This window comes from Oncorhynchus keta, unplaced genomic scaffold (assembly GCF_023373465.1).
Source record: "Oncorhynchus keta strain PuntledgeMale-10-30-2019 unplaced genomic scaffold, Oket_V2 Un_contig_6562_pilon_pilon, whole genome shotgun sequence".
NCBI classification, from domain to species: Eukaryota; Metazoa; Chordata; class Actinopteri; order Salmoniformes; family Salmonidae; genus Oncorhynchus; species Oncorhynchus keta.
In genome coordinates, this window is record NW_026288928.1 from 2,158 (window position 1) to 74,246 (window position 72,089).

The 72,089-nt window shown below is 44.4% G+C and overlaps 1 protein-coding gene, 3 long non-coding RNA genes and 1 pseudogene across 12 annotated transcripts in view; 2 read left to right on the top strand and 3 right to left on the bottom strand.

Annotated features, from left to right (window-relative positions):
- Positions 1-13,653: 13,653 nt before the first annotated feature.
- LOC127925988 (nuclear distribution protein nudE homolog 1-like) lies at positions 13,654-44,563 on the top strand (annotated as a pseudogene).
- Positions 44,564-49,732: 5,169 nt separating this feature from the next.
- LOC127925989 (uncharacterized) lies at positions 49,733-50,573 on the bottom strand. 5 transcript variants are annotated; one of them, XR_008123025.1, is made up of 3 exons: positions 50,371-50,573; positions 50,017-50,173; positions 49,733-49,879 (listed from the first exon to the last, which is right to left on the bottom strand). It is a non-coding gene; the product is annotated as an uncharacterized LOC127925989 (long non-coding RNA). The 5 variants fall into 5 exon arrangements; XR_008123028.1 differs by having other exon boundaries at positions 49,751-49,895; positions 50,033-50,173; XR_008123027.1 differs by having other exon boundaries at positions 49,763-49,973; positions 50,017-50,126.
- Positions 50,574-54,343: 3,770 nt separating this feature from the next.
- Positions 54,344-72,089, bottom strand: part of LOC127925990 (myosin-11-like) — a 29,074-nt gene continuing 11,328 nt past the window's right edge. The window contains 8 exon segments of the mRNA XM_052511248.1: positions 54,344-54,628; positions 61,095-61,267; positions 61,432-61,540; positions 65,650-65,858; positions 66,957-66,985; positions 66,988-67,079; positions 69,854-69,939; positions 70,260-70,388. Of these exon segments, the coding sequence (XP_052367208.1) occupies positions 54,406-54,628; positions 61,095-61,267; positions 61,432-61,540; positions 65,650-65,858; positions 66,957-66,985; positions 66,988-67,079; positions 69,854-69,939; positions 70,260-70,388 (1,050 nt within the window). The 3' untranslated portion in view covers positions 54,344-54,405.
- Positions 55,658-59,689, top strand: LOC127925991 (uncharacterized). 5 transcript variants are annotated; one of them, XR_008123029.1, is made up of 6 exons: positions 55,658-55,890; positions 56,693-56,792; positions 56,898-57,072; positions 57,771-57,875; positions 58,331-58,475; positions 59,535-59,689. It is a non-coding gene; the product is annotated as an uncharacterized LOC127925991 (long non-coding RNA). The 5 variants fall into 5 exon arrangements; XR_008123030.1 differs by lacking the exon at positions 55,658-55,890 and adding an exon at positions 56,063-56,372 and having other exon boundaries at positions 56,618-56,792; XR_008123031.1 differs by lacking the exon at positions 56,898-57,072 and having other exon boundaries at positions 56,693-56,827.
- Positions 62,083-63,076, bottom strand: LOC127925992 (uncharacterized). The gene is made up of 3 exons (XR_008123034.1): positions 63,007-63,076; positions 62,569-62,694; positions 62,083-62,378 (listed from the first exon to the last, which is right to left on the bottom strand). It is a non-coding gene; the product is annotated as an uncharacterized LOC127925992 (long non-coding RNA).

Genomic DNA, 72,089 nt, shown 5'->3' on the forward strand with positions numbered 1-72,089 from the left:
TCTCCTTCCTTCCATTTACTGACTCTTTCCTTCCTTCCATTTACTGACTCTCTTCCTTCCATTTACTGACTCTCTCTCCTTCCTTCCATTTACTGACTCTCTCTCCTTCCTTCCATTTACTGACTCTCTCCTTCCTTCCATTTACTGACTCTCTCCTTCCTTCCATTTACTGACTCTTTCCTTCCTTCCATTCTGACTCTTCTTCCATTTACTGACTCTTTCCTTCCTTCCATTTACTGACTCTCTCCTTCCTTCCATTTACTGACTCTCTCTCCTTCCTTCCATTTACTGACTCTCTCCTTCCTTCCATTTACTGACTCTCTCTCCTTCCTTCCATTTACTGACTCTTTCCTTCCTTCCATTTACTGACTCTCTCCTTCCTTCCATTTACTGACTCTCTCCTTCCTTCCATTTACTGACTCTTTCCTTCCTTCCATTTACTGACTCTCTCCTTCCTTCCATTTACTGACTCTTTTCTCCTTCCTTCCATTTACTGACTCTCTCACTTCCTTCCATTTACTGACTCTTTCCTTCCTTCCATTTACTGACTCTCTCCTTCCTTCCATTTACTGACTCTCTCCTTCCTTCCATTTACTGACTCCTCTCTCTCCTTCCTTCCATTTACTGACTCTCTCCTTCCTTCCATTTACTGACTCTCTCCTTCCTTCCATTTACTGACTCTCTTCCTTCCATTTACTGACTCTCTCCTTCCTTCCATTTACTGACTCTCTCCTTCCTTCCATTTACTGACTCTCTCTCCTTCCATTTACTGACTCTTTCCTTCCTTCCATTTACTGACTCTCTCCTTCCTTCCATTTACTGACTCTCTCCTTCCTTCCATTTACTGACTCTCTCTCCTTCCTTCCATTTACTGACTCTCTCTCCTTCCTTCCATTTACTGACTCTCTCCTTCCTTCCATTTACTGACTCTCTCTCCTTCCTTCCATTTACTGACTCTCTCCTTCCTTCCATTTACTGACTCTTCTCCTTCCTTCCATTTACTGACTCTCTCCTTCCTTCCATTTACTGACTCTCTCCTTCCTTCCATTTACTGACTCTCTCCTTCCTTCCATTTACTGACTCTCTCCTTCCTTCCATTTACTGACTCTCTTCCTTCCTTCCATTTACTGACTCTCTCCTTCCTTCCATTTACTGACTCTCTCTCCTTCCTTCCATTTACTGACTCTTCCTTCCTTCCTTCCATTTACTGACTCTCTCCTTCCTTCCATTTACTGACTCTCTCCTTCCTTCCATTTACTGACTCTCTCTTTCCTTCCATTTACTGACTCTTTCCTTCCTTCCATTTACTGACTCTCTCCTTCCTTCCATTTACTGACTCTCTCCTTCCTTCCATTTACTGACTCTCTCTCCTTCCTTCCATTTACTGACTCTCTCTCCTTCCTTCCATTTACTGACTCTCTCCTTCCTTCCATTTACTGACTCTCTCCTTCCTTCCATTTACTGACTCTCTCCTTCCTTCCATTTACTGACTCTTCTCCTTCCTTCCATTTACTGACTCTCTCTTCCTTCCATTTACTGACTCTTTCCTTCCTTCCATTTACTGACTCTCTCCTTCCTTCCATTTACTGACTCTCCTTCCTTCCATTTACTGACTCTCTTCCTTCCTTCCATTTACTGACTCTCTCCTTCCTTCCATTTACTGACTCTCTCCTTCCTTCCATTTACTGACTCTCTCCTTCCTTCCATTTACTGACTCTCCTTCCTTCCATTTACTGACTCTCTTTCCTTCCTTCCATTTACTGACTCTCTCTCCTTCCTTCCATTTACTGACTCTCTCTTCCTTCCATTTACTGACTCTCCTTCCTTCCATTTACTGACTCTCTCTCCTTCCTTCCATTTACCTTCCTTCCATTTACTGACTCTCTCTCCTTCCTTCCATTTACTGACTTCTCTCCTTCCTTCCATTTACTGACTCTCTCTCCTTCCTTCCATTTACTGACTCTCTCTCCTTCCTTCCATTTACTGACTCTCTCCTTCCTTCCATTTACTGACTCTCTCCTTCCTTCCATTTACTGACTCTTTCCTTCCTTCCATTTACTGACTCTCTCCTTCCTTCCATTTACTGACTCTCTCTCCTTCCTTCCATTTACTGACTCTGTTGACTCCTTCCTTCCATTTACTGACTCTCTCTCCTTCCTTCCATTTACTGACTCTCTCCTTCCTTCCATTTACTGACTCTCTCTCCTTCCTTCCATTTACTGACTCCTTCTCTCCTTCCATTTACTGACTCTCTCCTTCCTTCCATTTACTGACTCTCTCCTTCCTTCCATTTACTGACTCTTTCCTTCCTTCCATTTACTCTCTCTCCTTCCTTCCATTTACTGACTCTCTCTCCTTCCTTCCATTTACTGACTCTCTCCTTCCTTCCATTTACTGACTCTCTCCTTCCTTCCATTTACTGACTCTCTCCTTCCTTCCATTTACTGACTCTCTCCTTCCTTCCATTTACTGACTCTCTCTCCTTCCTTCCATTTACTGACTCTCTCTCCTTCCTTCCATTTACTGACTTCTCTCCTTCCTTCCATTTACTGACTCTCTTCCTTCCTTCCATTTACTGACTCTTCCTCCTTCCTTCCATTTACTGACTCTCTCCTTCCTTCCATTTACTGACTCTCTCTCCTTCCTTCCATTTACTGACTCTCTTTCCTTCCTTCCATTTACTGACTCTCTCCTTCCTTCCATTTACTGACTCTCTCTCCTTCCTTCCATTTACTGACTCTCTCCTTCCTTCCATTTACTGACTCTCTCTCCTTCCTTCCATTTACTGACTCTCTCTCCGTTTTTCCTTCCATTTACTGACTCTCTCCTTCCTTCCATTTACTGACTCTCTCCTTCCTTCCATTTACTGACTCTCTCTCCTTCCTTCCATTTACTGACTCTCTCTTCCTTCCATTTACTGACTCTCTCCTTCCTTCCATTTACTGACTCTCTCCTTCCATTTACTGACTCTTTCCTTCCTTCCATTTACTGACTCTTTCCTTCCTTCCATTTACTGACTCTCTCCTTCCTTCCATTTACTGACTCTCTCCTTCCTTCCATTTACTGACTCTTTCCTTCCTTCCATTTACTGACTCTCCTTCCTTCCATTTACTGACTCTCTCCTTCCTTCCATTTACTGACTCTTTCCTTCCTTCCATTTACTGACTCTCTCCTTCCTTCCATTTACTGACTCTCTCCTTCCTTCCATTTTTGACTCTCTCTCCTTCCTTCCATTTACTGACTCCTCTCCTTCCTTCCATTTACTGACTCTCTCCTTCCTTCTGACTCTCTCCTTCCTTCCATTTACTGACTCTCTCTCCTTCCTTCCATTTACTGACTCTCTCCTTCCTTCCATTTACTGACTCTCTCCTTCCTTCCATTTACTGACTCTCTCCTTCCTTCCATTTACTGACTCTTTCCTTCCTTCCATTTACTGACTCTCTCCTTCCTTCCATTTACTGACTCTTCTTTCCTTCCTTCCATTTACTGACTCTCTCCTTCCTTCCATTTACTGACTCTCTCCTTCCTTCCATTTACTGACTCTCTCCTTCCTTCCATTTACTGACTCTCTCCTTCCTTCCATTTAGTCAGCTCTGACTCTCCTTCCTTCCATTTACTGACTCTCTTCCTTCCCTTCCTTCCATTTACTGACTCTCCTTCCTTCCATTTACTGACTCTCTCTCCTTCCTTCCATTTACTGACTCTCTCCTTCCTTCCATTTTACTCTCCTTCCTCTCTCTCCTTCCTTCCATTTACTGACTCTTTCTCCTTCCTTCCATTTACTGACTCTCTCCTTCCTTCCATTTACTGACTCTCTCCTTCCTTCCATTTACTGACTCTCTTCCTTCCTTCCATTTACTGACTCTCTCTCCTTCCTTCCATTTACTGACTCTCCTTCTTCCTTCCTTCCATTTACTGACTCTCCTTCCTTCCATTTACTGACTCTCTCTCCTTCCTTCCATTTACTGACTCTCTCTTCCTTCCATTTACTGACTCTTCTCCTTCCTTCCATTTACTGACTCTCTCTCCTTCCATTTACTGACTCTCTCTCCTTCCTTCCATTTACTGACTCTCTCTCCTTCCTTCCATTTACTGACTCTCTCTTCCTTCCATTTACTGACTCTCTTCCTTCCTTCCATTTACTGACTCTCTCTCCTTCCTTCCATTTACTGACTCTTTCCTTCCTTCCATTTACTGACTCTCTCCTTCCTTCCATTTACTGACTCTCTCCTTCCTTCCATTTACTGACTCTCTCCTTCCTTCCATTTACTGACTCTCTCCTTCCTTCCATTTACTGACTCTTTCCTTCCTTCCATTTACTGACTCTTCTCCTTCCTTCCATTTACTGACTCTCTCTCCTTCCTTCCATTTACTGACTCTTCCATTTACTCTCCTTCCTTCCATTTACTGACTCTCTCTCCTTCCTTCCATTTACTGACTCTCTCTCCTTCCTTCCATTTACTGACTCTCTCCTTCCTTCCATTTACTGACTCTCTCCTTCCTTCCATTTACTGACTCTCTCCTTCCTTCCATTTACTGACTCTCTCCTTCCTTCCATTTACTGACTCTCTCCTTCCTTCCATTTACTGACTCTTTCCTTCCTTCCATTTACTGACTCTCTCCTTCCTTCCATTTACTGGGCTCTCTCCTTCCATTTACTGAGTCTCTCTCCTTCCATTTACTGACTCTCTCCTTCCTTCCATTTACTGACTCTCTCTCCTTCCTTCCATTTACTGACTCTTCCTTCCTTCCTTCCATTTACTGACTCTTTCCTTCCTTCCATTTACTGACTCTTTCCTTCCTTCCATTTACTGACTCTCTCCTTCCTTCCATTTACTGACTCTCTCCTTCCTTCCATTTACTGACTCTTTCCTTCCTTCCATTTACTGACTCTCTCCTTCCTTCCATTTACTGACTCTCTCTCCTTCCTTCCATTTACTGACTCTCTCCTTCCTTCCATTTACTGACTCTCTCCTTCCTTCCATTTACTGACTCTCTCCTTCCTTCCATTTACTGACTCTCTCTCCTTCCTTCCATTTACTGACTCTCTCCTTCCTTCCATTTACTGACTCTTTCCTTCCTTCCATTTACTGACTCTCTCCTTCCTTCCATTTACTGACTCTCCTTCCTTCCATTTACTGACTCTCTCCTTCCTTCCATTTACTGACTCTCCTCTTCATTTACTGACTTCCTTCCATTTACTGACTCTCTCCTTCCTTCCATTTACTGACTCTCTCCTTCCTTCCATTTACTGACTCTCTCCTTCCTTCCATTTACTGACTCTTCTCCTTCCTTCCATTTACTGACTCTTTCCTTCCTTCCATTTACTGACTCTTTCCTTCCTTCCATTTACTGACTCTTTCCTTCCTTCCATTTACTGACTCTTTCCTTCCTTCCATTTACTGACTCTTCTCCTTCCTTCCATTTACTGACTCTTCTCCTTCCTTCCATTTACTCCTTCCTTCCATTTACTGACTCTCTCCTTCCTTCCATTTACTGACTCTCTCCTTCCTTCCATTTACTGACTCTCTCTCTTCCTTCCATTTACTGACTCTCTCTCCTTCCTTCCATTTACTGACTCTTTCCTTCCTTCCATTTACTGACTCTTTCCTTCCTTCCATTTACTGACTCTCTCCTTCCTTCCATTTACTGACTCTCTCCTTCCTTCCATTTACTGACTCTCTTTCCTTCCTTCCATTTACTGACTCTCTCCTTCCTTCCATTTACTGACTCTCTCCTTCCTTCCATTTACTGACTCTCTCCTTCCTTCCATTTACTGACTCTCTCCTCTCTCTCCTTCCTTCCATTTACTGACTCTCTCCTTCCTTCCATTTACTGACTCTTTCCTTCCTTCCATTTACTGACTCTCTCCTTCCTTCCATTTACTGACTCTTTCCTTCCTTCCTTCCATTTACTGACTCTTCTCCTTCCTTCCATTTACTGACTCTCTTCCTTCCATTTACTGACTCTCTCTCCTTCCATTTACTGACTCTCCTTCCTCCTTCCTTCCATTTACTGACTCTTTCCTTCCTTCCATTTACTGACTCTCTCCTTCCTTCCATTTACTGACTCTCTCTCCTTCCTTCCATTTACTGACTCTCTTCCTTCCTTCCATTTACTGACTCTCTTCCTTCCTTCCATTTACTGACTCTCTCCTTCCTTCCATTTACTGACTCTTTCCTTCCTTCCATTTACTGACTCTCTCCTTCCTTCCATTTACTGACTCTCTCTCCTTCCTTCCATTTACTGACTCTCTCCTTCCTTCCATTTACTGACTCTCCTTCCTTCCATTTACTGACTCCTCCTCCTTCCATTTACTGACTCTCTCCTTCCTTCCATTTACTGACTCTCTCCTTCCTTCCATTTACTGACTCTTTCCTTCCTTCCATTTACTGACTCTCTCCTTCCTTCCATTTACTGACTCTCTCTCCTTCCTTCCATTTACTGACTCTTTCCTTCCTTCCATTTACTGACTCTCTCCTTCCTTCCATTTACTGACTCTTTCCTTCCTTCCATTTACTGACTCTCTCCTTCCTTCCATTTACTGACTCTTTCCTTCCTTCCATTTACTGACTCTCTCCTTCCTTCCATTTACTGACTCTCTCTCCTTCCATTTACTGACTCTCTCCTTCCTTCCATTTACTGACTCTTTCCTTCCTTCCATTTACTGACTCTTTCCTTCCTTCCATTTACTGACTCTTTCCTTCCTTCCATTTACTGACTCTCTCCTTCCTTCCATTTACTGACTCTCTCTCCTTCCTTCCATTTACTGACTCTCTCCTTCCTTCCATTTACTGACTCTTTCCTTCCTTCCATTTACTGACTCTTTTTTGTTCTTTCCTTCCTTCCATTTACTGACTCTCTCCTTCCTTCCATTTACTGACTCTCTCCTTCCTTCCATTTACTGACTCTTCTCCTTCCTTCCATTTACTGACTCTCTCCTTCCTTCCATTTACTGACTCTCTCCTTCCTTCCATTTACTGACTCTTTCCTTCCTTCCATTTACTGACTCTCTCCTTCCTTCCATTTACTGACTCTCCTCCTTCCTTCCATTTACTGACTCTCTCCTTCCTTCCATTTACTGACTCTCTCCTTCCTTCCATTTACTGACTCTCTCCTTCCTTCCATTTACTGACTCTTCCTTCCTTCCATTTACTGACTCTCTCCTTCCTTCCATTTACTGACTCTCTCCTTCCTTCCATTTACTGACTCTTTCCTTCCTTCCATTTACTGACTCTCTCCTTCCTTCCATTTACTGACTCTCTCCTTCCTTCCATTTACTGACTCTCTCCTTCCTTCCATTTACTGACTCTTTCCTTCCTTCCATTTACTGACTCTCTCCTTCCTTCCATTTACTGACTCTCTCCTTCCTTCCATTTACTGACTCTCTCCTTCCTTCCATTTACTGACTCTCTCCTTCCTTCCATTTACTGACTCTCTCCTTCCTTCCATTTACTGACTCTTTCCTTCCTTCCATTTACTGACTCTCCTTCCTTCCATTTACTGACTCTCTCCTTCCTTCCATTTACTGACTCTCCTTCCTTCCATTTACTGACTCTTTCCTTCCTTCCATTTACTGACTCTCTCCTTCCTTCCATTTACTGACTCTCTCCTTCCTTCCATTTACTGACTCTTTCCTTCCTTCCATTTACTGACTCTTTCCTTCCTTCCATTTACTGACTCTCCATTTCCTTCCTTCCATTTACTGACTCTCTCCTTCCTTCCATTTACTGACTCTCTCCTTCCTTCCATTTACTGACTCTCTCCTTCCTTCCATTTACTGACTCTTTCCTTCCTTCCATTTACTGACTCTCCTCTCCTTCCTTCCATTTACTGACTCTCTCTCCTTCCTTCCATTTACTGACTCTCTCCTTCCTTCCATTTACTGACTCTCTCCTTCCTTCCATTTACTGACTCTTTCCTTCCTTCCATTTACTGACTCTTTCCTTCCTTCCATTTACTGACTCTCTCCTTCCTTCCATTTACTGACTCTCTCCTTCCTTCCATTTACTGACTCTTCCTTCCTTCCATTTACTGACTCTCTCCTTCCTTCCATTTACTGACTCTCTCCTTCCTTCCATTTACTGACTCTCTCCTTCCTTCCATTTACTGACTCGTTTCTCCTTCCTTCCATTTACTGACTCTCTCCTTCCTTCCATTTACTGACTCTCTCCTTCCTTCCATTTACTGACTCTTTCCTTCCTTCCATTTACTGACTCTTTCCTTCCTTCCATTTACTGACTCTCCTTCCTTCCATTTACTGACTCTCCTTCCTTCCATTTACTGACTCTCTCCTTCCTTCCATTTACTGACTCTCCTTCCTTCCATTTACTGACTCTCTCCTTCCTTCCATTTACTGACTCTCTCCTTCCTTCCATTTACTGACTCTCTCCTTCCTTCCATTTACTGACTCTCTCCTTCCTTCCATTTACTGACTCTCTCTCCTTCCTTCCATTTACTGACTCTCTCCTTCCTTCCATTTACTGACTCTCTCCTTCCTTCCATTTACTGACTCTTCCATTTCCTTCCTTCCATTTACTGACTCTCTCTCCTTCCTTCCATTTACTGACTCTCTCCTTCCTTCCATTTACTGACTCTCTCCTTCCTTCCATTTACTGACTCTCTCTCCTTCCTTCCATTTACTGACTCTCTCCTTCCTTCCATTTACTGACTCTTTCCTTCCTTCCATTTACTGACTCTCTCCTTCCTTCCATTTACTGACTCTCTCTCCTTCCTTCCATTTACTGACTCTTTCCTTCCTTCCATTTACTGACTCTCTCTCCTTCCATTTACTGACTCTTTCCTTCCTTCCATTTACTGACTCTCTCCTTCCTTCCATTTACTGACTCTTTCCTTCCTTCCATTTACTGACTCTTTCCTTCCTTCCATTTACTGACTCTCCTCTCTTCCTTCCATTTACTGACTCTCTCCTTCCTTCCATTTACTGACTCTCTCCTTCCTTCCATTTACTGACTCTCTCCTTCCTTCCATTTACTGACTCTCTCCTTCCTTCCATTTACTGACTCTTTCCTTCCTTCCATTTACTGACTCTCTCCTTCCTTCCATTTACTGACTCTTTCCTTCCTTCCATTTACTGACTCTCTCTCCTTCCATTTACTGACTCTCTCCTTCCTTCCATTTACTGACTCTTTCCTTCCTTCCATTTACTGACTCTCTCTCCTTCCTTCCATTTACTGACTCTCTCCTTCCTTCCATTTACTGACTCTCTCTCCTTCCTTCCATTTACTGACTCTTTCTTCCTTCCATTTACTGACTCTCTCTCCTTCCTTCCATTTACTGACTCTCTCCTTCCTTCCATTTACTGACTCTCTCCTTCCTTCCATTTACTGACTCTCTCCTTCCTTCCATTTACTGACTCTTTCCTTCCTTCCATTTACTGACTCTCTCCTTCCTTCCATTTACTGACTCTCTCCTTCCTTCCATTTACTGACTCTCTCTCCTTCCTTCCATTTACTGACTCTCTCTCCTTCCTTCCATTTACTGACTCTCTCCTTCCTTCCATTTACTGACTCTCTCCTTCCTTCCATTTACTGACTCTCTCCTTCCTTCCATTTACTGACTCTCTCCTTCCTTCCATTTACTGACTCTCTCCTTCCTTCCATTTACTGACTCTCTCCTTCCTTCCATTTACTGACTCTCTCCTTCCTTCCATTTACTGACTCTCTCTCCTTCCTTCCATTTACTGACTCTCTCCTTCCTTCCATTTACTGACTCTCTCCTTCCATTTACTGACTCTCTCCTTCCTTCCATTTACTGACTCTCTCCTTCCTTCCATTTACTGACTCTCTCTCCTTCCTTCCATTTACTGACTCTCTCCTTCCTTCCATTTACTGACTCTCTCCTTCCTTCCATTTACTGACTCTCTCCTTCCTTCCATTTACTGACTCTCTCCTTCCTTCCATTTACTGACTCTCTCCTTCCTTCCATTTACTGACTCTCTCCTTCCTTCCATTTACTGACTCTCTCCTTCCTTCCATTTACTGACTCTCCTTCCTTCCATTTACTGACTCTCTCCTTCCTTCCATTTACTGACTCTCTCTCCTTCCTTCCATTTACTGACTCTCTCTCCTTCCTTCCATTTACTGACTCTCTCCTTCCTTCCATTTACTGACTCTCTCCTTCCATTTTCCATTTGACTTCCTTCCATTTACTGACTCCTTCCTTCCATTTACTGACTCTCTCTCCTTCCTTCCATTTACTGACTCTCTCCTTCCTTCCATTTACTGACTCTCTCTCCTTCCTTCCATTTACTGACTCTCTCCTTCCTTCCATTTACTGACTCTCTCTCCTTCCTTCCATTTACTGACTCTCTCTCCTTCCTTCCATTTACTGACTCTCTCCTTCCTTCCATTTACTGACTCTCTCTCCTTCTTCCATTTACTGACTCTCTTCCTTCCTTCCATTTACTGACTCTCTCTCCTTCCTTCCATTTACTGACTCTCTCTCTCCTTCCTTCCATTTACTGACTCTCTCTCCTTCCTTCCATTTACTGACTCTCTCTCCTTCCTTCCATTTACTGACTCTCCGTTTCTCCTTCCTTCCATTTACTGACTCTTCTCCTTCCTTCCATTTACTGACTCTCTCCTTCCTTCCATTTACTGACTCTCTCCTTCCTTCCATTTACTGACTCTCTCCTTCCTTCCATTTACTCCTTCTCTCTCCTTCCTTCCATTTACTGACTCTCTCTCCTTCCTTCCATTTACTGACTCTCTCTCCTTCCTTCCATTTACTGACTCTCTCTTCCTTCCATTTACTGACTCTCTCCTTCCTTCCATTTACTGACTCTCTCTCCTTCCTTCCATTTACTGACTCTCTCTCCTTCCTTCCATTTACTGACTCTTCTCCTTCCTTCCATTTACTGACTCTTTCCTTCCTTCCATTTACTGACTCTCTCTCCTTCCTTCCATTTACTGACTCTCTCCTTCCTTCCATTTACTGACTCTCCTCCTTCCTTCCATTTACTGACTCTCTCCTTCCTTCCATTTACTGACTCTCTCCTTCCTTCCATTTACTGACTCTCTCCTTCCTTCCATTTACTGACTCTCTCCTTCCTTCCATTTACTGACTCTCTCCTTCCTTCCATTTACTGACTCTCTCCTTCCTTCCATTTACTGACTCTCTCTCCTTCCTTCCATTTACTCTCTCTCTCCTTCCTTCCATTTACTGACTCTCTCCTTCCTTCCATTTACTGACTCTTTCCTTCCTTCCATTTACTGACTCTCTCCTTCCATTTACTGACTCCTCCTTCCTTCCATTTACTGACTCTTTCCTTCCTTCCATTTACTGACTCTCTCCTTCCTTCCATTTACTGACTCTCCTTCCTTCCATTTACTGACTCTTTCCTTCCTTCCATTTACTGACTCTTCTCCTTCCTTCCATTTACTGACTCTCTCCTTCCTTCCATTTACTGACTCTCTTTCCTTCCTTCCATTTACTGACTCTTCTCCTTCCTTCCATTTACTGACTCTCTCCTTCCTTCCATTTACTGACTCTCTCCTTCCTTCCATTTACTGACTCTTTCCTTCCTTCCATTTACTGACTCTCTCCTTCCTTCCATTTACTGACTCTTTCCTTCCTTCCATTTACTGACTCTCTCCTTCCTTCCATTTACTGACTCTTCCTTCCTTCCATTTACTGACTCTTCCTTCCTTCCATTTACTGACTCTCTCCTTCCTTCCATTTACTGACTCTTTCCTTCCTTCCATTTACTGACTCTCTCTTCCTTCCATTTACTAACTCTCTCCTTCCTTCCATTTACTGACTCTCTCTCCTTCCTTCCATTTACTGACTCTCTCCTTCCTTCCATTTACTGACTCTCTCCTTCCTTCCATTTACTGACTCTCTCTCCTTCCTTCCATTTACTGACTCTCTCCTTCCTTCCATTTACTGACTCTCTCCTTCCTTCCATTTACTGACTCTCTCTCCTTCCTTCCATTTACTGACTCTCTCCTTCCTTCCATTTACTGACTCTCTCCTTCCTTCCATTTACTGACTCTCTCCTTCCTTCCATTTACTGACTCTCTCCTTCCTTCCATTTACTGACTCTCTCCTTCCTTCCATTTACTGACTCTCTCTCCTTCCTTCCATTTACTGACTCTCTCTCCTTCCTTCCATTTACTGACTCTCTCTCCTTCCTTCCATTTACTGACTCTCTCCTTCCTTCCATTTACTGACTCTCTCCTTCCTTCCATTTACTGACTCTCTCCTTCCTTCCATTTACTGACTCTCTCCTTCCTTCCATTTACTGACTCTCTCTCCTTCCTTCCATTTACTGACTCTCTCTCCTTCCTTCCATTTACTGACTCTCTCTCCTTCCTTCCATTTACTGACTCTCTCCTTCCTTCCATTTACTGACTCTCTCCTTCCTTCCATTTACTGACTCTCTCCTTCCTTCCATTTACTGACTCTCTCCTTCCTTCCATTTACTGACTCTCTCCTTCCTTCCATTTACTGACTCTCTCCTTCCTTCCATTTACTGACTCTCTCTCCTTCCTTCCATTTACTGACTCTCTCTCCTTCCTTCCATTTACTGACTCTCTCCTTCCTTCCATTTACTGACTCTTTCCTTCCTTCCATTTACTGACTCTCTCCTTCCATTTACTGACTCTTTCCTTCCTTCCATTTACTGACTCTTTCCTTCCTTCCATTTACTGACTCTCTCCTTCCTTCCATTTACTGACTCTCTCCTTCCTTCCATTTACTGACTCTCTCTCCTTCCTTCCATTTACTGACTCTCTCTCCTTCCTTCCATTTACTGACTCTCTCCTTCCTTCCTCTCCTCCTTCCATTTACTGACTCTTTCTCCTTCCATTTACTGACTCTCTCTCCTTCCTTCCATTTACTGACTCTCTCTCTCCTTCCATTTACTGACTCTCTCTCCTTCCATTTACTGACTCTCTCTCTCCTTCTTCCATTTACTGACTCTCTCCTTCCTTCCATTTACTGACTCTCTCCTTCCTTCCATTTACTGACTCTCTCCTTCCTTCCATTTACTGACTCTCTCCTCTTCCTTCCATTTACTGACTCTCTCTCCTTCCTTCCATTTACTGACTCTCTCCTTCCTTCCATTTACTGACTCTCTCTCCTTCCTTCCATTTACTGACTCTCTCTCCTTCCTTCCATTTACTGACTCTCTCTCCTTCCTTCCATTTACTGACTCTCTCTCTCCTTCCTTCCATTTACTGACTCTCTCTCCTTCCTTCCATTTACTGACTCTCTCTCCTTCCTTCCATTTACTGACTCTCTCTCCTTCCTTCCATTTACTGACTCTCTCTCCTTCCTTCCATTTACTGACTCTCTCCTTCCTTCCATTTACTGACTCTCTCCTTCCTTCCATTTACTGACTCTCTCTCCTTCCTTCCATTTACTGACTCTCTCCTTCCTTCCATTTACTGACTCTCTCTCCTTCCTTCCATTTACTGACTCTCTCTCCTTCCTTCCATTTACTGACTCTCTCTCCTTCCTTCCATTTACTGACTCTCTCTCCTTCCTTCCATTTACTGACTCTCTCTCCTTCCTTCCATTTACTGACTCTCTCTCCTTCCTTCCATTTACTGACTCTCTCTCCTTCCTTCCATTTACTGACTCTCTCCTTCCTTCCATTTTACTGACTCTTCCATTTCCTGACCTTCCTTCCATTTACTGACTCTCTCGCCTTCCTTCCATTTACTGACTCTCTCGCCTTCCTTCCATTTACTGACTCAGTGAGAGAACTGTAAGAGAGGAGAGAGAAGAGTGACCAGTGGTGTGGGCAGAGATGGGAGAACCAGAGTCCCTTAAGTTTGTCTCTCTGGAGGAGGAGGTGGACTACTGGAAGGAACAGACGGCCAAGCACCAACAGAGGTACACACACACACACACAGACACACAGACACAGACACACAGAGAGAGAGAAAGGAGCAGTCTGCCAGGCTCCAGCAGAGTTACCCACAGGTATCTGCTTAAACCATTAGTGTCCTCTGTTACTCCACGACCATCGTCTTGACCCCTAACCTCTCCCAGGGCTGAGGAGGTGCAGGAGGAGCTGCAGGAGTTCCAGCAGATGAGTCGTGACTACGAGGTGGAACTGGAGACTGAACTCAAGCAGTGTGAACACACAACCGAGAACTCGTCACACAGAACAACAGGCTACACACGGAACTGGAGAACTACAAGGTATGAACTGTTGACTTGACTCTAGTTTAGAGCAGCGTTTTCCAACCTCTACTCTGGGACCCCAGCCCTTCCAACTATTACACAACTAGCACTCCTGATTCAACTTATCAAGCCTTTCATTATAATAACATTATTATTATTATTTATTACATTTGTAAAGCTCTTCTCATTATACAGAATAATTTGCGGGTGCATAAAATCAACTAAACAAGTTGGGCTGACAGCCCGATCCCCTGAGGGACGGAGCTTGGTCCCGGGGCCGTGCAAATAGTCCTGGTAGCCATTTGATTACCTGTTCAGGAGTCTTATGGCTTGGGGGTAAAACTGTTGAAGCCTTTTTGTACTAGACTTGGCACTCCGGTACCGCTTGCCATGCGGTAGTAGAGAGAACAGTCTATGACTGGGGTGGCTGGGGTCTTTGACAATTTTTAGGGCCTTCCTCTGACACCGCCTGGTGTAGAGGTCCTGGATGGCAGGCAGCGTAGCCCCAGTGATGTACTGGGCCATACGCACTACCCTCTGTAGTGCCTTGCGGTCAGAGGCCGAGCAATTGCTGTACCAGGCAGTGATGCAACCAGTCAGGATGCTCTCGATGTTGCAGCTGTAGAACCTTTTGAGGATCTCAGGATCCATGCCAAATCTTTTTAGTGTCCTGAGAGGGAATGGGCTTTGTCGTGCCCTCTTCACGACTGTCTTGGTGTGTTTGCACCATTCTAGTTTGTTGTTGTGGACACCAAGGAACTTGAAGCTCTCAACCTGCTCCACTACAGCCCCGTCGATGAGAATGGAGACGTGCTCGGTCCTCCTTTTCCTATATTCCACAATAATCTCCTTAGTCTTGGTTACGTTGAGGGATAGGCTGTTATTCTGGCACCGCCCGGTCAGGTCTCTGACCTCCTCTCTATAGGCTGTCTCATCGTTGTCGGTGATCAGGCCTACCACTGTTGTGTCATCTGCAAACCTAATGATGGTGTTGGAGTCATGCCTGGCCATGCAGTCGTGGGTGAACAGGGAGGACAGGAGGGGACTGAGCACACACCCCTGGGGAGCTCCAGTGTTGAGGATCAGCGTGGCAGATGTGTTGCTACCTACCCTCACTACCTGGGGGCGGCCCGTCAGGAAGTTCAGGATCCAGTTGCAGAGGGAGGTGTTTAGTCCCAGTATCCTTAGCTTTGTGATGAGTCAGCAAGAGGGTTTTGAATTCAATCTGGAATGAGACTGGGAGCCAGTACAAAGATGCCAGGATGGAGGTGATGTGGAGGTGTTGAGATGGGGAGCCAGGATGGAGGTGGTGTTGAGATGGGGAGCCAGGATGGAGGTGGTGTTGAGATGGGGAGCCAGGATGGTGGTGGTGTTGAGATGGGGAGCCAGGATGGTGGTGGTGTTGAGATGGGGAGCCAGGATGGAGGTGGTGTTGAGATGGGGAGCCAGGATGGAGGTGGTGTTGAGATGGGGAGCCTGGATGGAGGTGGTGTTGAGATGGGGAGCCAGGATGGTGGTGGTGTTGAGATGGGGAGCCAGGATGGTGGTGGTGTTGAGATGGGGAGCCAGGAGACTCCTGCCAGGGATCCCGGTGAACACTGTATTGTAGTAGTCCTGGAGACTCCTGCCAGGGATCCCAGTGAACACTGTGTTGTAGTAGTCCTGGAGACTCCTGCCAGGGATCCAGGTGAACACTGTGTTGTAGTAGTCCTGGAGACTCCTGCCAGGGATCCCAGTGAACACTGTGTTGTAGTAGTCCTGGAGACTCCTGCCAGGGATCCCGGTGAACACTGTGTTGTAGTAGTCCTGGAGACTCCTGCCAGGGATCCAGGTGAACACTGTGTTGTAGTAGTCCTGGAGACTCCTGCCAGGGATCCCGGTGAACACTGTGTTGTAATAGTCCTGGAGACTCCTGCCAGGGATCCCGGTGAACACTGTGTTGTAGTAGTCCTGGAGACTCCTGCCAGGGATCCAGGTGAACACTGTGTTGTAGTAGTCCTGGAGACTCCTGCCAGGGATCCCGGTGAACACTGTGTTGTAGTCCTGGAGACTCCTGCCAGGGATCCCAGTGAACACTGTGTTGTAGTCCTGGAGACTCCTGCCAGGGATCCCAGTGAACACTGTGTTGTAGTAGTCCTGGAGACTCCTGCCAGGGATCCCGGTGAACACTGTGTTGTAGTAGTCCTGGAGACTCCTGCCAGGGATCCCGGTGAACACTGTGTTGTAGTAGTCCTGGAGACTGGAGACTCCTGCCAGGGATCTAGGTGAACACTGTGTTGTAGTCCTGGAGACTCCTGTCAGGGATCCCGGTGAACACTGTGTTGTAGTAGTCCTGGAGACTCCTGCCAGGGATCCCGGTGAACACTGTGTTGTAGTAGTCCTGGAGACTCCTGCCAGGGATCCCGGTGAACACTGTGTTGTAGTAGTCCTGGAGACTCCTGCCAGGGATCCCGGTGAACACTGTGTTGTAGTAGTCCTGGAGACTCCTGCCAGGGATCCCGGTGAACACTGTGTTGTAGTAGTCCTGGAGACTCCTGCCAGGGATCCCGGTGAACACTGTGTTGTAGTCCTGGAGACTCCTGCCAGGGATCCCAGTGAACACTGTGTTGTAGTAGTCCTGGAGACTCCTGCCAGGGATCCCAGGTGAACACTGTGTTGTAGTAGTCCTGGAGACTCCTGCCAGGGATCCCGGTGAACACTGTGTTGTAGTAGTCCTGGAGACTCCTGGCAGGGATCCCGGTGAACACTGTGTTGTAGTAGTAGTAGTCCAGCCTTGAGGAGATAAAGGCATGGACCAGCTTCTCTGCATCAGACTGAGTGAGGGGTGGGACTGAGTTTGGTTAATGTTCTTGAGGTGATAGAATGACGTTTTACACTTTTGTTTGATGCGGCTGTCAAAGGTCAGGGAGGAATGGAGCTTTTCACCCAGACTGAAACCTGAGGGGGCCAGAAGGACGTTCGTTCTGTCCTGCAATGGTGAGGTGTGTTATTGGTGCATGCTGGACCTGGTGGGGGCTGCCAACTAGTAGGGCTTTGGTTTTGCTGCTGTTTAGTTGAAGGACATTTTGCTTCATCCCTGCCCTCATCTCTGTTCCTCAAGGCAGGTGTTCAGACGAGCACATGCATCAGAGGGACTTGGGGGGCCGTTTATACCTACAGCTGGGTGTCCACAGCATAGCAGTGGAAGGCGATTCCACACAACCCAAGGGGGTGAGCATGTATTGGATGGGTCCAAGAACAGATCCATGTGGGACACCGCAGGTGGTGGGTCTGGGACCTGGACCCACCTCGCGACATGTACTCCGTCCTGTCTGAGAGGTAGGAGTGGAACCAGCTCAGAGCTGGTCCAGACAGTCCAATGGTGTCCCGGAGGCATTTCAGAAGGGTGGGGTGGTCGACCGTGTCAAGATCTGCGTGCAAGTCCAGGAGGATCTGGAGACTGCCTGCATCAGCCGCCATCAGCAGGTCATTGGTGACCCTGAGTAGGGCTGTTTTTCAGTGCTGTGGGCCGGAAACTTGACTGGAACTTCTCAAATGGGTGCTTCTGATTGAGATGGCCTTGAAGCTGTACATCAACCACTTTTTTCCCCAACACCTTAGAACGAAAGGAGAAGTTGGATATTGGCCTGAAATTGGCCAGTACTTCTGGGCCCAGGGCGGGGTTTCAGAAGGGGGCTGTTGACCGTGGTCTTAAAAGGATGGTGAGGCCCAAGTTTCTGAGACGCTCCAGGACGCAGCCAATGGATTTAATATTTTTCAGTTCTTGGATGTGACGACCCTCCCACCTCTTGTCCGCCGAATTCTTTCTCTTTACTCTTCTTATCCTTAACAGGATGTTGGTGGGCGGAGCTGGGAGGGTCATCAGTGAAATGGAACACACCTGGGCCCCGGTGTTTTCCAGGGGATAAATACACCTCCCATTCATCGAGGAGACTCTCTCCATGCAGACACACTGTTATGTTTTGGTTGTGGCATTTTATGGCTTGTTTTTGGCACCTCTCAACACCCCTCACTATCACCATCTCTGCATGCAACCACTCACTTGCACTACTGATATCTGACGACACACACCATTGTTAATTGTGTATATAGTTTACTTTAGTTAATACATATATTTGTGTTATTCCTTATCTCCACGTTGTTTTCCTCTTTGTTACGGGCTATGAGCCGGTTTGTGACATGGAGTAAACCAGGGAGCTGAGTGAGCCGAACGTGATGTCCTGTGTTTTTATGGAGGCGTGGAGGTCAAGCACGATGCTCAGGGGTTGGTTGTAAGAACTCTACAATTTCATCCACTGACAGGCTGGCTGGGTCGATGTTTTTCTTTTAGTTCTGGAAACGTATGAGATGCTTGGACTTGGTTAGAGGGTGGGGGGGGTGTCAAGTCCAGTGAGACAACCTTGTGGTCAGGCACACTGAGGTCATAGACCTGCATGTTGTTGATGGGGCAGTGATGGTCAAGTGTGTGTGTGTGTGTGTGGGGGGGGACGACGACGACGACGACATCATCAACAAGTTGCTTCAGGTCAAAACAGTGAATCAAACTCAGCAGCAGGGTGACATGAGGGAGAGTCGACGTGGATATTGAGTTTGGCTTTTACGGCAAGACATTCCAAGAGCACAGTTCAGGCAGGAGGGACCGTTTTCAATGTTCCACAACGTTCTGCTACTGAACGTGGCCCGGGTCTGTCTGATGCAACGCCTGCAGTCCCAGTTGTATTTGAATAGGTATTTTCCTATCAGTCGGTTGACAGTTTGGGCCAGTGTTTATGAGCCTGCTTTCTCTGAGGATGGTAGGGAGGCTGCTGGTCTATATTAATAAAGAACTATCCATGGGACAGGTGTGTCTGTGTGAGATATTATATATTTATATATTATACTATATTAATGAGGGGCCCTCGAGGCAGAGAAGAGGTCAGTAATTAGTTTACCTCTAATTTATTGCTATTGTACACATCTTCTGGAGAGAACGTCTAACTAGGGTGGAGAGAACAATAAAACTAAATATATTCTAATTTATTGCTGATCATAGGCTAATTTAAGTGACTGTCAGTAGGTAGAATCTACACATTTTCACCATATTGATGGAAACAAAATCTGTCTGTATTTAAAAAAATATATTAAAAAATATGACTGTATTTAAAAAATATATTAAAAACTTCCTCTTTCCATCACAGCTGTCAGGATATTTTTTTTGTCTTCGGTATGTTTCATAACTGTGGATTGAAAGGTGGTTCGGGGAAGGAAAAGGGGGATACCTAGTCAGTTGTTCAACTGAAGGAAAAGGGGGATACCTAGTCAGGTGTTCAACTGAAGGAAAGGGGGATACCTAGTCAGTTGTTCAACTGAAGGAAAAGGGGGATACCTAGTCAGTTGTTCAACTGAAGGAAACTGAAGGGGGATACCTAGTCAGTTGTTCAACTGAAGGAAAAGGGGGATACCTAGTTGTTCAACTGAAGGAAAAGGGGGATACAGTCAGTTGTTCAACTGAAGGAAAAGGGGGATACCTAGTCAGTTGTTCAACTGAAGGAAAAGGGGATACCTAGTCAGTTGTTCAACTGAAATGTGTCTTCATGCAACCCTCTGAATCAGAGGTACGGGGCGTTAGTGCACGCCTGGCTGTGCTTGAGGTGACGTCACTTCGGAACCGCTGACGATGTCTTGACTCTCACTTCCTGATGGATGTACTTCCTGTGACACGCTGCCAGCGGTCGAGTCAGACAGGAAGTTACAAAAGCTATAGCATCCTGTCTATATCTATTACCAAACTTGGGCTGTGTGTGAAAAGGTACTAGCTGTCAAAATTCTTGTTTCCTCTCAAAGCTCATTAGAGGAGGGAGGGACCTTGGATCCCCTCCTCCAATGAGCTTTGAGAGAAATTGAGGAAGCAAAGATGAGACTGCAGGCCCATTTAGACTGACATGGCTACTGGTTAACGTGAGTATTTGCATACAGAGATCATTGAGATGGTGCAGAAATTCAAGTCGGCTAGTCTTGTCATTTCCTAACAAACTCTCAGGTCAGGTGGAACTGCTGGCTGTTATCTATCTTTCCTGGGAACACTTGACTGTATATTTCATATACCCTGTGTAACTGAAGATATTCTGTGTTGTCTTGATGAATATGGCCTAACTAACAGTCTGCTGGATTCATACACTACCACACCCTGTTCTACACCACCATTGTTGTTCTACACCACCACACCCTGTTGTTGTTCTACACCACCATCCCCTGTTGTTGTTGTTCTACACCACCATCCCCCTGTTGTTGTTCTACACCACCATCCCTCTGTTGTTGTTGTTCTACACCACCATCCCCTGTTGTTGTTGTTCTACACCACCATCCCTCTGTTGTTGTTCTACACCACCATCCCTCTGTTGTTGTTCTACACCATCATCCCCCTGTTGTTGTTGTTCTACACCACCATCCCCCTGTTGTTGTTGTTCTACACCACCATCCCTCTGTTGTTCTACACCACCATCCCCCTGTTGTTGTTGTTCTACACCACCATCCCCCTGTTGTTGTTCTACACCACCATCCCTCTGTTGTTGTTCTACACCACCATCCCCCTGTTGTTGTTGTTCTACACCACCATCCCCTGTTGTTGTTGTTCTACACCACCATTCTGTTGTTGTTCTACACCACCATCCCTCTGTTGTTGTTGTTCTACACCACCATCCCCCTGTTGTTGTTGTTCTACACCACCATCCCCCTGTTGTTGTTGTTCTACACCACCATCCCCCTGTTGTTGTTGTTGTTCTACACCACCATCCCTCTGTTGTTGTCCCCTGTTGTTGTTGTTCTACACCACCATCCCCCTGTTGTTGTTGTTCTACACCACCATCCCCCTGTTGTTGTTGTTCTACACCACCATCCCCCTCTGTTGTTGTTCTACACCACCATCCCCCTGTTGTTGTTGTTCTACACCACCATCCCCTGTTGTTGTTCTACACCACCATCCCCCTGTTGTTGTTGTTCTACACCACCATCCCTCTGTTGTTGTTGTTCTACACCACCATCCCCCTGTTGTTGTTCTACACCACCATCCCTCTGTTGTTGTTGTTCTACACCACCATCCCCCTGTTGTTGTTGTTCTACACCACCATCCCCTGTTGTTGTTCTACACCACCATCCCTCACCACCATCCCCTGTTGTTGTTGTTCTACACCACCATCCCCTGTTGTTGTTGTTCTACACCACCATCCCTCTACACCACCATCCCCTGTTGTTGTTCTACACCACCATCCCCTGTTGTTGTTGTTCTACACCACCATCCCCCTGTTGTTGTTCTCTACACCACCATCCCTCTGTTGTTGTTGTTCTACACCACCATCCCTCTGTTGTTGTTCTACACCACCATCCCTCTGTTGTTGTTCTACACCACCATCCCCCTGTTGTTGTTGTTCTACACCACCATCCCCTGTTGTTGTTGTTCTACACCACCATCCCTCTGTTGTTGTTCTACACCACCATCCCCCTGTTGTTGTTGTTCTACACCACCATCCCCCTGTTGTTGTTGTTCTACACCACCATCCCTCTGTTGTTGTTGTTCTACACCACCATCCCTCTGTTGTTGTTGTTCTACACCACCATCCTGTTGTTGTTCTACACCACCATCCCCCTGTTGTTGTTGTTCTACACCACCATCCCCTGTTGTTGTTCTACACCACCATCCCTCTGTTGTTGTTACACCACATCCCCCTGTTGTTGTTGTTCTACACCACCATCCCCTGTTGTTGTTCTACACCACCATCCCTCTGTTGTTGTTGTTCTACACCACCATCCCCTGTTGTTGTTCTACACCACCATCCCTCTGTTGTTGTTCTACACCACCATCCCTCTGTTGTTGTTGTTCTACACCACCATCCCCTGTTGTTGTTCTACACCACCATCCCCCTGTTGTTGTTGTTCTACACCACCATCCCCTGTTGTTGTTGTTCTACACCACCATCCCCTGTTGTTGTTCTACACCACCATCCCCTGTTGTTGTTCTACACCACCATCCCTCTGTTGTTGTTCTACACCACCATCCCCTGTTGTTGTTGTTCTACACCACCATCCCCTCTGTTGTTGTTCTACACCACCATCCCCTGTTGTTGTTCTACACCACCATCCCTCTGTTGTTGTTCTACACCACCATCCCCTCTGTTGTTGTTCTACACCACCATCCCCTGTTGTTGTTGTTCTACACCACCATCCCTCTGTTGTTGTTGTTCTACACCACCATCCCTCTGTTGTTGTTGTTCTACACCACCATCCCCCTGTTGTTGTTCTACACCACCATCCCTCTGTTGTTGTTGTTCTACACCACCATCCCTCTGTTGTTGTTGTTCTACACCACCATCCCTCTGTTGTTGTTGTTCTACACCACCATCCCTCTGTTGTTGTTGTTCTACACCACCATCCCTCTGTTGTTGTTCTACACCACCATCCCTCTGTTGTTGTTGTTCTACACCACCATCCCCCTGTTGTTGTTGTTCTACACCACCATCCCCCTGTTGTTGTTGTTCTACACCACCATCCCCCTGTTGTTGTTCTACACCACCATCCCTCTGTTGTTGTTGTTCTACACCACCATCCCTCTGTTGTTGTTGTTCTACACCACCATCCCCTGTTGTTGTTGTTCTACACCACCATCCCTCTGTTGTTGTTGTTCTACACCACCATCCCTCTGTTGTTGTTGTTCTACACCACCATCCCTCTGTTGTTGTTGTTCTACACCACCATCCCCTGTTGTTGTTGTTCTACACCACCATCCCCTGTTGTTGTTGTTCTACACCACCATCCCCCTGTTGTTGTTCTACACCACCATCCCTCTGTTGTTGTTCTTCACCACCATCCCTCTGTTGTTGTTCTACACCACCATCCCTCTGTTGTTGTTCTACACCACCATCCCCCTGTTGTTGTTCTACACCACCATCCCTCTGTTGTTGTTCTACACCACCATCCCCTGTTGTTGTTCTACACCACCATCCCTCTGTTGTTGTTGTTCTACACCACCATCCCCCTGTTGTTGTTCTACACCACCATCCCTCTGTTGTTGTTGTTCTACACCACCATCCCTCTGTTGTTGTTGTTCTACACCACCATCCCTCTGTTGTTCTACACCACCATTGTTGTTGTTCTACACCACCATCCCCTGTTGTTGTTGTTCTACACCACCATCCCCTGTTGTTGTTCTACACCACCATCCCTCTGTTGTTGTTGTTCTACACCACCATCCCCTGTTGTTGTTGTTCTACACCACCATCCCTCTGTTGTTCTACACCACCATTGTTGTTGTTGTTCTACACCATCATCCCCCTGTTGTTGTTGTTCTACACCACCATCCCTCTGTTGTTGTTGTTCTACACCACCATCCCCCTGTTGTTGTTGTTCTACACCACCATCCCCTGTCTGTTGTTCTACACCACCATCCCTCTGTTGTTCTACACCACCATCCCTCTGTTGTTGCTGTTCTACACCACCATCCCTCTGTTGTTGTTGTTCTACACCACCATCCCCTGTTGTTGTTGTTCTACACCACCATCCCCTGTTGTTGTTGTTCTACACCACCATCCCCCTGTTGTTGTTCTACACCACCATCCCTCCTGTTGTTGTTCTACACCACCATCCCTCTGTTGTTGTTGTTCTACACCACCATCCCTGTTGTTGTTGTTCTACACCACCATCCCTCTGTTGTTGTTCTACACCACCATCCCCTCTGTTGTTGTTCTACACCACCATCCCCCTGTTGTTGTTGTTCTACACCACCATCCCCCTGTTGTTGTTCTACACCACCATCCCCCTGTTGTTCTACACCACCATCCCCTCTGTTGTTCTACACCACCATCCCCTGTTGTTGTTGTTCTACACCACCATCCCCCTGTTGTTGTTGTTCTACACCACCATCCCCTCTGTTGTTGTTCTACACCACCATCCCCCTGTTGTTGTTGTTCTACACCACCATCCCCCTGTTGTTGTTGTTCTACACCACCATCCCCCTGTTGTTGTTGTTCTACACCACCATCCCCCTGTTGTTGTTGTTCTACACCACCATCCCCCTGTTGTTGTTCTACACCACCATCCCCCTGTTGTTGTTGTTCTACACCACCATCCCCTGTTGTTGTTGTTCTACACCACCATCCCCCTGTTGTTGTTGTTCTACACCACCATCCCCTGTTGTTGTTGTTCTACACCACCATCCCCTGTTGTTGTTGTTCTACACCACCATCCCCTGTTGTTGTTCTACACCACCATCCCCTGTTCTACACCACCATCCCCCTGTTGTTGTTGTTCTACACCACCATCCCCTGTTGTTGTTGTTCTACACCACCATCCCCCTGTTGTTGTTGTTCTACACCACCATCCCCCTGTTGTTGTTGTTCTACACCACCATCCCTCTGTTGTTGTTGTTCTACACCACCATCCCTCTGTTGTTGTTGTTCTACACCACCATCCCCTGTTGTTGTTGTTCTACACCACCATCCCCCTGTTGTTGTTCTACACCACCATCCCTCTGTTGTTGTTGTTCTACACCACCATCCCTCTGTTGTTGTTGTTCTACACCACCATCCCCCTGTTGTTGTTGTTCTACACCACCATCCCCTGTTGTTGTTCCACACCACCATCCCTCTGTTGTTGTTGTTCTACACCACCATCCCTCTGTTGTTGTTGTTCTACACCACCATACACCCCCCTGTTGTTGTTGTTCTACACCACCATCCCTCTGTTGTTGTTGTTCTACACCACCATCCCTCTGTTGTTGTTGTTCTACACCACCATCCCTCTGTTGTTGTTGTTCTACACCACCATCCCCCTGTTGTTGTTGTTCTACACCACCATCCCCTGTTGTTGTTGTTCTACACCACCATCCCCTGTTGTTGTTGTTCTACACCACCATCCCTCTGTTGTTGTTGTTCTACACCACCATCCCTCTGTTGTTGTTCTACACCACCATCCCTCTGTTGTTGTTCTACACCACCATCCCCTGTTGTTGTTCTACACCACCATCCCCTGTTGTTGTTCTACACCACCATCCTCTGTTGTTGTTCTACACCACCATCCCCCTGTTGTTGTTGTTCTACACCACCATCCCCTGTTGTTGTTCTACACCACCATCCCTCTGTTGTTGTTGTTCTACACCACCATCCCCTGTTGTTGTTGTTGTTCTACACCACCATCCCCCTGTTGTTGTTGTTGTTCTACACCACCATCCCTCTGTTGTTCCCCCTGTTCTACACCACCATCCCCCTGTTGTTGTTCTACACCACCATCCCTCTGTTGTTGTTGTTCTACACCACCATCCCTCTGTTGTTGTTGTTCTACACCACCATCCCTCTGTTTGTTGTTGTTGTTGTTCTACACCATCATCCCCCTGTTGTTGTTGTTCTACACCACCATCCCTCTGTTGTTGTTGTTCTACACCACCATCCCCCTGTTGTTGTTGTTCTACACCACCATCCCTCTGTTGTTGTTGTTGTTCTACACCACCATCCCCTGTTGTTGTTGTTCTACACCACCATCCCCCTGTTGTTGTTGTTCTACACCACCATCCCTCTGTTGTTGTTGTTCTACACCACCATCCCCTGTTGTTGTTGTTCTACACCACCATCCCCTCTGTTGTTGTTGTTGTTGTTCTACATCCCTCTGTTGTTGTTGTTCTACACCACCATCCCTCTGTTGTTGTTGTTGTTCTACACCACCATCCCCCTGTTGTTGTTGTTCTACACCACCATCCCTCTGTTGTTGTTGTTCTACACCACCATCCCCCTGTTGTTGTTGTTCTACACCACCATCCCCTGTTGTTGTTGTTCTACACCACCATCCCTCTGTTGTTGTTGTTGTTCTACACCACCATCCCTCTCTGTTGTTGTTGTTCTACACCACCATCCCTCTGTTGTTGTTGTTCTACACCACCATCCCCTCTGTTGTTGTTGTTCTACACCACCATCCCCCTGTTGTTGTTGTTCTACACCACCATCCCTCTGTTGTTGTTGTTCTACACCACCATCCCTCTGTTGTTGTTGTTGTTCTACACCACCATCCCCCTGTTGTTGTTGTTCTACACCACCATCCCCCTGTTGTTGTTGTTCTACACCACCATCCCCCTGTTGTTGTTGTTCTACACCACCATCCCTCTGTTGTTGTTGTTGTTCTACACCACCATCCCCCTGTTGTTGTTCTACACCACCATCCCCTGTTGTTGCTTACACCACCATTGTTCTACACCACCATCCCTCTGTTGTTGTTGTTCTACACCACCATCCCTCTGTTGTTGTTGTTCTACACCACCATCCCCCTGTTGTTGTTGTTCTACACCACCATCCCCCTGTTGTTGTTGTTCTACACCACCATCCCCCTGTTGTTGTTGTTCTACACCACCATCCCCCTGTTGTTGTTGTTCTACACCACCATCCCCTGTTGTTGTTGTTCTACACCACCATCCCCCTGTTGTTGTTCTACACCACCATCCCCTGTTGTTGTTGTTCTACACCACCATCCCCTGTTGTTGTTGTTCTACACCACCATCCCTCTGTTGTTGTTGTTCTACACCACCATCCCTCTGTTGTTGTTGTTCTACACCACCATCCCTCTGTTGTTGTTCTACACCACCATCCCCCTGTTGTTGTTGTTCTACACCACCATCCCTCTGTTGTTGTTGTTCTACACCACCATCCCCCTGTTGTTGTTGTTCTACACCACCATCCCTCTGTTGTTGTTGTTCTACACCACCATCCCCCTGTTGTTGTTGTTGTTCTACACCACCATCCCCCCTGTTGTTGTTGTTCTACACCACCATCCCCTGTTGTTGTTGTTGTTCTACACCACCATCCCCCTGTTGTTGTTCTACACCACCATCCCCCTGTTGTTGTTGTTCTACACCACCATCCCCCTGTTGTTGTTGTTCTACACCACCATCCCCCTGTTGTTGTTCTACACCACCATCCCCCTGTTGTTCTACACCACCATCCCCCTGTTGTTGTTGTTCTACACCACCATCCCCCTGTTGTTGTTGTTCTACACCACCATCCCCTGTTGTTCTACACCACCATTGTTGTTCTACACCACCATCCCCCTGTTGTTGTTCTACACCACCATCCCTCTGTTGTTGTTGTTCTACACCACCATCCCCCTGTTGTTGTTCTACACCACCATCCCCTGTTGTTGTTGTTCTACACCACCATCCCTCTGTTGTTGTTGTTCTACACCACCATCCCCTGTTGTTGTTCTACACCACCATCCCCCCTGTTGTTGTTGTTCTACACCACCATCCCCCTGTTGTTGTTGTTCTACACCACCATCCCTCTGTTGTTGTTCTACACCACCATCCCCCTGTTGTTGTTCTACACCACCATCCCCCTGTTGTTGTTGTTCTACACCACCATCCCTCTGTTGTTGTTGTTCTACACCACCATCCCTCTGTTGTTCTACACCACCATCCCCTGTTGTTGTTGTTCTACACCACCATCCCTCTGTTGTTGTTGTTCTACACCACCATCCCTCTGTTGTTGTTGTTCTACACCACCATCCCCCTGTTGTTGTTGTTCTACACCACCATCCCCCTGTTGTTGTTGTTCTACACCACCATCCCCTGTTGTTGTTGTTCTACACCACCATCCCCTGTTGTTGTTGTTCTACACCACCATCCCTCTGTTGTTGTTCTACACCACCATCCCCCTGTTGTTGTTCTACACCACCATCCCCCTGTTGTTGTTGTTCTACACCACCATCCCCCTGTTGTTCTACACCACCATCCCCCTGTTGTTCTACACCACCATCCCCCTGTTGTTCTACACCACCATCCCTCTGTTGTTGTTCTACACCACCATCCCTCTGTTGTTGTTCTACACCACCATCCCTCTGTTGTTGTTGTTCTACACCACCATCCCTCTGTTGTTCTACACCACCATCCCTCTGTTGTTCTACACCACCATCCCCTGTTGTTCTACACCACCATTGTTGTTCTACACCACCATCCCCTGTTGTTGTTTGTTGTTGTTCTACACCACCATCCCCCTGTTTACACCACCATCCCTCTGTTGTTGTTCTACACCACCATCCCCTGTTGTTGTTCTACACCACCATCCCCTGTTGTTGTTCTACACCACCATCCCCCTGTTGTTCTACACCACCATCCCCTGTTGTTGTTCTACACCACCATCCCCCTGTTGTTGTTGTTCTACACCACCATCCCCCTGTTGTTGTTGTTCTACACCACCATCCCCTGTTGTTCTACACCACCATCCCCCCTGTTGTTCTACACCACCATCCCCCTGTTGTTCTACACCACCATCCCCTGTTGTTGTTGTTCTACACCACCATCCCCTGTTGTTGTTGTTCTACACCACCATCCCCCTGTTGTTCTACACCACAGAACACAAATCGATTTTAAGTCTTATAAAGATACTATATACGCGTCCCCTTTTCCCCCATATAGTGTACTGCTATGGAACAGGGCCCATACTCATTGGTTCCACATTTGGAACACATAGATTGGCCTCAGACAAACTCACCTGATTTAACTCTTTTGAGGGCTTGATGATTAGTTGACAAGTTAAATCAGGTGAGTTTGTCCAGGGCTACATAAAAAATGTGTTGTGTGTTTGAGAAACTCTGTTGGGTGTACTGGGGGACCAGGGTTGGGGGTACTGGGGGACCAGGGTTGGGGGTACTGGGGGACCAGGGTTGGGGGTTCTGGGGGACCAGGGTTGGGGGATACTGGGGGACCAGGGTTGGGGGATACTGGGGGAGTTGAGAAACTCTGTTGGGGGATACTGGGGACCAGGGTTGGGGGATACTGGGGAGTTGAGAAACTCTGTTGGGTACTGGGGGACCAGGGTTGGGGGTACTGGGGGACCAGGGTTGGGGGTACTGGGGGACCAGGGTTGGGGGATACTGGGGGACCAGGGTTGTTGGGGGACTGGGGACCAGGGTTGGGGGATACTGGGGGACCAGGGTTGGGGACCAGGGTTGGGGATACTGGGGGAGTTGGAAACTCTGTTGGGGGATACTGGGGGACCAGGGGTTGGGGATACTGGGGGACCAGGGTTGGGGGATACTGGGGAGTTGAGAAACTCTGTTGGGGGTACTAGGGGACCAGGGTTGGGGGATACTGGAGGACCAGGGTTGGGGGTACTGGGGGACCAGGGTTGGGGGTACTGGGGGACCAGGGTTGGGGATACTGGGGACCAGGGTTGGGGATACTGGGGGACCAGGGTTGGTGGATACTGGAGGACCAGGGTTGGTGGATACTGGAGGACCAGGGTTGGTGGATACTGGAGGACCAGGGTTGGTGGATACTGGAGGACCAGGGTTGGTGGATACTGGGGACCAGGGTTGGTGGATACTGGAGGACCAGGGTTGGGGATACTGGACCAGGACCAGGGTTGGTGGATACTGGGGAGTTGAGACCAGGGTTGGTGGATACTGGAGGACCAGGGTTGGGGGATACTGGGGGACCAGGGTTGGGGGACCAGGGTTGGGGGATACTGGGGGAGTTGAGAAACTCTGTTGGGGGATACTGGGGGACCAGGGTTGGGGGACCACTGGGGGACCAGGGTTGGGGGATACTGGGGGAGTTGAGAAACTCTGTTGGGGGATACTGGGGGACCAGGGTTGGGGGATACTGGGGGACCAGGGTTGGGGGATACTGGGGGACCAGGGTTGGGGGATACTGGGGGACCAGGGTTGGGGGATACTGGGGAGTTGAGAAACTCTGTTGGGGGTACTAGGGGACCAGGGTTGGGGGATACTGGGGGACCAGGGTTGGGGGTACTGGAGGACCAGGGTTGGTGGATACTGGAGGACCAGGGTTTGGTGGATACTGGAGGACCAGGGTTGGTGGATACTGGAGGACCAGGGTTGGTTGATACTGGAGGACCAGGGTTGGTGGATATTGGAGGACCAGGGTTGGGGGTACCGGAGGAGTTGAGAAACTCTGTTGGGGGTATTGGAGGACCAGGGTTGGGGGTACCGGAGGAGTTGAGAAACTCTGTTGGGGGTACTGGAGGACCAGGGTTGGGGGATACTGGGAGACCAGGGTTGGGGGTACTGGAGGAGTTGAGAAACTCTGTTGGGGGTACTGGAGGACCAGGGTTGGTGGATACTGGAGGACCAGGGTTGGTGGATACTGGAGGACCAGGGTTGGTGGATACTGGAGGACCAGGGTTGGTGGATACTGGAGGACCAGGGTTGGTGGATACTGGAGGACCAGGGTTGGTGGATACTGGAGGACCAGGGTTGGGGGTACTGGGGGACCAGGGTTGGGGGTAATGGGGGAGTTGAGAAACACAACAGTGTACTACTGTTGACCACTTCTTCCCCCCTCCCCTCCAGGAGAAGTATGAAAGCCAGCACTCGGAGGCGTACCGTCAGATCTCTACTCTGGAAGAAGACCTGGCTGAGACCACGGCCATCAGAGACCAGCTCCATAAATACATCAGAGAGCTGGAGCAGGCTAATGATGACCTGGAGAGATCCAAGAGGTAAGAGGAGGGAGGGGGGTGGTGTGTAACTGGAGCAGGCTAATGATGACCTGGAGAGATCCAAGAGGTAAGAGGAGGGAGGGGGGTGGTGTGTAACTGGAGCAGGCTAATGATGACCTGGAGAGATCCAAGAGGTAAGAGGAGGGAGGGGGGTGGTGTGTAACTGGAGCAGGCTAATGATGACCTGGAGAGATCCAAGAGGTAAGAGGAGGGAGGGGGGTGGTGTGTAACTGGAGCAGGCTAATGATGACCTGGAGAGATCCAAGAGGTAAGAGGAGGGAGGGGGGTGGTGTGTAACTGGAGCAGGCTAACAATGACCTGGAGAGATCCAAGAGGTAAGAGGGGGAGGGGGTGGTGTGTAACTGGAGCAGGCTAATGATGACCTGGAGAGATCCAAGAGGTAAGAGGGGGGTGTAACTGGAGCAGGCTAACAATGACCTGGAGAGATCCAAGGAGGGGGGTGTAACTGGAGCAGGCTAATGATGACCTGGAGAGATCCAAGAGGTAAGAGGAGGGAGGGGGGTGGTGTGTAACTGGAGCAGGCTAATGATGACCTGGAGAGATCCAAGAGGTAAGAGGAGGGAGGGGGGTGGTGTGTAACTGGAGCAGGCTAATGATGACCTGGAGAGATCCAAGAGGTAAGAGGAGGGAGGGGGGTGGTGTGTAACTGGAGCAGGCTAATGATGACCTGGAGAGATCCAAGAGGTAAGAGGAGGGAGGGGGTGGTGTGTAACTGGAGCAGGCTAATGATGACCTGGAGAGATCCAAGGAGGAGGGAGGGGGGGGTGTAACTGGAGCAGGCTAATGATGACCTGGAGAGACCTGCACCATCTCACTGGCAGGATTCTTACATAGAGAATGGTTCTTAATGATGTACACTAACTCTTCCTAAACCTTTTCCTCCTCTCTGTCACCCCTCCATCAGGGCGACCATCATGTCTCTGGAGGACTTTGAACAGAGGATGAACCACGTGATAGAGAGGAATGCCTTCCTGGAGAGCGAGCTGGATGAGAAGGAGAACCTACTGGAGTCCGTTCAGAGACTGAAGGATGAAGCCAGAGGTGTGTCTAGGATCAGGATCCCCATGAGCCGACGCCGTCATGTTAGCTAATCTTCCTGGGGTCCAACAGCAATTTAATAAGACATTACAAACATTTAACAAGTAGACAATTAAAATACCTGACAGGAAACACATTTAACATGCAGTTGATGCTTTCTATTTCCTGTCGGGTCACATGGTCTTTACTATTTCCTGTCGGGTCACGTGGTCTGTACTATTTCCTGTCGGGTCACGTGGTCTGTACTATTTCCTGTCGGGTCACGTGGTCTGTACTATTTCCTGTCGGGTCACGTGGTCTGTACTATTTCCTGTCGGGTCACGTGGTCTGTACTATTTCCTGTCGGGTCACGTGGTCTGTACTATTTCCTGTCGGGTCACGTGGTCTGTACTATTTCCTGTCGGGTCACGTGGTCTGTACTATTTCCTGTCGGGTCACGTGGTCTGTACTATTTCCTGTCGGGTCACGTGGTCTGTACTATTTTCGTGAGATATATGGATTGGTAAAGAGTTCCATTCAGCTTTGGCTCTATATAAAACTGTAGGTGTAAGAGGATTTAAGGCTTTGTGGGTCTTGTGCTGCAGGCTGAGACATCAGGCTGGGACAGTGTTCATGTGTCTCTGTGTTATGAATTAATGGTCCTGTCCTGGTTAACCTGGCTAACGGTTGGTCTGGCTAACGGTTGGTCTGGCTAACGGTTGGTCTGGCTAACGGTTGGTCTGGCTAACGGTTGGTCTGGCTAACGGTTGGTCTGGCTAACGGTTGGTCTGGTTAACGGTTGGTCTGGCTAACGGTTGGTCTGGTTAACTGGCGGTCCCGTTGGCCTGGTTAACTCCACAGGCGCAGGGGCTGAACCAGGGATGGAATGATCCCACAGAGCTGTGCTAGCTATGACATCATCAGTCACTCTTAAAGGGACAGGTTTTCTTACTGTCTCTCTGTGTGTCTTAGATCTAAGACAGGAGTTGGCTGTCCAACAGAAGCAGGAAAGACGACCGTCCTTCGCTGTCACCAAAGACTCTTCCTCCGACAAGACTGAGGACAAAACATCCCTCTATACCTCCCATTCATCAACACGACCGCCCTCATCCCTCCATACCGCCCCTCCTCCTGCTCTCCCTCCATCCCTCCTCTCCACGCCCTCCAGACCCCCCACCCCTCAGCAAGCCCCTTCACCACCCCCCACCCTCTTACAGCAGAGGTGAGTGCCCCGTGTGTGTGTTCATGTGTAAAATGTGTATGTAGTAAGAGATGTGTAAGAGATGTAAAACTCTTTTATTATTGTGTGTTCAGGCGATGGCCTATCGGGTGCTTCTCTCACCACGTCAACACGTATCTCAGCTCTCAACATCGTAGGAGAACTGCTGAGGAAAGTCGGGGTAAGATGACTGCGGTGATTGTCTTCTAATTCTAATACACACACACACACACTACACAACTACCCACCTACACACTACACCAGGGGTTCTCAACCTAGGGGCGTGCCCACCATATGGGTCGTCAACGTTTGGTGGGGGGCGGGGACTTTCCTTTTATTTGAGGGGTAATTATTACTATTTTCTTTTTACAGTTTGTGATTTGTTTATACACATCTAAAATTATGCATAAATCCGCAACGCTTTAGGCTAGCAACAATGCAGTAAAATGCTTTAGGCTAGCAACAATGCAGTAAGATGCTTTAGGCTAGCAACAATGCAGTAAGATGCTTTAGGCTAGCAACAATGCAGTACAATGCTTTAGGCTAGCAACAATGCAGTACAATGCTTTAGGCTAGCAACAATGCAGTACAATGCTTTAGGCTAGCAACAATTTAGTACAATGCTTTAGGCTAGCAACAATTTAGTACAATGCTTTAGGCTAGCAACAATGCCGTACAATGCTTTAGGCTAGCAACAATGCCGTACAATGCTTTAGGCTAGCAACAATGCCGTACAATGCTTTAGGCTAGCAACAATGCCGTACAATGCTTTAGGCTAGCAACAATGCCGTACAATGCTTTAGGCTAGCAACAATGCCGTACAATGCTTTAGGCTAGCAACAATGCCGTACAATGCTTTAGGCTAGCAACAATTTAGTACAACGCTTTAGGCTAGCAACAATTTAGTACAACGCTTTAGGCTAGCAACAATTTAGTACAACGCTTTAGGCTAGCAACAATGCCGTACAACGCTTTAGGCTAGCAACAATGCCGTACAACGCTTTAGGCTAGCAACAATGCCGTACGATGCTTTAGGCTAGCAACAATGCCGTACGACGCTTTAGGCTAGCAACAATGCCGTACGATGCTTTAGGCTAGCAACAATGCCGTAAGATGCTTTAGGCTAGCAACAATGCCGTAAGATGCTTTAGGCTAGCAACAATGCCGTAAGATGCTTTAGGCTAGCAACAATGCCGTAAGATGCTTTAGGCTAGCAACAATGCCGTAAGATGCTTTAGGCTAGCAACAATGCCGTAAGATGCTTTAGGCTAGCAACAATGCCGTAAGATGCTTTAGGCTAGCAACAATGCCGTAAGATGCTTTAGGCTAGCAACAAGCGGTAAAACGCTTTTAGGCTGGCAACAAGCGGTAAAACGCTTTAGGCCGGCAACAAGCGGTAAAATGGCAGAGGATGACGTGGCCCTGATGTACATGGGCATATATTGGTTTGTTGCTATGACATTCAGAAGCTGACCTACGACCTTCTAAAGTGGAGGAGTCAGAGAAATGTGATTTTGGTTGGGAAGGTCATCTGATACAATGTGACTATCAATTGATCTAATCACATCCTTTAAAAGAGTATGAATAATTACATTGAGGGTTAATATAAATAATTCTAATAAAACATAATTGTTCTAATAAAAACATTGTTGTTGTTTTGAAGCTCATTTCAAGTCATTCTACATAGTTTGGGGATATCAGGTCTAGACTTTATTTTCTAAATCTATTATTGTCATTAAATAGCCTCCCTAAGTTTTGTTCAACTATGGAGAATAACTTGAAATGAGCTTCAAAACAACATGTTCAGATTAAACCAACATCATCAAGCTGGTGTTTATTGAAGAGCCTATATTCAATTCAAGTGACATTAAGAAAGGGGCACTTGGGGAATAAAGATTGAGAACCCTGCTCTACTGCCTCCCTCATACAGGTGGGGCAGGGGTTCTGTCTGCGTGATTTAACATCTGCTTCCTGTAAGTCGTACAGCTGTAACAGGAAGTCTGCTGACTGTTCTGTTCTCTCCATCTTCCTCTCTGACCACAACACTGTTCTGTCTTCCTCTCTGATCACAACACATTCATGTATATCACAACACTGTTCTGTCTCCCCCTCCCCTCTGATCACGACTGTTCTTTCTTCCCCCTCTGATCACGACATCACAAACACATAACTGTGTGTGTGCCCTGCGGCCTGCTTCCATCCGTGCCTGTGGTTTCAGAACCTGGAGTCTAAACTAGCGTCCTGTAGGGAGTTTGTCTATGAACAGTCTCCTGGTCGCAGTACCCTCTCTGGGGGACAGGGGGCGCCACCCATCCAGAGAGGCACTTCTTCTGACACACCGTCCACCACCAACGGACTCTACGAGAAAGGGTGAGGGGGGTCAACTATAGCTGGCTCTACGACTAGCTCAATGACTGCATCTCATATGGCACCCTAATCCCTATAGGCCCTGGTTAATAGTAGTGCACTAGGGGTTAGGGTCCCATATGGCACCCTAATCCCTATAGGCCCTGGTTAATAGTAGTGCACTAGGGATTAGGGTCCCATATGGCACCCTAATCCCTATAGGCTCTGGTTAATAGTAGTGCACTAGGGAATAGGGTCCCATATGGCACCCTAATCCCTATAGGCTCTGGTTAATAGTAGTGCACTAGGGAATAGGGTCCCATATGGCACCCTAATCCCTATAGGCCCTGGTGAATAGTAGTGCGCTAGGGATTAGGGTCCCATATGGCACCCTAATCCCTATAGGCCCTGGTTAATAGTAGTGCGCTAGGGAATAGGGTGCCATTTGTTACTCAACCAATGATTTGACCATTTCATAGGCTATCTACAATTGAATCAAGTAATGTAAACAGACATTTCCTCTGTCAGGGATCTACATGCTGATCTGTGTAGTTTGTAACAGACATTTACTCTGTCAGGGATCTACATGCTGCTCTGTTTAGTTTGTAACAGACATTTACTCTGTCAGGGATCTACATGCTGCTCTGTGTAGTTTGTAACAGACATTTACTCTGTCAGGGATCTACATGCTGCTCTGTGTAGTTTGTAACAGACATTTACTCTGTCAGGGATCTACATGCTGCTCTGTGTAGTTTGTAACAGACATTTACTCTGTCAGGGATCTACATGCTGATCTGTGTAGTTTGTAACAGACATTTACTCTGTCAGGGATCTACATGCTGATCTGTGTAGTTTGTAACAGACATTTACTCTGTCAGGGATCTACATGCTGATCTGTGTAGTTTGTAACAGACATTTACTCTGTCAGGGATCTACATGCTAATCTGTGTAGTTTGTAACAGACATTTACTCTGTCAGGGATCTACACGACGGCCCATCAGAGAATAAAATGGACACTGAAGACCAAAACATACAAATAAAAAAACATCTCATTAATCGTAATGTCGTAGCCTACAACCTAATGAACAAATCTAAAGCTGATTCAGTAGTCTACATGATATTAATGAAGAAATATAAAGCTGATTCAGTAGTCTACGTGATATTAATGAACAAATATAAAGCTGATTCAGTAGTCTACATGATATTAATGAACAAATATAAAGCTGATTCAGTAGTCTACATGATATTAATGAACAAATATAAAGCTGATTCAGTAGTCTACGTGATATTAATGAACAAATATAAAGCTGATTCAGTAGTCTAATGAACAAATATAAAGCTGATTCAGTAGTCTACATGATATTAATGGACAAATATAAAGCTGATTCAGTAGTCTACATGATATTAATGGACAAATCTAAAGCTGATTCAGTAGTCTACGTGATATTAATGAACAAATCTAAAGCTGATTCAGTAGTCTACAACCTAATGAACAAATATAAAGCGGATTCAGTAGTCTACATGATATTAATGAAGAAATATAAAGCTGATTCAGTAGTCTACGTGATATTAATGAACAAATATAAAGCTGATTCAGTAGTCTAATGAACAAATATAAAGCTGATTCAGTAGTCTACATGATATTAATGGACAAATATAAAGCTGATTCAGTAGTCTACATGATATTAATGAACAAATCTAAAGCTGATTCAGTAGTCTACATGATATTAATGAACAAATATAAAGCTGATTCAGTAGTCTACAACCTAATGAACAAATATAAAGCTGATTCAGTAGTCTACATGATATTAATGGACAAATCTAAAGCTGATTCAGTAGTCTACATGATATTAATGAACAAATATAAAGCTGATTCAGTAGTCTACGTGATATTAATGAACAAATCTAAAGCTGATTCAGTAGTCTACATGATATTAATGAACAAATATAAAGCTGATTCAGTAGTCTACATGATATTAATGGACAAATATAAAGCTGATTCAGTAGTCTACAACCTAATGAACAAATCTAAAGCTGATTCAGTAGTCTACATGATATTAATGGACAAATATAAAGCTGATTCAGTAGTCTACAACCTAATGAACAAATATAAAGCTGATTCAGTAGTCTACATGATATTAATGGACAAATCTAAAGCTGATTCAGTAGTCTACATGATATTAATGGACAAATCTAAAGCTGATTCAGTAGTCTACATGATATTAATGAACAAATCTAGAGCTGATTCAGTAGTCTAATGAACAAATATAAAGCTGATTCAGTAGTCTACATGATATTAATGGACAAATATAAAGCTGATTCAGTAGTCTACAACCTAATGAACAAATCTAAAGCTGATTCAGTAGTCTACATGATATTAATGAACAAATCTAGAGCTGATTCAGTAGTCTAATGAACAAATATAAAGCTGATTCAGTAGTCTACATGATATTAATGAACAAATATAAAGCTGATTCAGTAGTCTACATGATATTAATGAAGAAATATAAAGCTGATTCAGTAGTCTACGTGATATTAATGAACAAATCTAAAGCTGATTCAGTAGTCTACGTGATATTAATGAACAAATCTAAAGCTGATTCAGTAGTCTACATGATATTAATGGACAAATATAAAGCTGATTCAGTAGTCTACGTGATATTAATGAACAAATCTAAAGCTGATTCAGTAGTCTACGTGATATTAATGAACAAATCTAAAGCTGATTCAGTAGTCTACATGATATTAATGGACAAATATAAAGCTGATTCAGTAGTCTACGTGATATTAATGAACAAATATAAAGCTGATTCAGTAGTCTACATGATATTAATGAACAAATATAAAGCTGATTCAGTAGTCTACGTGATATTAATGGACAAATATAAAGCTGATTCAGTAGTCTACGTGATATTAATGAACAAATATAAAGCTGATTCAGTAGTCTACATGATATTAATGAACAAATATAAAGCTGATTCAGTAGTCTACATGATATTAATGAACAAATATAAAGCTGATTCAGTAGTCTACGTGATATTAATGAACAAATATAAAGCTGATTCAGTAGTCTACGTGATATTAATTAACAAATCTAAAGCTGATTCAGTAGTCTACATGATATTAATGAACAAATCTAAAGCTGATTCAGTAGTCTACATGATATTAATGGACAAATATAAAGCTGATTCAGTAGTCTACATGATATTAATGGACAAATATAAAGCTGATTCAGTAGTCTACATGATATTAATGAACAAATATAAAGCTGATTCAGTAGTCTACATGATATTAATGAAGAAATATAAAGCTGATTCAGTAGTCTACATGATATTAATGAAGAAATCTAAAGCTGATTCAGTAGTCTACATGATATTAATGAACAAATATAAAGCTGATTCAGTAGTCTACGTGATATTAATGGACAAATATAAAGCTGATTCAGTAGTCTACATGATATTAATGAACAAATATAAAGCTGATTCAGTAGTCTACAACCTAATGAAGAAATATAAAGCTGATTCAGTAGTCTACATGATATTAATGAACAAATCTAAAGCTGATTCAGTAGTCTACAACCTAATGAAGAAATCTAAAGCTGATTCAGTAGTCTACATGATATTAATGAAGAAATATAAAGCTGATTCAGTAGTCTACAACCTAATGAACAAATATAAAGCTGATTCAGTAGTCTACAACCTAATGAACAAATCTAAAGCTGATTCAGTAGTCTACAACCTAATGAACAAATATAAAGCTGATTCAGTAGTCTACGTGATATTAATGAAGAAATATAAAGCTGATTCAGTAGTCTACATGATATTAATGAAGAAATATAAAGCTGATTCAGTAGTCTACATGATATTAATGGACAAATCTAAAGCTGATTCAGTAGTCTACAACCTAATGAACAAATATAAAGCTGATTCAGTAGTCTACATGATATTAATGAACAAATCTAAAGCTGATTCAGTAGTCTACATGATATTAATGAACAAATATAAAGCTGATTCAGTAGTCTACATGATATTAATGAACAAATCTAGAGCTGATTCAGTAGTCTACATGATATTAATGGACAAATATAAAGCTGATTCAGTAGTCTACAACCTAATGAACAAATATAAAGCTGATTCAGTAGTCTACAACCTAATGAACAAATATAAAGCTGATTCAGTAGTCTACATGATATTAATGGACAAATATAAAGCTGATTCAGTAGTCTACAACCTAATGAACAAATATAAAGCTGATTCAGTAGTCTACAACCTAATGAACAAATATAAAGCTGATTCAGTAGTCTACAACCTAATGAACAAATATAAAGCTGATTCAGTAGTCTACGTGATATTAATGAAGAAATATAAAGCTGATTCAGTAGTCTACATGATATTAATGAACAAATCTAAAGCTGATTCAGTAGTCTACATGATATTAATGAACAAATATAAAGCTGATTCAGTAGTCTACATGATATTAATGGACAAATATAAAGCTGATTCAGTAGTCTACATGATATTAATGAACAAATATAAAGCTGATTCAGTAGTCTACATGATATTAATGAAGAAATCTAAAGCTGATTCAGTAGTCTACGTGATATTAATGAAGAAATATAAAGCTGATTCAGTAGTCTACGTGATATTAATGAAGAAATATAAAGCTGATTCAGTAGTCTACATGATATTAATGAACAAATCTAGAGCTGATTCAGTAGTCTACATGATATTAATGAACAAATCTAAAGCTGATTCAGTAGCCTAATGAAGAAATATAAAGCTGATTCAGTAGTCTACATGATATTAATGAACAAATCTAAAGCTGATTCAGTAGCCTAATGAAGAAATATAAAGCTGATTCAGTAGTCTACATGATATTAATGAACAAATATAAAGCTGATTCAGTAGTCTACATGATATTAATGGACAAATATAAAGCTGATTCAGTAGCCTACATGATATTAATGGACAAATATAAAGCTGATTCAGTAGTCTAATGAACAAATCTAAAGCTGATTCAGTAGTCTACATGATATTAATGGACAAATATAAAGCTGATTCAGTAGTCTACATGATATTAATGAAGAAATATAAAGCTGATTCAGTAGTCTACATGATATTAATGAACAAATCTAAAGCTGATTCAGTAGTCTACAACCTAATGAACAAATATAAAGCTGATTCAGTAGTCTACATGATATTAATGGACAAATCTAAAGCTGATTCAGTAGTCTACAACCTAATGAACAAATATAAAGCTGATTCAGTAGTCTACATGATATTAATGGACAAATCTAAAGCTGATTCAGTAGTCTACAACCTAATGAACAAATATAAAGCTGATTCAGTAGCCTAATGAAGAAATATAAAGCTGATTCAGTAGCCTAATGAACAAATCTAAAGCTGATTCAGTAGTCTACATGATATTAATGGACAAATATAAAGCTGATTCAGTAGTCTACATGATATTAATGAACAAATATAAAGCTGATTCAGTAGTCTACGTGATATTAATGAACAAATCTAAAGCTGATTCAGTAGTCTACATGATATTAATGAAGAAATATAAAGCTGATTCAGTAGTCTACATGATATTAATGAACAAATATAAAGCTGATTCAGTAGCCTAATGAAGAAATATAAAGCTGATTCAGTAGTCTACATGATATTAATGAACAAATATAAAGCTGATTCAGTAGCCTAATGAAGAAATATAAAGCTGATTCAGTAGCCTAATGAACAAATCTAAAGCTGATTCAGTAGTCTACATGATATTAATGGACAAATATAAAGCTGATTCAGTAGTCTACATGATATTAATGAACAAATATAAAGCTGATTCAGTAGTCTACATGATATTAATGAACAAATATAAAGCTGATTCAGTAGTCTACATGATATTAATGAACAAATATAAAGCTGATTCAGTAGCCTAATGAAGAAATATAAAGCTGATTCAGTAGCCTAATGAACAAATCTAAAGCTGATTCAGTAGTCTACATGATATTAATGGACAAATATAAAGCTGATTCAGTAGTCTACATGATATTAATGAACAAATATAAAGCTGATTCAGTAGTCTACGTGATATTAATGAACAAATCTAAAGCTGATTCAGTAGTCTACATGATATTAATGAAGAAATATAAAGCTGATTCAGTAGTCTACATGATATTAATGAACAAATATAAAGCTGATTCAGTAGTCTACATGATATTAATGAACAAATATAAAGCTGATTCAGTAGTCTACATGATATTAATGGACAAATATAAAGCTGATTCAGTAGTCTACAACCTAATGAAGAAATATAAAGCTGATTCAGTAGTCTACATGATATTAATGAACAAATCTAAAGCTGATTCAGTAGTCTACATGATATTAATGAACAAATATAAAGCTGATTCAGTAGTCTACGTGATATTAATGAACAAATCTAAAGCTGATTCAGTAGTCTACATGATATTAATGAACAAATATAAAGCTGATTCAGTAGTCTACATGATATTAATGGACAAATCTAAAGCTGATTCAGTAGTCTACAACCTAATGAACAAATATAAAGCTGATTCAGTAGTCTACATGATATTAATGGACAAATCTAAAGCTGATTCAGTAGTCTACAACCTAATGAACAAATATAAAGCTGATTCAGTAGCCTAATGAAGAAATATAAAGCTGATTCAGTAGCCTAATGAACAAATCTAAAGCTGATTCAGTAGTCTACATGATATTAATGGACAAATATAAAGCTGATTCAGTAGTCTACATGATATTAATGAACAAATATAAAGCTGATTCAGTAGTCTACGTGATATTAATGAACAAATCTAAAGCTGATTCAGTAGTCTACATGATATTAATGAAGAAATATAAAGCTGATTCAGTAGTCTACATGATATTAATGAACAAATATAAAGCTGATTCAGTAGCCTAATGAAGAAATATAAAGCTGATTCAGTAGTCTACATGATATTAATGAACAAATATAAAGCTGATTCAGTAGCCTAATGAAGAAATATAAAGCTGATTCAGTAGCCTAATGAACAAATCTAAAGCTGATTCAGTAGTCTACATGATATTAATGGACAAATATAAAGCTGATTCAGTAGTCTACATGATATTAATGAACAAATATAAAGCTGATTCAGTAGTCTACGTGATATTAATGAACAAATCTAAAGCTGATTCAGTAGTCTACATGATATTAATGAAGAAATATAAAGCTGATTCAGTAGTCTACATGATATTAATGAACAAATATAAAGCTGATTCAGTAGTCTACATGATATTAATGAACAAATATAAAGCTGATTCAGTAGTCTACATGATATTAATGGACAAATATAAAGCTGATTCAGTAGTCTACAACCTAATGAAGAAATATAAAGCTGATTCAGTAGTCTACATGATATTAATGAACAAATCTAAAGCTGATTCAGTAGTCTACATGATATTAATGAACAAATATAAAGCTGATTCAGTAGTCTACGTGATATTAATGAACAAATCTAAAGCTGATTCAGTAGTCTACATGATATTAATGAACAAATATAAAGCTGATTCAGTAGTCTACATGATATTAATGGACAAATATAAAGCTGATTCAGTAGTCTACAACCTAATGAAGAAATATAAAGCTGATTCAGTAGTCTACGTGATATTAATGAAGAAATATAAAGCTGATTCAGTAGTCTACAACCTAATGAAGAAATATAAAGCTGATTCAGTAGTCTACATGATATTAATGAACAAATATAAAGCTGATTCAGTAGTCTACAACCTAATGAAGAAATATAAAGCTGATTCAGTAGCCTACAACCTAATGAACAAATATAAAGCTGATTCAGTAGTCTACATGATATTAATGGACAAATATAAAGCTGATTCAGTAGTCTACAACCTAATGAAGAAATATAAAGCTGATTCAGTAGCCTACAACCTAATGAACAAATATAAAGCTGATTCAGTAGTCTACAACCTAATGAAGAAATATAAAGCTGATTCAGTAGCCTACAACCTAATGAACAAATATAAAGCTGATTCAGTAGTCTACATGATATTAATGGACAAATATAAAGCTGATTCAGTAGTCTACAACCTAATGAAGAAATATAAAGCTGATTCAGTAGCCTACAACCTAATGAACAAATATAAAGCTGATTCAGTAGTCTACAACCTAATGAACAAATCTAAAGCTGATTCAGTAGTCTACAACCTAATGAAGAAATATAAAGCTGATTCAGTAGTCTACATGATATTAATGGACAAATATAAAGCTGATTCAGTAGTCTACAACCTAATGAACAAATATAAAGCTGATTCAGTAGTCTACAACCTAATGAACAAATATAAAGCTGATTCAGTAGTCTACATGATATTAATGAACAAATATAAAGCTGATTCAGTAGTCTACAACCTAATGAAGAAATATAAAGCTGATTCAGTAGTCTACAACCTAATGAAGAAATATAAAGCTGATTCAGTAGTCTACAACCTAATGAAGAAATATAAAGCTGATTCAGTAGTCTACAACCTAATGAAGAAATATAAAGCTGATTCAGTAGTCTACATGATATTAATGAACAAATATAAAGCTGATTCAGTAGTCTACATGATATTAATGAACACATCTAAAGCTGATTCAGTAGTCTACATGATATTAATGAACAAATATAAAGCTGATTCAGTAGTCTACGTGATATTAATGAACAAATATAAAGCTGATTCAGTAGTCTACATGATATTAATGAACAAATATAAAGCTGATTCAGTAGTCTACATGATATTAATGAACAAATATAAAGCTGATTCAGTAGTCTACATGATATTAATGAACAAATATAAAGCTGATTCAGTAGTCTACGTGATATTAATGGACAAATATAAAGCTGATTCAGTAGTCTACATGATATTAATGGACAAATATAAAGCTGATTCAGTAGTCTACATGATATTAATGAACAAATATAAAGCTGATTCAGTAGTCTACATGATATTAATGAACAAATATAAAGCTGATTCAGTAGTCTACATGATATTAATGAACAAATATAAAGCTGATTCAGTAGTCTACATGATATTAATGAACAAATATAAAGCTGATTCAGTAGTCTACGTGATATTAATGAACGATGATGATCCTGATCCTACAAGGCCTATTGGGGAAGGACAGTCTGAAAATAGCCTGAGTTGGAGTCTGAAACGTTCTGTTAGTCGTAGTGTGCTGTTAAAGTAATCTGTTTCTGTTGTGTGTTACAGAATGGTGAAGATGTTAGACTTCGGACCAGGACCCAAAATTATTCTGTGAACCCCCTGCCCCCTCCGCCCTAGCCCCCTGCCCTAGCCCCCCTGCCCTAGCCCCACACCTCATCAACCCCCTGCCCTAGCCCCACACCTCATCAACCCCTCCATATCTATCAGGGTCGTGTTCACTAGACACCGAATGGTGCTAAACTGGCTGAAACGGGAAGGACTAACTGAACTTGTCCAATAAACTGTTCTTTTTTTTTTTTTTTTGTGCAAAACCTGTTCTGTTGCAAAACGTTTTGCTGCAGTTAGCTACAGCATGCACTAATGAATGTGTCCCTAGGTCACCAGGCTTGTATCCCAGCTTTCAGCTTTCAATGGGGTTTCAATGTGCTAGTGTACAGCTCTCACTCTGGAATGGAATGGACCAGATCACTGGACATCACAGAAGTGAGTCTAGAGTTCTAGAACTGTTCTAGAATGTCAATGGAACGTCATGGAACGTCAGTGTTGATATCAACTGTTCTAGAGCGCCGTTGAGGAGCTTTGATGACGTCACGGATCAACGGTACTCCTTCCTCTGCGCTTTACTCAGGATGCTTTGCCTTGGGGGGTCTCTTATCGAGGACTGAGTGAGGCTTCTAGGCGCGGGGCTTATGGCTCTGGCACTTCCTGTTGGGACCAACCTGTAGCAGACCCATATGTGGTCAAAAGTAGTGCACTATATAGGGAACAGGGTGCGACCAGTGTCTATAGGTCTCTGGTTAAAAGTAGCGTACTATGTAGGGAATAGGGTGCCATTTGAGACGTAATCAGTGTCTCGCTACAGGTGTTTTGTTGTTACATTTGACATGTTCTGTTTTTGTTCCTTTTGTTGTTTTATGGAGGAAGAAGTCTTACTGGAACGAATGTTTATCCACACAATAATGATTAATATTTAAAAATTATATATAATTTTACTTCACTTGAATACAGCCCTTTCTTTTGTCTACCAATGTTTGAATGATAATGCTGTGACTGAACAGTGACACCTACTGGTTAAGGACAGGAAGTGGAAGGAGTGTTAAGAGGGTCAGGAGTAGGGTTGCTAAATTCAGGTAACTTTCCCCCAAAATACCCTGGTTTTCCAGAAATCCTGGTTGGATGATTCCCAGAATCAGGGTGTAGTAAGCAGGGAATCTGGAATCCTTCAGCCAGGATTTCTGGGGGAAAAACAGGACATCTTGGGACTAGTCAGGAGGCAGAAGGAAGGTTGGCGTAGAAGGTTTGGTGAGGAATAGATATACTTTGCACTTTTTTACTGCAGGTTCAGGATCAGATGTTGTCCCTCTAATGGTTAAGGGTGGGGATTGGGGTTAAGGTAATCTGATCCTAGATCTGTGGGTGATTGGTTAGGTTGAGGAATGTGTTTGGTATAGAGAGGGCTTCTGTGACAGCATGGTCAGCTTCTGTGACAGCATGGTCAGCGCCATTGAGGGATTTCTCCATTTTAAAGTAGTCCATTTCTTCTTCAACGGTAAAGACAAGGTTGGTGATTTTACTGCCCCCTGGAGGGTGTTGTCTGAACAGGTATAAAGACAAGGTTGGTGATTTACTGCCCCCTGGAGGGTGTTGTCTGAACAGGTATAAAGACAAGGTTGGTGATTTACTGCCCCCTGGAGGGTGTTGTCTGAACAGGTATAAAGACAAGGTTGGTGATTTACTGCCCCCTGGAGGGTGTTGTCTGAACAGGTATAAAGACAAGGTTGGTGATTTACTGCCCCCTGGAGGGTGTTGTCTGAACAGGTATAAAGACAAGGTTGGTGATTTACTGGCACCTGCAGTTATGTAATGTTAGTATAGTATAATTCATTGGCTGATCAGTCCTACTGACCTGGATGGAATTCTGTAATCCTTTCCTGACCGATAGCAAGCACCAGCCACTTCTTGACTACTTCAAAATGGTGTAGTCCTCAATGGCTCGCTCTGCCCATGCTTAAACCGGCTTCGTGGCACAAGAGCCGTCTATCCTAGTCTATGGTGTTGAGGATGCTACCAATGGTGGCACGTCAGCCTGGTAAAACCTGACTGAACGCTAGCCTGCGCTCACCTTTAGATCTTCAACATGGCTAGGCTGATAGAGCACCTTCAACATGGCTAGGCTGATAGAGATCTTCATGGCTAGGCTGATAGAGCACCTTCAACATGGCTAGGCTGATAGAGCACCTTCAACATGGCTAGGCTGATAGAGATCTTCAACATGGCTCGGCTGATAGAGCACCTTCAACATGGCTAGGCTGATAGAGATCTTCATGGCTAGGCTGATAGAGATCTTCATGGCTAGGCTGATAGAGATCTTCATGGCTAGGCTGATAGAGCACCTTCAACATGGCTAGGCTGATAGAGATCTTCATGGCTAGGCTGATAGAGATCTTCATGGCTAGGCTGATAGAGATCTTCATGGCTAGGCTGATAGAGATCTTCATGGCTAGGCTGATAGAGATCTTCATGGCTAGGCTGATAGAGATCTTCATGGCTAGGCTGATAGAGATCTTCATGGCTAGGCTGATAGAGCACCTTCAACATGGCTAGGCTGATAGAGCACCTTCAACATGGCTAGGCTGATAGAGCACCTTCAACATGGCTAGGCTGATAGAGATCTTCAACATGGCTAGGCTGATAGAGCACCTTCAACATGGCTAGGCTGATAGAGATCTTCATGGCTAGGCTGATAGAGCACCTTCAACATGGCTAGGCTGATAGAGCACCTTCAACATGGCTAGGCTGATAGAGATCTTCAACATGGCTAGGCTGATAGAGCACCTTCAACATGGCTAGGCTGATAGAGCACCTTCAACATGGCTAGGCTGATAGAGATCTTCAACATGGCTAGGCTGATAGAGCACCTTCAACATGGCTAGGCTGATAGAGCACCTTCAACATGGCTAGGCTGATAGAGCACCTTCAACATGGCTAGGCTGATAGAGCACCTTCAACATGGCTAGGCTGATAGATCTTCATGGCTAGGTTGATAGAGCACCTTCAACATGGCTGATATAACAGAGTTAGATGACCAAAGTTAATGATGCCTTCTTGGACTATAATGTGTTTAAACTACAGCAATACGTTCTTACTAGTAGAAGTCTTGAATGATGAATGAACTATCCATGAGTAATCCATGTTGCTGAAGCTGTGTTTTATGACAGACAGTGGACGTATGTTGCTCATATTTGGTTATGAACTCAGACAGCTGAGTATGTTGCTCAGAGGGTAGTGGTTATGAACTCAGACAGCTGAGTATGTTGCTCAGAGGGTAGTGGTTATGAACTCAGACAGCTGAGTATGTTGCTCAGAGGGTAGTGGATATGAACTCGGACAGCTGAGTATGTTGCTCAGAGGGTAGTGGATATGAACTCGGACAGCTGAGTATGTTGCTCAGAGGGTAGTGGATATGAACTCGGACAGCTGAGTATGTTGCCTAGAGGGTAGTGGATATGAACTCAGACAGCTGAGTATGTTGCTCAGAGGGTAGTGGTGATGAACTCGGACAGCTGAGTATGTTGCTCAGAGGGTAGTGGTGATGAACTCGGACAGCTGAGTATGTTGCTCAGAGGGTAGTGGTGATGAACTCGGACAGCTGAGTATGTTGCTCAGAGGGTAGTGGTGATGAACTCGGACAGCTGAGTATGTTGCTCAGAGGGTAGTGGATATGAACTCAGACAGCTGAGTATGTTGCTCAGAGGGTAGTGGTGATGAACTCGGACAGCTGAGTATGTTGCTCAGAGGGTAGTGGTTATGAACTCAGACAGCTGAGTATGTTGCTCAGAGGGGAGTCCAGATTTACGTTTGTTTATGTGACGGCCTTACCTGTGAATGACTGACTAGGGCTGCAAAATTCGGCCAAATTTCCCACATATTCCATAAATCAGTGTTAGAAGATTCACGGAACCAAGCGGGAATAAGCAAGAAATCCAACATTCCAACCAGGAATTCTAGAAATCCATTTATTTAAAAAAACATATTTAAGTTACCAGAGTTTTTCAAACCTGTGAATGTGGTTTATAATCTCAGGGGTTTTAACCCCTACAAGATGAGTGTTTAACATATTGTATATGGTGGCACAAGTGTAACAGAGGTTATTTGGCTCGGATAAACCAGTGGTTCACTACCAAGTAATGTACTCCATGCTGTGCCCTCTATCCCCTCATGAGTCTTTGACCAGTAAGCCTGTGGTCTCATGAGTCTTTGACCAGTAAGCCTGTGGTCTCATGAGTCTTTGACCAGTAAGTCTGTGGTCTCATGACTCTTTGACCAGTAAGTCTGTGGTCTCATGACTCTTTGACCAGTAAGCCTGTGGTCTCATGACTCTTTGACCAGTAAGCCTGTGGTCTCATGACTCTTTGACCAGTAAGCCTGTGGTCTCATGACTCTTTGACCAGTAAGCCTGTGGTCTCATGGAGTCTTTGACCAGTAAGCCTGTGGTCTCATGAGTCTTTGACCAGTCTTTGACCAGTAAGCCTGTGGTCTCATGAGTCTTTGACCAGTAAGCCTGTGGTCTCATGAGTCTTTGACCAGTAAGCCTGTGGTCTCATGACTCTTTGACCAGTCAGCCTGTGGTCTCATGAGTCTTTGACCAGTAAGCCTGTGGTCACATGAGTCTTTGACCAGTAAGCCTGTGGTCTCATGAGTCTTTGACCAGTAAGCCTGTGGTCTCATGAGTCTTTGACCAGTAAGCCTGTGGTCTCTGTGAATAACATTGCCTGAGATCTGAAGACTCGCGTTAGCACCCTAGGGTAATGCCTTGTCTTTAACTCAGCGGGCTAACACAGTCTCTGAAGGCGCTCAATGGCCTGGGTATGTGGGTTTGAATACCTGGTTTATCATTCTCACCCTTATGTTTTGGGTGTTTGTTGGTTCGTTCTGTGATGACAGGCTTGTGTCTTAAATATCAACACATTCCCTATATAGGGCCCTACTTTTTCCCCCAGTTAGAAGTAAAGGGCATACTACTCAGTCATAGGAGCCAGTCAAACGTAGGATGCTATATAGGGAATAGGGTGCCATTTATGGACGCACTCAAATACTGTCACACCTATATTGATTATATCCTGTTGTGAAGCTTTGTGCCTTTACTCTATCCTTATTAAAGATGTCTCTGTAGCTGGGAAGTGTGGTCTGACCTTATTAAAGATGTCTCTGTAGCTTAGTGTGGTCTGACCTTATGAGACCTGGGACAGTGTGGTCTGACCTTATTAAAGATGTCTCTTATTAAAGATGTAGCTGGGACCTCAGTGTGGTCTGACCTTATTAAAGATGTCTCTGTAGCTGGGACCTCAGTGTGGTCTGACCTTATTAAAGATGTCTCTGTGTAGCTGGGACCTCAGTGTGGTCTGACCTTATTAAAGATGTCTCTGTGTAGCTGGGACCTCAGTGTGGTCTAACCTTATTAAAGATGTCTCTGTTTAGCTGGGACCTCAGTGTAGTCTGACCTTATTAAATATGTCTCTGTGTAGCTGGGACCTCAGTGTGTCTGACCTTATTGATGTCTCTGTGTAGCTGGGACCTCAGTGTGGTCTGACCTTATTAAAGATGTCTCTGTGTAGCTGGGACCTCAGTGTGGTCTGACCTTATTAAAGATGTCTCTGTGTAGCTGGGACCTCAGTGTGGTCTGACCTTATTAAAGATGTCTCTGTGTAGCTGGGACCTCAGTGTGGTCTGACCTTATTAAAGATGTCTCTGTAGCTTCAGTGTGGGACCTTATTAAAGATGTCTCTGTGTAGCTGGGACCTCAGTCTGACCTTATTAAAGAAGCTGGGACCTCATGTCTAACCTTATTAAAGATGTCTCTGTAGCTGGGACCTCAGTGTGGTCTGACCTTATTAAAGATGTCTCTGTGTAGCTGGGAGTGTGGTCTGACCTTATTAAAGATGTCTCTGTGTAGCTGGGACCTCAGTGTGGTCTGACCTTATTAAAGATGTCTCTGTGTAGCTGGGACCTCAGTGTGGTCTAACCTTATTAAAGATGTCTCTGTGTAGCTGGGACCTCAGTGTGGTCTGACCTTATTAAAGATGTCTCTGTGTAGCTGGGACCTCAGTGTGGTCTGACCTTATTAAAGATAGCTGGGAAAGTGTGGTCTGATGTCTCTTTCTACTGCTCAGGTACCGGTAATACACCTCAGCCCATTCAGTTCTAGCCAATGATATAGCGTCAACGCCAAACAAACTAACATTTAGCCCCAACTACCCTCCTCCCTAGGTCCTAGGCAAATGTAGTAGATCTGAAAGTGTTGGATAGACGGGAGTAGCAACGCAATATGATAAAGAACACTTCCACCTTGTCCTCTGATGAGGCTAGGTGAAGTATTCACCATGTTTATACCTATCCAATCCTTACAGATTTACCAAGTTCCCAGAGCTAGGTGCTCAGTGGAAGAGATGAATAATATCAGTTGGCTGCTCAGTTCAGCTCAGTACTTTTGCCATCCAGGAGTATAAAAAGTTACCAAAGCTGTTTCAATTTATGGAAGTAAACTGAAATACACTTGACTTTTTTAAATTGAGAGACAAATTGGAACGCCCAACCCGATTTTATTTCCAGGATTGATTGAAATGGAACTGAGCCCAACCATGAACGAATGACTGAATTGAAATGGAACTGAGCCCAACTCAGTAACCTTGTTCTGTGATGAGGATGACATATGATTACTTAAAGGAAACGTGTTTTATGTTACAAAAATACATGAAGGGTTGAAATTGCTTTGGGTTCTTACTTTTTCCCTATTGACTAGTAATGAAATAGGATGGAGAAAATAGAATGTTGTGTGTTTATAATGGGAGTGGATGCCGACGTGTGACTGTTACTGCTTGTTGCTCAGGGGGTAGAACGATATGACTGCAATATCATTTGAAACATTGAGCCCAACTCAGTGTGGATGGGGATGTGTCTTGTTTCTGTGAAATGGAGTCACAGAGATGGGACACCCAATGAGATGTCATGTTGTTGCTTTGTGTAGCCACTGAGCTTCTGTAAACCATGACACATTTAGTTTTCCCCATGAAAATGTTTCATCCTGGGAGCCTCAACTGTATCTAAAAGTCATGTTGGGTTGAAATGTCTCTGACCCGGAGCCTCAATAAAACTGAACGTAAGATGTGTTTTTGTTGCTGTTGAACAAAATCCACTTAAAGGAAATGTGGTGATTTGAAAATAGTTTATAGCATTTAAAATGTACATGTAAGGTGTTTTCACAAACAATTCAGCCTAATAACCCTTGACACTGAATGATACTAAAAGCCATGTAAACTATTGTAGCCTGGGACCAGTCTGTCTGTGTCCTGTAGATTGATGCCTGTGTACCAGTCTGTCTGTGCTGTATGATTGTAGCCTGTGCACCAGTCTGTCTGTGTCCTGTAAACTATTGTAGCCTGGGATGGGTCTGTCTGTGTCCTGTAGGATTGTAGCCTGTGCACCAGTCTGTCTGTGTCCAGTAGATTGTAGCCTGGGCACCAGTCTGTCTGTGTCCTGTTGATTTAGCCTGGGCACCAGTCTGTCTGTGTCCTGTACTATTGTAGCCTGGGCACCAGTCTGTTGTGTCCTGTAGGATTGTATCCTGGGCACCAGTCTGTCTGTGTCCTTTAGGATTGTAGCCTGGTTACCAGTCTGTCTCTGTCCCAATTGTTCTGGGCACCAAACTGTCATTGTGAAGGATGTAGCCTGGGTTGTCTGTCTGTGAACAAAATTGTAGCCTGAACACCAGTCTGATTGTGTCCTGTAGGATTTGGAAAATAGTCTGTCTGTGTCAGTAAGGAACTGTAGGATTGTAAAATGTCTGTGTCCTGTAGGATTGTACAACCAGTCTGTCAGCCTAATAAGCCTGGGCACCAGAATGATCTAAAAGCCATGTACTATTGTAGCCTGGGCACCAGTCTGTCTGTGTCCTGTATGATTGTAGCCTGGGTACCAGTCTGTCTGTGTCCTGTATGATTGTAGCCTGTGCACCAGTCTGTCTGTGTCCTGTAGGATTGTAGCCTGAATACCAGTCTGTCTGTGTCCTTAGGATTGTAATGGGCACCAGTCTGTCTGTGTCCTTTAGGATTGTAGCCTGGGCACCAGTCTGTCTGTGTCCTTTAGGATTGTAGCCTGGGCACCAGTCTGTCTGTGTCCTTTAGGATTGTAGCCTGGGCACCAGTCTGTCTGTGTCCTGTAGGATTGTAGCCTGGGCACCAGTCTGTCTGTGTCCTTTAGGATTGTAGCCTGGGCACCAGTCTGTCTGTCATGAGTTGACATGATGGCACAAACAGATCTGGGATGAGGCTAGTATGATTGTGGAATATAATTTGATGTGAACCTAAAATTAACGTAGATCATAACAGTAGTAGTAGGGCTGTAGTGTGTGTGTCAGTAAGGAACTCATTATGAATGAAAAACAAAGACCCAGCACACAGCCTGATATCTGATTAAATATCTTTAGACAGTATTGTCCCTGGGTTTACTCTATATCAACTCAATTCACATTAAATACCCAGATTAAAGAATTAGTTTAACTGCTTGAAAATATAATTAAATAAATAAAAGTAGAGAGAAAAACGATATTTAAGCTATAACTTCAGATATATATTATGACTTCTGCAATAAGCTATAACTTCAGATATATATTATGACATCTGCAATAAGCTATAACTTAAATTTAAAACCGCTCACACTGTACTTTGACATTTTGGTGACACAATCAAAGCTATTGTCACAGACAGGTGAGGCATAAAAAGGGGGTGGGGTATAAGAACTTCAGTCGGGATGGAAGGAAGGGGAGGGGGAGGAGCAAAGGAGGAAGGGAAGGGGAGGGAAGAAGGGAGGAGCAAAGGAGGAAGGGGAGGGAAGAAGGGAGGAGCAAAGGAGGAAGGGGAGGGAAGAAGGGAGGAGCAAAGGAGGAAGGGAAGGGGGAAGGAAGGAGCAAAGGAGGAAGGGAGGAAGAAGGGAGGAGCAAAGAGGAAGGGGAGGAAGGGAGGAAAGGAAGGGGGAAGGAGGAGCAAAGGAGGAAGGGGAGGGGAGGGGAAAAGGGAGGAAAGGAAGGGGAGGGGAAGGAAGGGGAGGAGAAGGAAGGAGGAAGGAGGAAGGGGGAGGGAAGAAGGGAGGAGCAGGAAGGGGAGGGAAGAAGGGGGAAGGAAGGGAAGGGGAGGAGCAAAGGAGGAGGGGAGGGAAGAAGGGGAGGAGGAAGGGAAAGGGAAGAAGGGAGGAGCAAGGAGGAAGGGAAGGGAAGAAGGGAGGAGCAAAGGAGGAAGGGAAGGGGAGGGAAGAAGGGAGGAGCAAAGGAGGGGAGGAGGCAGGGAGGAAGGAAGGGGAGGAGAAGGAAGGAGCAAAGGAGGAAGGGAAGAAGGGAAGAAGGAGGAGCAAAGGAGGAGGAAGGGGAGGGAAGAAGGGAGGAGCAAAGGAAGGGGAAGGGAAGGGAAGAAGTAAGGAGCAAAGGAGGAAGGGGAGGGAAGAAGGGAGGAGCAAAGGAGGAAGGGAAGGGGAGGGAAGAAGGGAGGATAAAAGGAAGAAGGGAAGGGGGAGGAAGAAGGGAGGAGGAGAAAAGGAAGGGAAGGGGAGGGAAGAAGGGAGGGAAAAAGGAGGAAGGGAAGGGGAGGGAAGAAGGGAGGAGAAAGGAGGAAGGGAGGGAAGAAGGGAGGAAGGGAAGGGGAGGGAAGAAGGGAGGAGAAAAGGAAGGGAAGGGGAGGGAAGAAGGGAGGAGAGAAAGGGAAGAAGGGATGGGGAGGGAAGAAGGGATGGGGAGGGAAGAAGGGAGGGGAAAAGGGAGAAGTGGAAGGAGGGAAAGATAAAAGGAGGAATGGAAGGAGAGGGAATGAGGAATGGGGAGGGATAAAAGACAGGAAATGGAAAGATGTATTGGGGAAGTCAGGGAAGGACAGGAAGAAGGAAGGACCGTGTTTAAAAGGAGGGGTGAGACTTTGTCCCTCTACTCTTCCGGCAGGGTTCCGCTGATGTCCTCTGGAGGCGGGGTGGACGAGAACAGAGGCTCCTCCTCTTCTGGAACGTTGTTTGTGTTCTCAGAATTCCCACCATTCCCTTCATTATCCCCAGCTCTGCTCCTCCGGCTCCCGGTCCGACTGAGGCTGACATTCCCAACGCTCCCCACGCGTCGAGGACTGCTGCTGAAAGATGACTCCCCTCCTCCTCGCCTGGGAAGGACGGGAATGTCGGGGAAATAATGGAATTAGAGGCAGAGGAAGAGGCAGGATAGAAGGCCGTATTGGAGGAAGAGAAGGAAAAGTTAGAATTTAAAGAGGGAAGAAGAAGAGATGCCAGAATCAGACAGAGAGGAAATTAGTTAAGTTAGAGGTATAGTTGGTTTCCAGAGCCATGTAAGAAACATATGTGTCTGGATGGTTAGACCTTAAACACTGTTGGAAGAAGAACTGGAAGAAAAGGCTAATATATAGGTTAGAGGTGAAGACAGAGGATGAATGAGAGACCAAGGGTTAGCTAAAGGCTGAGGAGTTTAAGTTGAGGAAGTGATTGAGGAAGAGTTTGAGGAAGAATTTAAGGAAGAATTTGAGGAAGAGTTTGAGGAAGGCTTTAAGGAAGAATTTGAGGAAGAGTTTGAGGAAGGCTTTAAGGAAGAATTTGAGGAAGAGTTTGAGGAAGGCTTTAAGGAAGAGTTTGAGGAAGGCTTTAAGGAAGAATTTGAGGAAGAGTTTGAGGAAGAATTTGAGGAAGAGTTTAAGTAAGAATTCGAGGAAGAGTCTGAGGAAGAATTCGAGGAAGATTTTGAGGAAGAGTTTGAGGAAGAATTTAAGGAAGATTTTGAGGAAGAGTTTAAGGAAGAATTTGAGGAAGAGTCTGAGGAAGAATTCGAGGAAGAGTTTAAGGAAGATTTTGAGGAAGAGTTTAAGGAAGAATTTGAGGAAGAGTCTGAGGAAGAGTTTGAGGCAGGCTTTAAGGAAGAATTGGAGGAAGAGTTTAAGGAAGACTTTGAGGAAGAGTTTAAGGAAGACTTTGAGGAAGAGTTTGAAAGTGTCATCAAAAAACTTAGTTGAATTAGCTGCAGAGTTGCTGTAGATTCCCAAGTCAAGTAATGATGTGAGTATTAAGTTGATTGCCGAAGTAAAGATGACTCAGCGAGAGGCAGACAGAGAAGCGTTTGAGGGCAAGTTAATATCTAAAGGACAGGTTTGAAGAGGTGTCAGAGACAGAAGAGGAAGAGGAAGAGGAAGAGGAAGAACATCAACATCATAAACGGTCTTGTTTTGGCTGGTCTTCAGTCAGGTGCAGAGTTATATTGTCTACTATATACAGGCCAGGTGTAGTGTTATATTGTCTACTATATACAGGCCAGGTGTAGTGTTATATTGTCTACTATATACAGGCCAGGTGTAGTGTTATATTGTCTACTATATACAGGTCAGGTGTAGTGTTGTATTGTCTACTATATACAGGCCAGGTGTAGTGTTATATTGTCTACTATATACAGGCCAGGTGTAGTGTTATATTGTCTACTATATACAGGCCAGGTGTAGTGTTATATTGTCTACTATATACAGGCCAGGTGTAGTGTTATATTGTCTACTATATACAGGCCAGGTGTAGTGTATTGTCTACTATATACAGGTCAGGTGTAGTGTTATATTGTCTACTATATACAGGTCAGGTGTAGTGTTATATTGTCTACTATATACAGGCCAGGTGTAGTGTTATATTGTCTACTATATACAGGCCAGGTGTAGTGTTATATTGTCTACTATATACAGGCCAGGTGTAGTGTTGTATTGTCTACTATATACAGGTCAGGTGTAGTGTTATATTGTCTACTATATACAGGCCAGGTGTAGTGTTGTATTGTCTACTATATACAGGTCAGGTGTAGTGTTATATTGTCTACTATATACAGGCCAGGTGTAGTGTTATATTGTCTACTATATACAGGTCAGGTGTAGTGTTATATTGTCTACTATATACAGGTCAGGTGTAGTGTTATATTGTCTACTATATACAGGCCAGGTGTAGTGTTGTATTGTCTACTATATACAGGTCAGGTGTAGTGTTATATTGTCTACTATATACAGGTCAGGTGTAGTGTTATATTGTCTACTATATACAGGTCAGGTGTAGTGTTGTATTATCTACTATATACAGGCCAGGTGTAGTGTTATATAGTCTACTATATACAGGTCAGGTGTAGTGTTATATTGTCTACTATATACAGGTCAGGTGTAGTGTTATATTGTCTACTATATACAGGTCAGGTGTAGTGTTGTATTGTCTACTATATACAGGCCAGGTGTAGTGTTATATTGTCTACTATATACAGGCCAGGTGTAGTGTTATATTGTCTACTATATACAGGTCAGGTGTAGTGTTATATTGTCTACTATATACAGGTCAGGTGTAGTGTTGTATTATCTACTATATACAGGCCAGGTGTAGTGTTATATAGTCTACTATATACAGGTCAGGTGTAGTGTTATATTGTCTACTATATACAGGTCAGGTGTAGTGTTATATTGTCTACTATATACAGGTCAGGTGTAGTGTTGTATTGTCTACTATATACAGGCCAGGTGTAGTGTTATATTGTCTACTATATACAGGTCAGGTGTAGTGTTATATTGTCTACTATATACAGGTCAGGTGTAGTGTTATATTGTCTACTATATACAGGTCAGGTGTAGTGTTATATTGTCTACTATATACAGGTCAGGTGTAGTGTTGTATTGTCTACTATATACAGGTCAGGTGTAGTGTTGTATTGTCTACTATATACAGGTCAGGTGTAGTGTTATATTGTCTACTATATACAGGTCAGGTGTAGTGTTATATTGTCTACTATATACAGGTCAGGTGTAGTGTTATATTGTCTACTATATACAGGTCAGGTGTAGTGTTGTATTGTCTACTATATACAGGTCAGGTGTAGTGTTATATTGTCTACTATATACAGGTCAGGTGTAGTGTTATATTGTCTACTATATACAGGTCAGGTGTAGTGTTGTATTGTCTACTATATACAGGTCAGGTGTAGTGTTGTATTGTCTACTATATACAGGTCAGGTGTAGTGTTATATTGTCTACTATATACAGGTCAGGTGTAGTGTTGTATTGTCTACTATATACAGGTCAGGTGTAGTGTTATATTGTCTACTATATACAGGCCAGGTGTAGTGTTATATTGTCTACTATATACAGGTCAGGTGTAGTGTTGTATTGTCTACTATATACAGGTCAGGTGTAGTGTTATATTGTCTACTATATAGGCCAGGTGTAGTGTTGTATTGTCTACTATATACAGGTCAGGTGTAGTGTTGTATTGTCTACTATATACAGGTCAGGTGTAGTGTTATATTGTCTACTATATACAGGTCAGGTGTAGTGTTGTATTGTCTACTATATACAGGCCAGGTGTAGTGTTATATTGTCTACTATATACAGGTCAGGTGTAGTGTTGTATTGTCTACTATATACAGGTCAGGTGTAGTGTTATATTGTCTACTATATACAGGTCAGGTGTAGTGTTATATTGTCTACTATATACAGGCCAGGTGTAGTGTTATATTGTCTACTATATACAGGTCAAGTGTAGTGTTGTATTGTCTACTATATACAGGTCAGGTGTAGTGTTATATTGTCTACTATATACAGGCCAGGTGTAGTGTTGTATTGTCTACTATATACAGGTCAGGTGTAGTGTTGTATTGTCTACTCTATACAGGTCAGGTGTAGTGTTATATTGTCTACTATATACAGGTCAGGTGTAGTGTTGTATTGTCTACTATATACAGGTCAGGTGTAGTGTTATATTGTCTACTATATACAGGCCAGGTGTAGTGTTATATTGTCTACTATATACAGGCCAGGTGTAGTGTTGTATTGTCTACTATATACAGGTCAGGTGTAGTGTTATATTGTCTACTATATACAGGCCAGGTGTAGTGTTATATTGTCTACTATATACAGGCCAGGTGTAGTGTTATATTGTCTACTATATACAGGTCAGGTGTAGTGTTATATTGTCTACTATATACAGGCCAGGTGTAGTGTTATATTGTCTACTATATACAGGCCAGGTGTACCAAAATATTGTCTACTATATACAGGCCAGGTGTAGTGTTATATTGTCTACTATATACAGGCCAGGTGTAGTGTTATATTGTCTACTATACAGGCCAGGTGTAGTGTTGTATTGTCTACTATATACAGGTCAGGTGTAGTGTTATATTGTCTACTATATACAGGTCAGGTGTAGTGTTATATTGTCTACTATATACAGGTCAGGTGTAGTGTTGTATTGTCTACTATATACAGGCCAGGTGTAGTGTTGTATTGTCTACTATATACAGGTCAGGTGTAGTGTTGTATTGTCTACTATATACAGGCCAGGTGTAGTGTTATATTGTCTACTATATACAGGCCAGGTGTAGGTATTGTCTACTATATACAGGTCAGGTGTAGTGTTGTATTGTCTACTATATACAGGTCAGGTGTAGTGTTATATTGTCTACTATATACAGGTCAGGTGTAGTGTTATATTGTCTACTATATACAGGCCAGGTGTAGTGTTGTATTGTCTACTATATACAGGTCAGGTGTAGTGTTGTATTGTCTACTATATACAGGCCAGGTGTAGTGTTATATTGTCTACTATATACAGGCCAGTGTTATATTGTCTACTATATACAGGCCAGGTGTAGTGTTATATTGTCTACTATATACAGGCCAGGTGTAGTGTTATATTGTCTACTATATACAGGCCAGGTGTAGTGTTGTATTGTCTACTATTTAGATGGACAGGTCAGGTGTAGTGTTATATTGTCTACTATATACAGGCCAGGTGTAGTTTTATATTGTCTACTATATAATTGTCTACTATATACAGGCCAGGTGTAGTGTTATATTGTCTACTATATACAGGCCAGGTGTAGTGTTGTATTGTCTACTATATACAGGCCAGGTGTAGTGTTATATTGTCTACTATATACAGGTCACCGCTAGGTCTAATCCACAGGCCAGGTGTAGTTGGTGTGTAGTGTTATATTGTCTACTATATACAGGCCAGGTGTAGTGTTATATTGTCTACTATATACAGGTCAGGTGTAGTGTTGTATTGTCTACTATATACAGGTCAGGTGTAGTGTTATATTGTCTACTATATACAGGCCAGGTGTAGTGTTATATTGTCTACTATATACAGGTCAGGTGTAGTGTTATATTGTCTACTATATACAGGTCAGGTGTAGTGTGTTGTATTTAATTGACAACGTTCTTATCCCTTGCTAGCTAGCTAACTACTGCTAACTGCTGCTAACTACTGCTAACTTACACGTTGACCCCACCGCTTGCGTCGTGTGCCACGAGCGTTGCAAAATAAATGTACACGTACATGTTATTCAATCATTTAATCCAAACTGCTTGCGAGCGTCAACTAGCGTCTGCGTAGCGTCAACTAGCGTCTGCGTAGCGTCAACCAGCGTCAACTAGCGTCTGCGTAGCGTCAACCAGCGTCAACTAGCGTCTGCGTAGCGTCAACTAGCGTCTGCGTAGTGTAGCATCTGCATAGCGTCAACTAGCGTCTGCTTGGTGTCAACTAGCGTCTGCGTAGTGTCAACTAGCGTCTGCGTAGCGTCAACTAGCGTCTGCGCAGCGTCAAAATAGCATCAACTAGCGTCTGCGTAGCGTCAACTAGCGTCTGCGTAGCGCCAACTAGCGTCTGCGTAGCGTCAACTAGCATCTGCGTAGCGTCAACTAGCGTCTGCGTAGAACTTGGTTCTATTTTTGACGCTTAAAGCGCTGCAAGTCCCGCCTCTCCCATCTCCTCATTGGTTTTTAGCAGCATATACCCACGCGGGTGATTGAAAGATGAACCTGAGATCCACACTCCAGTCCAGTTGGTGGTGGTAATGCACCTTAAAGTTAGTTGCCAACCACCATATAAAGTCCAGAAGAAGAAGATGGAAGGAGGAGAGATTCTGTCTAGACACAAACTCGGTTTACCCTTTTATCTGTGGATTAATAGTCAGAGTAGAGGACCTTGTACATTTCAGGTAAAATAACAACCCAATGTTTATATCCCAGGACAAATTAGCTAGCAACAGCAAGCTAGCAACAACAAGCTAGCTAGCTAAATTGCCAATGAATGTTTCATGCGTCTCGACCTGTCTCCAAATGAATGTAGTTGGTTCAGAGTGTGTTTTTGATATTTCAACCTGCGTGTCCTGGTCACGTCTGGTGTGGATAGACAAAACAAAAAAAACATGCACACGATAGCGCACGTGCGCGCCCGGTCTCGTCAGCATGTTACAGTCACGTCCAACTGTGCAGCCAGATTAACAGCAACAGTAGCTGCATTTGTTTCAAGCTGTTTTTCTAGTGACATTTATTTGTATACATCCATAACAACGAGCTAATGAGGCGAGAATTCACCTGGCATAGAACATGTGCTCTCTCATCAGGACACTGTTGTTCAGAGGAGCTAGCTAACAACACCGCTAACACGATCACTTCAAATGGAAAGAGCTGCATTTCTACTATGGCCGTAACCCTGTAAAACAACTTCACAGCACCTACCTGGTGTAAAAACATCATCTCGAGGTGGACTTCAGTGTGATGTCTGCATAGTGTTGTATTTAGCCAGGCGGAATAACCTGTGTGTACCTGAGTTTGCTCTTTAGGGCCGACACCTCCCTACTGAGGGCATCGTTGGCCTCGGAGGCTTCGTCCAGTTCTCTCTGTAACTTCCTGCGTCCCGCAGCAACCCGTTGAGACTCCTCCTCCGCCTCCTCCAGCTGACGCTTCAGCTGCTTCACACGCACGTTAGCCTTCTCCGCCTAGTCACACACACACACACACACACACACACACACACACACACACACACACACACACACACACACACACACACACACACACACACACACACACACACACACACACATAAGGGTAGGAAGCCAAAAAGCAAACTCAAAAAATAGTATGTGTGTGTGTGTGTTACCTGGTCCTTGTACTGCTCTGCCTGTTTCCTGTCTTCCTCCATCTGGATGGTCAGATCCTTCAGTTTCTTCTCTTTCTGACGCGTTGCTTTAGCGTTGGTCTGTCTCTCTCTGGACACACACACACACACACACAACACACAACACACACACAGCACACACACACACACACACACACACACACACACAGAACCAGAACAGCTGTCTCTCTCTGGACACACACAACAAACTAGAACCTTACAGCTGTCTCTCTCTGGACACACACAACAAACTAGAACCTTACAGCTGTCTCAGCTGTCTCTGGACACACACAACAACAAACTAGAACCTTACAGCTGTCTCTCTCTGGACACAACAACAAACTAGAACCTTACAGCTGTCTCTCTCTGGACACACAACAACAAACTAGAACCTTACAGCTGTCTCTCTCTGGACATACACAACAACAAACACAACAACAAACTAGAACCTTACAGCTGTCTCTCTCTGGACACACACAACAAACTAGAACCTTACAGCTGTCTCTCTCTGGACACACACAACAAACTAGAACCAAACAGCAACAAACAGCTGTCTCTCTCTGGACACACACAACAAACTAGAACCTTACAGCTGTCTCTCTCTGGACACACACAACAAACTAGAACCTAACAGCGGTCTCTCTCTGGACACACAACAACAAACTAGAACCTTACAGTTGTCTCTCTCTGGACACACACAACAAACTAGAACCTAACAGCTGTCTCTCTCTGGACACACAACAACAAACTAGAACCTTACAGCTGTCTCTCTCTGGACACACACAACAAACTAGAACCTAACAGCTGTCTCTCTCTGGACACACACAACAAACTAGAACCTTACAGCTGTCTCTCTCTGGACACACACAACAACAAACTAGAACCTTACAGCTGTCTCTCTCTGGACACACACAACAACAAACTAGAACCTTACAGCTGTCTCTCTCTGGACACACAACAACAAACTAGAACCTTACAGCTGTCTCTCTCTGGACACACACAACAAACTAGAACCTTACAGCTGTCTCTCTCTGGACACACACACAACAAACAAACCTACAGCTGTCTCTCTGGAACCAAACAGCTGTCTCTCTCTGGACACACACAACAAACTAGAACCTTACAGCTGTCTCTCTCTGGACACACACAACAAACTAGAACCTTACAGCTGTCTCTCTCTGGACACACACAACAAACTAGAACCTTACAGCTGTCTCTCTCTGGACACACACAACAAACTAGAACCTTACAGCTGTCTCTCTCTGGACACACAACAACAAACCTTAGAACCTTACAGCTGTCTCTCTCTGGACACACACAACTGAACCTTACAGCTGTCAAAAAACCTAGAACAGCTGTCTCTCTGGAACCTAGAACCTTACAGCTGTCTCTGGACACACACAACAACAAACTCTGGACACACACAACAAACTAGAACCTTACAGCTGTCTCTCTCTGGACACACACAACAAACTAGAAAACAGCTGTCTCTCTGGACACACACAACAAACTAGAACCACAGCTGTCTCTCTCTGGACACACACAACAAACTAGAACCTAACAGCTGTCTCTCTCTGGACACACACAACAAACTAGAACCTTACAGCTGTCTCTCTCTGGACACACACAACAACTAGAAACAGCTGTCTCTCTCTGGACACACTAACAGAACCTAACAGCTGATATATATTTTATTTAACCTTCTCTTTAGGCTGTCTCTCATTGGAGTCACAACAAACTCAGAAACCTAACAATGCATCCTCTGGACACACCAACAATCTAGAACCTATAGCTATTAGTGGCTTATACACCACTAGAACCTACCAGCTGTTATCTCTGGTACATCCACTAGTAACTGATCCAGTTTATTACCTAACACATCCATTCCATCACTAAGCCAGGTCCAGTTATTATTATTTAACCCATATTAGTACCAGGTCCACAATTATTATTACACCCATCTAGTACTATCCATTATCATTAGGTATTACCCATCTAGTACCACCGGTCCAGTTTATTAGATACATCCATCTAGTACCTGGTCCAGTTTATTAGGTACACCCATCTAGTACCAGGTCCAGTTTATTAGGTACACCCATCTAGTACCAGGTCCAGTTTATTAGGTACAACCATCTAGTACCAGGTCCAGTTTATTAGGTACACCCATCTAGTACCTGGCCCAGTTTATTAGGTACAGCCATCTAGTACCAGGTCCAGTTTATTAGGTACACCCATCTAGTACCAGGTCCAGTTTATTAGGTACACCCATCTAGTACCAGGTCCAGTTTATTAGGTACACCATCTAGTACCACAGTTTACCCATCTAGTACCTGGCCCAGTTTATTAGGTACATCCATCTAGTACCAGGTCCAGTTTATTAGGTACACCCATCTAGTACCAGGTCCAGTTTATTAGGTACACCATCTAGTACCAGGTCCAGTTTATTAGGTACACCCATCTAGTACCAGGTCCAGTTTATTAGGTACACCCATCTAGTACCAGGTCCAGTTTATTAGGTACACCCATCTAGTACCAGGTCCAGTTTATTAGGTACACCCATCTAGTACCTGGTCCAGTTTATTAGGTACACCCATCTAGTACCAGGTCCAGTTTATTAGGTACACCCATCTAGTACCTGGTCCAGTTTATTAGGTACACCCATCTAGTACCAGGTCCAGTTTATTAGGTACATCCATCTAGTACCAGGTCCAGTTTATTAGGTACACCCATCTAGTACCAGGTCCAGTTTATTAGGTACACCATCTAGTACCAGGTCCAGTTTATTTAGGTCTAGTCATGGATCTCAGTTTATTAGGTACACCCATCTAGTACAGGTCCAGGGGACCCATCTAGTTCCAGTTTATTAGGCTGATCCAGAACAGCTTGAATTCTTGGGGGCATTCTACACGTTTCACAGGGTCTGGTCCATGTCACACAAGTTTCTGCAGATTGAAGGTACACATTAGTACCTCTTATCACAGATATTCTATTGGGGTGAGGTCTGGGACTGATCTGGGGACTGACTGGTCTGGGGACTGATCTGGGGACTGGTCTGGGGACATACGTCTGGGGACTGGCCTGGGAACTGGGGTCTGATCTGGGGACACTGGGGATGACCTGGGGACTGGTCTGGGGACTGATCTGGGGACTGGTCTGGGGACTGATCTGGGGACTGGTCTGGGGACTGGTCTGGGGACTGATCTGGGGACTGGTCTGGGGACTGATCTGGGGACTGATCTGGGGACTGGTCTGGGGACTGATCTGGGGACTGACCTGGGGACTGGTCTGGGGACTGATCTGGGGACTGGTCTGGGGACTGATCTGGGGACTGGCCTGGGGACTGATCTGGGGACTGACCTGGGGACTGGTCTGGGGACTGACCTGGGGACTGATCTGGGGACTGATCTGGGGACTGATCTGGGGACTGGTCTGGGGACTGATCTAGGGACTGGTCTGGGGACTGATCTGGGGACTGACCTGGGGACTGACCTGGGGACTGATCTGGGGACTGACCTGGGGACTGATCTGGCCACGCAAGTAAACTGAACTCGCTGTCATTTTCCAGGCGATGTTTTCCCACTTCTCTATTGTAGTGGATCACGTGTCCACAGGAGCCGCTTCTTCCTGTTTGTAGCAGATGGGAGGGGAACCCGGTGCGGTCGTCTGCTGCAACAGCCCATCCGTGACAGAGATCGATGAGATGTGCATTCGCGAGATGCCGTTCTGCACACCACTGTTGCACAGCGCCGTTATTTGCCTGTTTGTGTCCCGTCTGTTGGATTGCACGATTGTTGCCGTTCTCCTTCGCCCCTCCACCTCGCTCGAAGTCGCTTAGGTCACTGGTTTTACCCATTCTAAAGTTCAATCGAACAGTAACTGAATGCCTTGATGCCTGTCTGCCTCTTTTATATAGCAATCCACGGCCACGCGGCCTTCTGTAGGAAGGATACGTTTTGGTGTACCTAATAAACTGTCCAGAGAGTGTATATTTACCTACCTTGCCTGTTGCATTGAGATCAAGTTCTTTATGTAGTTCATCATGACCATGTGAGTAAGAACTACATTTCCCATCATCCTCTCCTGACCCCACCTGTTCTCCAGCCAGAGCTGTTCCTGTCTCCTCCTCCTCCTCCTCCCCCTCTCCTGTCCTTACCTGTTCTCCAGCCCTCTCCTTCCTCTCCTCCCCTCTCCTGTCCTTACCTGTTCTCCAGCTCCAGCTGCTCCTCCAGCTGGTGTAGTTTGGCCTCCAGGGCGGCGATGGAGGATTTGAACTTTGACCTTCCCTGACCCTCCATCTCCTGTAGCTTGACCTTCAGATCCTTGTTCTGCCTCTCAAGCTGCTGTCTGGCGCCCTCACTGCTCTGGGAGGAACTACGCTCAGCCTGCAGCTCACTGCTCAACTGATCCACCTAGGGGGAAGGGATAGAGAGACGCAGACATCATCACTTTAGAGAGGGGGTCATGGGAGGAAGAGGTTAAGACCAGGGGGAAGAGACAGGAGATTCCTTCTGGTCTGACAGTAAAGGGAAGAGGTAGGGAGACAGTAAAGGGAAGAGGTAGGGAGACAGTAAAGGGAGACAGTAAAGGGAAGAGGTATGGAGACAGTAAAGGGAGACAGTAAAGGGAAGAGGTAGGGAGACAGTAAAGGGAAGAGGTAGGGAGACAGTAAAGGGAAGAGGTAGGGAGACAGTAAAGGGAAGAGGTAGGGAGACAGTAAAGGAAGACAGTAAAGGGAAGAGGTATGGAGACAGTAAAGGGAGACAGTAAAGGGAAGAGGAAGGGAGACAGTTAAGGGAAGAGGTATGGAGACAGTAAAGGGAGACAGTAAAGGGAAGAGGTATAGAGACAGTAAAGGGAGACAGTAAAGGGAAGAGGTATGGAGACAGTAAAGGGAAGAGGTATGGAGACAGTAAAGGGAAGATGTAGGGAGACAGTAAAGGGAGACAGTAAAGGGAAGAGGTATGGAGACAGTAAAGGGAGACAGTAAAGGGAAGAGGTCGGGAGACAGTAAAGGGAAGAGGTATGGAGACAGTAAAGGGAAGAGGTATGGAGACAGTACAGGGAAGAGGTAGGGAGACAGTAAAGGGAAGAGGTAGGGAGACAGTAAAGGGAAGAGGTAGGGAGACAGTAAAGGGAAGAGGTAGGGAGACAGTAAAGGGAAGAGGTAGGGAGACAGTAAAGGGAAGAGGTATGGAGACAGTAAAGGGAGACCGTAAAGGGAAGAGGTATGGAGACAGTAAAGGGAAGATGTAGGGAGACAGTAAAGGGAAGAGGTATGGAGACAGTAAAGGGAAGAGGTAGGGAGACAGTAAAGGGAAGAGGTATGGAGACAGTACAGGGAAGAGGTAGGGAGACAGTAAAGGGAAGAGGTAGGGAAGTCACTCGTCTCTTGGTCTGCTCCTCCTCCCTTCACACTACCTAGTGCATACTCCCTCCCCGTAAACCCTACCTAAAGCACACTCCCTCCCACCTACACACTACCTAGTGTATACTCCCTCCTCTCCTACCTGTTGCTGTGTCTTCCGGAGGCGGCCGGGAGGTTCTCCATGTTGGCCTGCTCCTCCTCCAGCTCTTCCTCTAGCTGGCTGATCTTAGCCTCCAGACGGCGCTTCTCATCGGACATCATAGACCTGAGAAGAGGAGGAGAGATGAAGAGGAGAGGAGGAGGATGGAGGATAGGAGGAGGAGGAGAAGAAGAGGAGGAGGAGCAGATGAGCAGAGACTTACAGTATAAATGTCAATAGTCTGCACTGAATTGAATGGGAGAAACTAATGAGTTAAAGGTAAGGCTTAGGTTTAATAATAATAATATATGCCATTTAGCAGACGCTTTTATCCAAAGCGACTTACAGTCATGTGTGCATACATTCTACGTATGGGTGGTCCCGGGAATCGAACCCACTACCCTGGCGTTACAAGCGCCATGCTCTACCAACTGTTAAGTTTGGGTTAAGGGAAGTGGTTTAAGGCTTAAGTTTGGGTTAAGGGTTAAGTTTATAGGTTTATGGCTTAAGTTTGGGTTAAGGGTTAAGTTTAAGGGTTAAGTTTTTGGTTAAGGGTTAGGTTTAAGGGTTAAGTTTGGGTTAAGGGTTAGGTTTAGGTTTAAGGGTTAAGTTTGGGTTAAAGGTTTAAGGGTTAAGTTTGGATTAAGGGTTAAGTTTGGGTTAAGGGTTAGGTTAATGTTGAAGAGTTAAGTTTGGATTAAGGGTTAGGTTTAAGGGTTAAGTTGGGTTAAGGGTTAGGTTTAAGGGTTGCTTGGGTCAAGGGTTCATTTAGTTTATGAATGGTTAAGTTTGGGTTAAGGGTTTTAAGGTTAGGTTTAGGTTTGGTTATGTTTGGGTTAAGGGTTAAGTTTGGGTTAAGGGTTAGGTTTAGGTTTAAGGGGTTAAGTTTAAGGGTTAAGTTTGGGTTAGGTTAGGTTTTTTAGGTAGGGTTTAGTTTGGGTTAAGGGTTAGGTTTAGGCTTAAGGGCAGCTCTTTTAAGAAGTTTGGGTTAAGGCATCATAGACCTAAGGGTTAAGTTTGGGTTAGGGTTAAGGTTAGTTTTAGGGTATGGTTTAGTTTGGGTTAAGGGTTAGGTTTAGGCATAAGGGTTAAGGTTAGTTTTAGGGTATGGTTAAGTTTGGGTTAAGGGTTAAGTTTGGGTTAAGGGTTAAGTTTGGGTTAAGGTTTAAGGTTAGTTTTAGGGTATGGTTAGGTTTGGGTTAAGGGTTAGGTTTAAGCGTTAAGGTTAGTTTTAGGGTATGGTTAGGTTTGGGTGAAGGGTTAGGTTAAGGGTTAGGTTAGTTTTAGGGTAGGGTTAGGTTTGGGTTAAGGGTTAGTTTAAGGGTTAGTTTGGGTTAGGGTTAGGTTTGGGTTTAAGGGTTAGGTTAAGGTTTAAGTTTTAGGGTTGGTTAGGTTTAGGTTTTAGGTTTAAGGGTTAAGGTTAAGTTTTGGGTTAGGGTTAGGTTTAGGTTCAGGGTTAGGTTGGTTTTAGGGTTAGGGTTAAGGGTTTAGGCATAAGGGTTAAGGTTAGTTTTAGGGTAGGGTTAGGTTTGGGTTAAGGGTTAAGGGTTTTAGGGTATGGTTAAGTTTGGGTTAAGGGTTAAGGTTAGTTTTAGGGTATGGGTTAGTTTGGGTTAAGGGTTAGGTTTAGGCATAAGGTTAAGGTTAGTTTAGGGCAGGGGTTAGGTTTGGGTTAAGGTTAGGTTAGGTTAGTTTGGGTATGGGTTTGGGTTAAGGGTTAGGTTAGTTTTAGGGTATGGTTAGGTTTGGGTTAAGGTTAGTTTTAGGGTATGGTTAGGTTTGGGTTAAGGTTAGTTTTAGGGTATCGTTAGGTTTGGGTTAAGGGTTAGGTTAGGTTTAGGGTATGGTTAGGTTCGGGTTAAGGGTTTAGGTTAGTTTTAGGGTATGGTTAGGTTTGGGTTAAGGGTTAGGTTCGTTTTTGAGGTTTGGGTTAAGGGTTAAGGTTAGTTTTAGGGTAGGGTTAGGTTTGGGTTAAGCGTTAAGGGTTAGGTTAAGTTTGGGTTAAGGGTTAAGGGTTAGGGTTAGGTTTAGGTTAGTTTTAGGGTATGGTTAGGTTTGGGTTAAGGGTTAAAGGTTAGGTTTGGGTTAAGGGTTAAGGGTTAAAGGTTAGGTTTGGGTTAAGGGTTAAGGGTTAGGTTTGGGTTAAGGGTTAGGTTAGGTTTAGGTTTGGGTTTAGGGTTAGGTTTGGGTTAAGGGTTAGGTTAGGTTTGGGTTCAGGGTTCAGGGTTAGGTTTGGGTTAAGGGTTAGGTTAGTTTTAGGGTAGGGTTAAGGGTTAAGGGGTAAGGGTTAGGTTTGGGTTAAGGGTTAAGGGTTAAGGGGTAAGGGTTAAAGGTTAGGTTTGGGTTCAGGGTTTAGGGTTAGGTTTGGGTTAAGGGTTAAGGGGTAAGGGTTAAAGGTTAGGTTTGGGTTAAGGGTTAAGGGGTAAGGGTTAGGTTAGTTTTAGGGTATGGTTAGGTTTGGGTTAAGGGTTAGGTTCGTTTTAGGGTATGGTGAGGTTTGGGTTAAGGGTTAAGGTTAGTTTTAGGGTAGGGTTAGGTTTGGGTTAAGCGTTAAGGGTTAGGTTAAGTTTGGGTAAGGGTTAGGTTAGGTTTGGGTTAAGGGTAAAGGGGTAAGGGTTAGGTTAGGTTTGGGTTAAGGGTTAAGGGGTAAGGGTTAGGTTAGGTTTGGGTTAAGGGTTAAGGGGTAAGGGTTAAGGGTTAGGTGTTACAGTACTGAGGATGTTGTCACATGTCCAGATGTTCTACATCAATACAGATGAAGGAAAAGAGATGATGCCTGTGTCCCATATTACATCCTATTCCCTTTATAGTGCACTACTTTAGACCACGGACAAATGGCCTATAGGTTGGCATTTGGGACACAGTCTAGGGGACCTTTTAAAAGTAGCCTACACACTCACTTTCCAGAGTTGCTGGCCAGATCCTCAGACATCTCATCTCTCTCTGTCTCGGCCTGTTTACGAGCCCTCTCTGCCGCAGCCAAGTCCTACAGGGGGACAAATAGTGAAGAGATGGAGGGGGGGGGGGAGAGGGGGGCATGTTAGGAGACAAGAACAGGAGAGAGGCAGAGTGAAGGTTCTAGTGATGTATCACAAGGCAAGATTCTCCCATGTTAACATGGGAGGACAAAGAGAGAGACAGAGGGAGAGGGGGGGGAAAGGGCGAGAGAAGGGAGGGAAGAGAAAGGGCGAGAGAAGGGGGGAGAGAGAATTAGGAGGGAGGGGCAGAGACAGAGGGGGGAGGACAAAGAGAGAGACAGGGAGAGAGAGGGAGAGAGGGGGGAGGGGGAGACAGAGAAGACTGTACCTCCTGTAGCTGCATGAAGCTGGCCTCCAGGGTCTTGGCTCTCCTCTCTGACTCCCTGGCTGAGGACAGTACCTCCTTCTGGGCTGCACGGGAATCCTCCACCTCCCTCTGGAGCTCCTTCATCTGGGCCTGAGTAGGAGGGAGGAGGAGAGGAGAGGAGGAGTGGGGAGGAGGAGGAGCGGGGAGGAGGAGAAGGGAAGGAGAGGAGAAGGAATAGGAGCACGGAGAAGGAGGAGATGGAAGTCATTAGTGGAGAAATGCTAAACGGACCCAGGATCAGAGTCTACAGACAACTTCCCCTACATCCAGGATCAGAGTCCACAGACAACTTCCCCTACAGCCAGGATCAGAGTCCACAGACAACTTCCCCCTACATCCAGGATCAGAGTCTACAGACAACTTCCCCCTACAGCCAGGAACAGAGTCACAGCCAGGATCAGAGTCTACAGACAACTTCCCCTACAGCCAGGATCAGAGTCCACAGACAACTTCCCCCTACAGCCAGGATCAGTCCACAGACAACTTCCTCCTACATCCAGGATCAGAGTCTACAGACAACTTCCCCCTACATCCAGGATCAGAGTCTACAGACAACTTCCCTACATCCAGGATCAGAGTCTCCCCCTACATCCAGCCAGACAACTTCCCCCTACATCCAGGATCAGAGTCCACAGACAACTTCCCCTACAGCCAGGATCAGAGTCTACAGACAACTTCCCCTACAGCCAGGATCAGAGTCCACAGACAACTTCCCTACAGCCAGGATCAGAGTCTTCAGCCAGGATCAGAGTCCACAGACAACAGCCAGGATCAGAGTCTAAGCAGACAACTTCCCTACAGCCAGGATCAGAGTCTACAGACAACTTCCCCCTACAGCCAGGATCAGAGTCCACAGACAACTTCCCCACAGCCAGGATCAGAGTCTACAGACAACTTCCAACTCTCCCACTACATCCAGGATCAGAGTCTACAGACAACTTCCCCTACAGCCAGGATCAGAGTCCACAGACAACTTCCCCTACATCCAGGATCAGAGTCTACAGACAACTTCCCCTACAGCCAGGATCAGAGTCTACACTGTCTAGAGACAACTTCCCCTACAGCCAGGTTCAGAGTCTACAGACAACTTCCCCCTACAGCCAGGATCAGAGTCCACAGACAACTTCCCCTACAGCCAGGATCAGAGTCCACAGACAACTTCCCCTACAGCCAGGTTCAGAGTCTACAGACAACTTCCCCTACATCCAGGATCAGAGTCTACAGACAACTTCCCTACATCCAGGATCAGAGTCTACAGACAACTTCCCCTACATCCAGGATAAGAGTCCACAGACAACTTCCCCTACATCCAGGATCAGAGTCTACAGACAACTTCCCTACATCCAGGATCAGAGTCTACAGACAACTTCCCCCTACAGCCAGGATCAGAGTCTACAGACAACTTCCCCCTACATCCAGGATCAGAGTCCACAGACAACTTCCCCTACATCCAGGATCAGAGTCCACAGACAACTTCCCCTACATCCAGGACAACTACAGACAACTTCCCTACAGCCAGGATCAGAGTCTACAGACAACTTCCCCCTACATCCAGGATCTCAGTGTTGTTCCTACATCCAGACTGACCTGTATCCAGCAGCTGTTTGACAACTTCCCCCTACGCCAGGTTCTGGTGGCTTCCACCTGGTCTCCAGACAACTTCACCCTCCTCAGAGTCCAGCCTCCCTCCCCTACATCCCCTACAGCCAGGTCTACAGATCCAGGATCAGAGTCCAGACAACTTCCTCCTACAGCCAGGTTCAGAGGGACAGACAACTTCCCCTACATCCA